Here is a 70573-nt window from a genome sequence, read left to right on the forward strand (position 1 = left end):
TTGCATTAAAACAGCTCCAATCCCTGTCTTGGATGCATCAGTTTCAATGACAAAAGGTTCATTGAAATTTGGGACAGCTAAAACTGGTGCAGAAGTCAAAGCTATCTTGAGACTGTCAAATGCTTTTTGAGCTTGAGGGGACCATTCAAACCCACCCTTTTTAAGTAAGTCTGTCAAAGGCTTACTAATAACAGCAAAGCCTCTCACAAATTTTCTGTAATATCCAGCTAATCCAAGAAACCCCCTTAATTCCTTAACATTGCTAGGGACCTGCCAGCTGGTGACTGCAGTCAGCTTCTGAGGGTCTGTTTCTATTCCTTTAGCAGAAATGAAGTGCCCCAAGTACTCAATTTTTTGAACAGCAAAAGAAAACTTGCTAGCTTTGGCATACATTTGGTTAGATTGCATCAACTTGAAGACTTCTCTCAAATGGTTCCAATGATCAGAAAGGTTTTTACTGTAAACCAAGACATCATCAAAGAAGACCGAGACACACTTCCTTAAAAGTGGTTTAAAAACTGAATTCATCCAACTCTGAAAAGAAGCAGGAGCATTAGTAAGCCCAAAAGGCATTACTAAAAATTCATAATGGCCTGTGTGTGTCTTAAAAGCAGTCTTGAAGACATCATCAGAATGTAATCTTAACTGATGATAACCAGCTCTTAAGTCTAGTTTACTGAAAATATGTGCTCCAGCCAGTTCATCAATCAATTCATCAATAACAGGGATAGGAAACTTGTCCTTAATAGTCTTCCTATTTAATTCCCTGTAATCAATACACAATCTCCATGTACCATTCTTCTTACCCACCAACACCACTGGAGAAGCAAAAGGAGAACAACTATCTTAAATAATCCCTCTATCCAACATCTCCTAGACTAGTTGTTCAATAACATCCCTTTGTTTTAAAGGATACCTATAAGGTCTGATGTTAACAGGACCTTCTCCTGGTGCCAAGGGTATTCTGTGATCAAATGTAGGTCTATTAGGGGGTAATCCTACAGGCTCTTCAAAGACAGAAGCAAACTCTTGTTTTAAGAGTTGCAATTCCTGAAAATCTGACTGGTCAACCTGTTTTTCCAGTAAAGAAGTAGAAGGGGCTTGTTTCAGCTGCAACAAACAACAATGAGCAGCATTTTGATGGAAGGCTGACCCTCAATCACTTTCAACTTCTTTTGTGGAATCCCTTTCAATGAAATTGGCTTATTATGCAGAATGAAATCCATCTGTAGGTTCTTAAAATCCCACTGCACTGAGCCTAAAGTAGACAACCATTGAATACCTAGAACCATATCACAGCTGCCCAATGGAATTAATAAAACTTCAGTGATAAACTCTGTACCATTCATGACCCATTTGAAGTGTGAGCACTTATGTTTACAAACAATATGATTCCCATCAGCTACAGTGACTGCCTGAGCTGTAACTTCTTCTATGTGATACCCCAATTTTTTAGCATAAGCCAAATCCACAAAATTATGAGTACTTCCTGAATCCACCAATATATGGACAGGCAACCCCTTAGTAATGCCCTTGAGCCTCATTGTTTGAAAGGTCTGGCTGCCAGACAGAGCATTTACTGAGATACAGGGTTCAATTAACTCATCTGTTATCACTAGATCAGGCTCACTGTCTGTGTCCAACAATTCAATTTCTCCACCTGGCACCTCTACTGTGAATAACTGAGGTTCTTTGAACTTACACTTATGACCTCTTTCATAAGCTTGATCACAATAGTAACAAAGGCCCTTAGCTATTTTCTCAGCCCTTACATCAGCTAGAATGTACTTAGCAGGTCTAGTGTTAGCAGATTTATGAGGAACAATCTGAGTGCTCTTGGCAGTAGGTGTGGGCAAGACTGGTGGTTGAGTGTTGGCTAATAAAGGCACAGATTGCAAAGGTGGAGCAGAATGAACAGGTGAAAACTTGGCAGACTTAAAACCTGTACCACTAGATTCCTCTTTCAACCTAGCATATTCAACAGCCTGTGCTATAGTTGTAGGCTTAAAAGCTCGAACAAAAGGCTTAATACTAGCTTTTAATCCCCCAATAAAACTGTCTAACAGATTTGATTCAGGCAATATATGATTATTCTGCATCATTAGTGACCTAGCATTCTCAAATTCATCAACATAATCCTCCAACTGACCTTGTTGTTGCAGCTTATTAAATTGCTCAACAATTTTACCTGGTCCATCATCTCGAAATCTTGCAATTAGGTCAATGATAAAGTCATCCCAATCTACAGATCTCCTATTTGATAAGTAGCTAGACGCCCATGTTTCTGCCTTATTAAGCATGTGTAGATATGCTAACTCTACTTTTTGATCATTCGGTATTTTACACAGCTCAAAATATCGAACACACTTCTTGATCCACATTCTTGGATTAGATCCATCGAATTTAGGAAAATCAAGTTTAGGAGTATACTTGAGAGATCAGATACCTGAATCACCAGGATTCTCTGGAGTCCCAGTCTGACCTGATATGATCCGCACATTAGGTCTCTGCGAAGAGCTTGGACCTGTCAATTGCGACTTGATTTCATCAATAGAATGCAACAACTTCACCAAAGTATCATCTACTTTACGATTCGTCGCATCTTGTTTCTGGACATAAGAATCCAGTTTCTGCTGAACAAGCTTCGAAGACTCATCCATGGCGGATCCTTTGCGCGTTATAGCCAGTGTAACAAAGGCAAACAACAAGCAAATTCGAAAGGAGAAAACCAGAGGAAAGAAGCGCTCTGATACCAATGATAAAGGTTGAATCAACCTTTATGATATCGAACCCTAATTGTAACTGAATTGTAACAGCAAGGAACAGAGAGAGATGAGAAAACAGAGAAATTTCATTAATATTTCAGATTGTTTTGAATGCTTACAACTCCTGGTATTTATAGCTGAAAATGAAATGTAACTAAATGTAACTAACTTTCTAATTTTCCCGCCAATATTCCACCAATTGTTTTAATCCTATAACATTATATCAATTTATTCATTATTATTGTTGTTGTGGTTAAGATCCGGATTTTAGTGCCCGTGGCAAACCTACGTATAGCATTTTAATATTCAATTTGATGTCTCTAATCAAATTGAACAAGTTTATTTTATATCAAATATGAGATAAATTCATCTTGGGAAAATTTTTAAAAATAAGATCAAGATATTATATCAAATAAGTATATATTATACCATACCATACGAGCTCTGATCCTGCCCCTACTCTTAAAGCAGTGAGATTGTTCCCGTGAAAACTCCCAGCATAGTGCACAATAATTAAAAGGATGTGTGATACAATATTACTACAATATTTTAGTTCATAACCTTCTTCACATCAGACGTACCGAAACATTACCCATTATAGATAGTAAAATCCGATAGAGGAAACAATTGAAGAAATTAGGAACCCTCACTTTCACGAATTGCAAGGATGAAGACGTGGAAGAAGAGAGAATTGTGCAAACCTCTTCCTAAAATATAACACCCTAACACTCAAAACTTTTGTAAATCACGAGACCGAGTCTCAAATAAATATATCACCCCGTGAAAAACCAACATTGGAATTTATCAAAAATAAAGAAGTGCAATGTGTGATGTATTAATTAAAAGAAGCTGTCTTTTTAAGAGAAATGCTATGTCCATAGCTGTTTTCATATCTTTCCGGTCCTGAATATAAAAAATCTGCTATGGAAATAACATTTCTTTTTAAAGTATGGTTTTGTTTTTTTTATAAAAATAAAGATTTATTTATAAAAAATATTAATATTATATATTTCTTTTTAAAGTATGCCTTTGTTTTTTTTAGCAAATAACAGATATAAAATACATACTTAATATTTATATCTAAACTTTTTGTTTTAATATATATATATATATATTTTAAAAATAAATTCTAAAATCATAAAAAAAATGTATGTCCAAAACAACCATTACTAGATGTAATGAAGAGGAAGCAAAGCCGGCTATGTCAGAAAGTCCACTAGCAGTACCACTTACTTATTTTATAATCTATTCTATTTCATGTGATGATAATCTTGTGAATCTTGCAAGTGTCTCCCAATCTCAATCCTCACTTTGCTTCGTCGTTCATGGAATAAACCTTATCTTCTGCATCACCTCTCTCTATTCACAACAAGAAGAAAGAATCCATGGATTCTTCTGATTTTTTTTGCAAGATTATATGACAGAACTGATTGATATATTGATATAGGTTTGTACGAGTGAAATGGGTTGTTTTCCATGTTTTGATTCAAAGGAAGAGGAGTCATTGAATCCTCAAAAACACTCAAATCATCACAAAGAGACTCATACTCATCCTGCACTCTCCAACAACATTTCCAGATTAGCTTCTGGTTAGTTACTTTGTTTCCTTGTCTTTTTGTTGCTTTTCTTGAGCTTGTGTTGTTTGCTTGTGTATGTACATGTATTCCATTCATTCATTCGATCTGGTTTTTTTTTTTGTTTTTTGTTTTTTGTTTTTGCTGAACTTTTCCATTCATTTTAATGGATCAACCTATCAGATTAACTTTTCTCTCACTATGGTGTAAGACCCTGTTCCGTTTTTGACTGATAGTTATATCTGACTAAAGTGGTTTCTGTTTCTTTAGCTGGTAAAGAGTTTTGAGCTATCAAATTTTATTATTTCAGACTTGGGTTGACTGAGTTGGTTCTTGGGATGTGTTAGTTTTGCTAAGCTCGTTATTTGATATTCGGAGATATGTTGCTGTAATTTGGACAGGCCTGACTTTGTCATCCGCGATTATATTGCAATTTTAGAGAAAGATCGTTTTTTTTAAACGTTGAAATGTGGATCTATACTGCTTATGTGTTGAAACTTGCAGGAGCAGATAGGTTTAAGTCTAGAAGCAATGTTGGTGGAAAGAGGGAACAACCAGGTCTCAAGGAACTAGCTGACGCTCAAATTGCAGCACAGACATTTACTTTTCGCGAGCTTGCCGCTGCAACAAATAATTTCAGGCCCGAGTCCTTCATAGGGGAAGGTGGATTCGGCCGTGTTTACAAAGGAAGGCTTCAAACCACCGGTCAGGTAAACTGTCTTTTTACCGTAATAGATAGTTAAGGAAACATTTTACCGTAATAGATAGTTAAGGAAACATGACTGTAATTCTGTGAATGTCTTATACTTATAGTCAGTTTATATGCATCGTCAAACATTTTGTGCCATCAATAGCCCGTCTATTTGAATTACGTTCACATAATTGTTATCGCCCTTGAACTGTATGATCAAACAAAATAGTTTGAGTCCTCTTTCCCCAATTTCATTTCCTTTCTCCTTGATGGCTCTCTTCTTTAAGCAGGTGCACTTACTTTCAGTAATGCCGCTTGTACTGTTTACTTTGTTAGCCATTAAAAAAAATCAGATAATTAGTTGTACGTGCTGTCATAATCTTCTTTTTCTCATTCATGTTTAATAAATTTAGAAGCTTTGCTACAAGAAATATAAATTTCAGAGTATAAAGGCATTTATACATAATGAAATGCTTTAGTCCTAAGTTCAATGTTAAGTCAGTGACTTTAGTAGTTAAGTAATGAACTCGGATGCCCTTTTATTATGTCTGGACTTTTAGAAGATTATATATATTCTTTGTGCACTTTAGACCTATGATCCATAAAACATTTCATCAGCTTTTCTCATATGAGTATCTCAACCAATTTAAAGATCAAGATGGGAATATATATAGCAACATTGGAAGTGCATATAATATGAAGTGCAAACTATTCTGATCATATCTTACAGGGACTTCTTTATGTTAATGTTACTAGTATGTTCTGCTTAGACATTTTAGTAGATAATGTTGCATTTGATGTGGATCTCACTATTCTTCTTTTGGTGCCAACTAGATGTAAGGCTGGAAATATAATCTGAGATATCAGGTTGAAGAGAATCTGACTAATTAGTAAACGAACAGAACACCGTGTCGAATCTCACCACTCTTATATTCGTCCGCGTCAGAAAGTTTGAATAATTGAAGAGTACTCGTGTATAGCATGACAAAACTGACATGAAACCGACTCGAATAAGTACGAATTAGGGTCAAGGTTTTTATATTTCGGGTCGGGTTTGGTAATTTTTTACCCGAAAAACTCGGGTCGGGTTCGGGTTGACCTCGTGTACCTGAACCCAACCTGAAATTTTGTTTCATATAATACAGAGTAAACTGCACTCTATGCACTTACACTTTGTATTTAATTTATATGTGGCTAGTGCTTGAGGATTAACTTAGGGAATTGCTTAAAAATTTATAAAAGTAAAGTAAAATAATAAATGCAATTCGTATTAAAATTAGTTCTCGAAAAATATATGTATTTTCTTGAATTTTTTGAAAAGCCACATTCACATGAATATAAAACCTTGGTGCTTGGTTTACACTAATCAGGGTGGAAATTAGTTGTTTTTTCCTCAAATGTATCTTTTCTGAGAGAATCGTGATTGTGCTAAACAGGTTGTAGCTGTAAAACAATTGGATAGAGATGGACTTCAGGGCAACAGAGAATTTCTTGTTGAAGTTCTGATGCTTAGCCTTCTGCACCACTCCAACCTTGTCAATTTGATTGGATACTGTGCTGATGGGGATCAACGGCTTCTAGTTTACGAGTTTATGCCATTGGGATCACTGGAAGACCACCTTCATGGTAAAACTTTCGAAGTAGATTAATATTTCTTCTTTCCAGGTTTTTTCAAAATTATGTTGGAGGGAATATGTAATGTAAGACGCTGTTTGTTTGATATAAGAATGATATATTTTAAATAAATTGTGCTCGGAATTGGTGTTTTGCACTTTTAAGTGCTATTATGGACTATGATACATGTGATCAATATAAAATATCACCCCGGTAGAAGCATAAATTTTAAGTTTAACTTCATTATGCAGCTTTTTCATAGTTGTTTCGTGTTCTACAGTAAATTTCGAGGAACAAGATAAGGAAAAACCACACTTTCTAAATCTTAGTACACTCACTGATTCACTGCTCAGTACTTCTATAAGTCGGTTGATACTTGATAGTAGTGCCCTCCCCTTTTTACAGCCCAAGGATAGATTAAAAGGGGGGGGTAGGAATATATACAGGTTTGAAACTCTGCATATACTTGTTATGAGAAATCACCTCGTTCTGCTATCTATTGTGTGCGAAGAGATTATTCCCTTCCATATTATGAGTAATTCAGGTCACCTGCCATGCTAAACCTTATTTACATATCCTAATTTTTTGTGGCAGATCTTCCGCCAGATAAAGAACCTCTAGACTGGAACACGCGAATGAAGATTGCGGCAGGTGCAGCCAAAGGTTTAGAGTTTCTCCATGACAAGGCCAGTCCTCCAGTTATCTACAGGGACTTCAAATCATCCAATATTTTATTAGAGGAAGAATTTCACCCAAAGCTTTCTGACTTTGGACTTGCAAAGCTTGGACCTACCGGAGATAAGTCTCATGTTTCTACTAGGGTGATGGGAACCTACGGTTACTGTGCTCCTGAGTATGCCATGACTGGACAATTGACAGTGAAATCTGATGTCTACAGTTTCGGTGTAGTATTCTTGGAGCTTATAACTGGACGTAAAGCAATTGACAGTACTCAACCACAAGGACAACAGAACCTTGTCACATGGGTAATCCATGTAGCCTAGTCTTTTTAGTTACCTAGTCGAGCTCTCGGTACTGGAGGATGTTAACTTGTTGTCGATGTTATGTATCTGCAGGCAAGACCTTTGTTCAATGACCGCAGAAGGTTTGCAAAATTGGCTGACCCAAGGCTTCAAGGTCAGTATCCAATGCGAGGGCTATACCAGGCTCTAGCTGTAGCATCCATGTGCATCCAAGAACAGGCTGCTGCTCGGCCTCTAATTGGGGATGTTGTAACTGCCTTATCTTATCTTGCGAACCAGGCCTATGACTCTAGCTCAGTGCCTGGACATGGCTACAGATTAAATGGAGATAGAGATGAAAAAAATAACAGAGGTAGTGGAAGATTCTTAAGGAATGATATGGGGGGAGGATCGGGCCTTAAATGGGACTTGGAAGGTTCTGAGAAAGATGACTCTCCAAAAGAAACTGCCAGGACCCTAAACCGGGACTTGGAAAGAGAACGAGCTGTTGCAGAGGCTAAGCTATGGGGAGAGAATTTAAGAGAAAAAAGAAGACAAGAAGATAATTTTGATACTAATAATGAGTAGCTGCTGTTTGCACAGTGAGAGGTGATTTTGCTAACTTTGGCTTAAACCTTTTTAATTAGATAAATCAGGGTAGAGAGAATACCCAGAAGCAAAGGTTCCGTCTTCACTCAGTAGTTATGTAAACAGAAGCAGCTTACAAGTTATATCAGCTGAAGAGGAGAAATTTTATACAGTCAAGAAACATATACGCAGCAGAAGCTGCTGATGACAAAAATCTTTTTTCTTGAGAGATACCAAATGTTACCATTTGGATTCGACTCAAGAAACAACTTGTTTAGCTCAAATTCAGCTTTAACTCGTTTATAATTTATAAATATTATGAAGATCTCACAGATGTTAAAATAAAGTTCCAAAGTGATCCAAAGCCCAGCAGGACATGAAAACTAATGAACAGGATGAGTATGCACTCCGCAGTGTATAAGATTTTAGTATGTATACAATTACACAGAGAAGTGTAGGAACTGAGTCAGTGGGTGAGATTTTGGGATTTCTATAAAATTCTGACGAAGTTAGATTAAAGGAATCAGACATTCCAGAAGGCGACATTAGATGGAGCAGTTAACCGAGAGGAATAAAGCTCGATTAATAATTCCAATCGACTAAATTTCTAATCCATACACTAAAAATACGAGATAAGAGTGTAAAAATCTAAAATTAGGTGAGCGTGAAAGAATGCACCATGCACATGAAGTCTTTTCTTCCTTTACATATGTATTTAAATTTTAAAAAATTGTTTGTCAGCTACTAATCCGTTCATTACTATATATAGTCTGCCTGCCGGCGGAGGTTTTTCCTTTTGTTAATTCTAGAGAAAGACCTGTCTGATTATTAATTCATCATCATTATTATTACAGAAATTTGAAGGAAATAAATAAGAGGCATGGCAGAGCCAAGAAACGTAAACATTGCAGATATCGATCCCTATAATCTGGATGAAGATGTTGTAGATAAATTTGCTGCTGCTGCTGCTGCGTGTTATTCAATCTCCAGTGGTCTTTGGCATTCAATCTCCTCCATCTTATTAATTTAATCGTAACTCCATTGTTCTTGAGTATGTGTTTACGTTTACATGTATAGGTTCTGAAACTGACAAGGAACAAGAGGGGGGAAACAAAAAGGGGAGAATTAAAGCTGCATCAAAAATGATGGTGATTGGACACAGAGGAAGCGGCATGAATTTGTTGCAGTCGTCTAACAAGCGTATGAAATTCATCAAGGAAAATTCCCTTGTTGCTTTAAATGCTGCTGGAAATTTCAATCTCCATTTTATTGAATTCGACGTCCAGGTCATTGAATTCTTCTTCTGCTAGATTCTAGAATAAATTTATCTGCCAACTTTGTATGTTATTCATGATAAATTGTTGGGTCTACAAGATCGCTGGTTTGATCATTGAATATATATATGTTTGTTGCTTATGCAAACATATTTCCTCCATTTTATGCCTCTTGCATTTTCCAGTTTCGATGTTTTTCTTCTTCATTTTCTTGCTGCTGAAGATTAATCACATAAAGAAGAGCACCCATTTCATTTACAGGTCACCATAGACGACTGTCCAGTCATTTTCCACGACGACTTCATCTTTACCAAAAATATGCAGGTTATTCACCAGATCATGATCTTCCATTTCTTATTAAACTTCACGCCTGTTGTCTTCTATTCATATTGTTTCCGCCATTTCAGGGTGAAATAACAGAGAAGAGAGCGACCGATCTCACTTTAGCAGAGTTTCTTTCCTATGGACCCCAAAGGGAGCCAGCAAATGTAACAAGATTTTTTTCAGGGGTGACTTGACAATCAGTTTTATACATTTCTTAGTTTGTCCTTGTGTTCTGAAAACAGGTTGGTAAGCCTCTGTTGAGAAAGATAAAAGATGGCAGAATCTTTGAGTGGAAGGTCGAAACGGATGATCATCTTTGTACATTGCAACAAGTGTTTCAGGATGTTACTCATTCTTTAGGGTTCAATATTGAACTCAAGTTTGACAACAAGATAGTCTACAAGGAACACGAACTCGTTCGTGTTATACAACTAGTTCTTGAGGTTCACCAGCTGCTTCCTGTTTCTAGCCTAATGTTGATCGCGGAACTTAAGTTTGAGTTTATTGTCAGTAATGTCAATTGTACTCTGTTATGAATGGACCAGGTGGTATTCAGGTCTGCCGAAGAAAGGCCCATAATATTCTCGAGTTTTCAACCCGATGCTGCCCTGTTGTTGAGGAAACTCCAAACTTCCTACCCCGTAAGTACATATATCAGATGATCAATGAGTAGCAGCTACAGTTTCTAAATACAAGTTACAAGCGCCCCGTAATTACGTTCAATTATTGGTAACAAATATTCTTGTTGCTTTATGTAATTAAAATCCTAGGTTTTGTTTATCACTAATGGAGGATCTGAAATATATGCTGATACAAGGAGAAACTCTCTGGATGAGGCCATAAAGTTATGCCGGGAACACAACTTAGATGGTATTGTTTCAGAAGTCAGAGCCGTCTTAAGAAATCCAGGAGTAGTCACTGAAATCAAGGACAATTCCAAGCTCTCTCTCATAACCTATGGTCAACTAAAGTAAAATATCCTTTAGCTATTCATACTTAGAAAAAGTGTTGTAAAAATCAGTTAACTGAGTCTGCGTCTGAGTTCTACTGACTACTTGGACGTTAAAAACGACTAGTCGAACAGATTTCTGATTTTTATAAACTTGGTTACAAACTTAGTAACATCTATGATGCATTTATAATCTAAAACCTTGACTACATTGCTGCAGTAACGTGTCAAAGGTGGTTTACGTGCAACATTTGATGGGCGTGGATGGCGTGATTGTGGACCTAATTGAGGACATCACGACGGCAGTTGCAGAATTCAGTAACTCAGTTGAGGAGAGTCGAGGAAACTTGAAGGAGGATAATGTACAGAACAAAATGACACGATATTGAAATAAAATTTGAGCAACTCCAACCGGAAAAAAATCTTCTTCTTCTTTTTTTTTTTGACAAAGGAAAAAAATCTTTAATTAAAAAGTGAATTGGCACACCGAAAATAACAAATATAGGCAATCTGCTAAAAATACCGCACTTCAATCATACTATCCCGGATTCCCTTGTCTATAATTATAGTCAACTTTGATGAATGATTTATATTTGTCGAACCTCTATATACATGTAAGAAATGTGTTGAAAAATTACACATTATTTATTACTCCCTCCGTCCCACCGGGTTGTTAACGTTCACTGTTTGCACGCATTTTGAGACTCTTATAAAGTATAGTTCTATAATGTTTTTTTAATTTATTTTTTTTCTGAATAAAAGTTTAAACATCAAACTTTTATTCAGAATTTTTTTTTATAAAAAAAAACCTCATGCAACTATATTTTATAGAGGTCTTAAAAAGCGTGCCAAAAAGTGATGTTAACAATCCAACGGGACGGAGGGAGTATCATGTTGAAGTGAGAATTTTATTTATAATAATCTAAAATATTAATGATAGGGTATATATTTACAAATATTCTAGATGATTTTATTCTCATATTTATTATATTTTGTATCGAATTGGATATTTATTTAATAGATTTTTATGTTTTATTGTAGGAAGCATGGAGTTCCTAAATTTCGAAGGAATTGGAATAAAGAGCTTAATTTGGAGATTAAATTGAAGGAAATTCAGATTTATTGGATTGCTTGCACTTGAATCACTGTTTGAGCCATATCTTGGGTTCTAGAAGTCAGAATTGGGTGATCTTACAGCCCACGCGAAGCTTAGATAATTTTCTTTTATTCAAAGGTGGTCCAATATCCAAAATCCAACTGGAAAAGCCCAGAAACAGGGCAGAAAACAGAGCTGCGAATTTTCCTTAGAGAAACCAATTCTGTTTGGTAAACTGATTTGTATTTCCTCATAAGCATTAAAATCATATATATTTATACAGACATACATTAGATAGAGAGAATGGTATTGTATAATTAGGTTAGGTTAAAACACTTTGTCTTTTCTTCAAGACTTCGGGATTGAAGAATTCATTGTAATATCCATCTTTATTTTCTTTTATATTTATTATGCTAGAGTAGATTTTATTCTAGAATTGAGTTTAACCCTAGTTGTGGTTGATGCATGATTTTCGATGATCTCTAGTTGATGAGGTTATTTGCTCTTGCTTATTGAGTTGTGCTGATTAACAATAACATGTCAGACGTTACGTGATTATGTTTATTGTTTGAACCGATATCTATCTAACATCGGAAGTTGGATTTAGATGGTTGTGATTTATCCAACAAGGACATGAACTTCTCCATGGAAATAGGTAGAAGGAATTGTTTGGAAGTTAGAATGCTGTGTTTAATGTCTCTAAACTGCATGATACCATGGAAATAAGTTTGATTGTATTTTAGAGAAGCCATTAATACTCGGAAGAGGTTATTGGTATTTTATAGGACGCATCTTTCCTCTTGGGTAATATATCTGATTGATTGGGGGAGAAAATCATAATTGCATTAATTCATGCTAGTGGGGACACTTGATTCTAGATATTTTTAGTTAACTATTTTTTAGATTTTATTTGTATTAGTTTAATAATCTCAATATTTTATTGTGTTACTTGGTTAGTTGGATTGAATCAGTAATAACTAGTGATTGATACGTTTGTCTCTGTGGGAACGACTCTGACTTACCCTACTACATAGTTAGGAGGTTTGTTAGATATCTATACTATACTATAATAAGCCAACATGGGTATAATTTGTAGTCCTAGGTTTTAGTTATATTTTTTGGTTTGGTACTCTCCTTTTGGTACTACAACTCTACAAATGTGAAGTATATTAGTCTTACATTGTTAAACAGTTTCAAATACTAAAAACACTCCTAACAATCCATTATCATATAATATTTCATTAAAAAATTTATAATGATGTTATATAAAAATTATAAATATATAATTTTGAATATTTTCTTTTAACAAGAACCTTCATATAACTCTTTTTAACTTTAATGTCTTCTAAACATCACATAACCCTTTCTAACTCTAATCTTAAAAGTTTCCGTTGTCAAAAAATCAAGATTACAGAATTATGTTGAAATTCAATTGATTAGATTACTGAATCTTTCAAATGTATGACAAGATCGTCAATGTTCGGAAAAGATTTGAATTTTCTGATTTTTTTTAATTATTAAATCTACATGTACTAAATTCAGATTAAATGTACTATATGCAGTGTTCTAAAAATCCCCGATTTAACCGATTAATCCCCTGCAAGGTCGGCCACCGATTCGATTTTTGAAATCCGATTAATCCTTATATATATTTTTTAATCGAAGCATGTATGATAAATTATTAAAATTAAAATACTATATTACTTTAAAAATGAATAATTATAGAGTTTATGAATATAATAAATATATTAGTTACTAAATAGCTAATATAATAATAACTAAATATTAAATAATATATTAATAATAAAATAAATCCGATTTTCAGTCCGATTAATCCCCGATTTTCGATTAATCCCTGAATCGGTAGTTCAACCGATTAGGTCCGATTCCTGATTTCTGTAATACTGATTATGTGTGTGTGTGTGTGTCAGGGTTTGTCCATTTTCAAGTAATCGGGAGAAAATACAGTCAGTCGAATAATATAATTTAATTAAATTCAATCTATTAATATTAAAATACTAATAAAATGATGTTAAAATTTAAATAATAAATAATAAATTACGAACTATATACCCGCCCGTGCTTCGCACGGGTTAAAGGCTAGTATTTATTATTTGATAGGCACGCGACAGCCTTGTCAATTAAAAACATATTATTTTAACTCAATACCGCAAAAATTATTCGTCTTCGGAAAGAATTTTATTCGGATGCATATAATAAGGTTATTAAGTCGGGTGCTCTTGAGGCCTGTTACCGAGATAAGACAGAGATAAGGTGTGGCCAAATTTTACCCCGAGTTACGGGAGGCAATACTAGTCTCTTTAGTACTAATCTGCAGCTTCTCACTTTCTTCTATCCGTTGTTCCATCAGACTAATTTCAGTGGGCGATAATTTACTGCCCTCATCTGTAATTGCTGGCCGCTGTTTACCTCCAGAGCTCCCTAAATTATCCAAACTGCTATTACCTTGCTTCTCTTTTATAATCACATATCTTAACAGAATGAAACTGAAACTTTGCGGCTTTACTTTTTTTTTTTTTTTCCCTGTCTGCTGATCAGTTCCTCTGGACTCCACCGTTTTCTCTTACCCTTCCTTTGCACTACAGTAAAACTATCCTGCTGATCCTTATTATCATTGACCCCCTCCGCTATTCTCCTTAAGCATGTTTCTTTCTTGATATCTCAGACCTGGCAGAATAGGACAAACATGAATCGACTGTCAGAATTTCGAACATATAGTGCATTAGTGCACCAGGTTGGACGTCACGGGTATTCCACCTTCAAACACACGTCAACAGGAATGAATACAAATAAATCATCCAATAACTCACACTTTGCATCAACCTCAACAAGTAATCTAGTGAAGCTCAGCCTTCCATTTGCATCTCTATACATTTTCTCAGCCGTTCACCGAGTTGGGAAGCTTTTGATGTGTGCAATCTTCTGAATAAATAATTATATGTGCTTGTACCGTAGTTCACCAACTTCCTGTAAGGTTGTAACTCGGTTTAAAGTTTGGGCACAACTGTAGAATTAATGACACAATCATAGAATTAACGGCACAATTTAACGGGGCTTAAAGGGAGCCACACTTTTAAATAGCGGAGACAAGAGCACATTTATTATAAGGACTAATGCTGACACTGATGTCTGGTGGTTATCTGGGGTTACTATCTAGTATGACCACATGTTTTATTCATCGCATATATATATATATCAAGTAAACCAGTTTTATCAACATCGAAAAGGTCATTCCACCAAAAAATATCTTCAAATTATTAGGCAATACCCCTACCATCATATAATTTTATACTACACAGATTACGATCTTCATAATGTCAACAATAATATTACAAATATCAACAGGTAGCACAAATCTGCCAAACAAATAAAACACACTCGTACAAACCCAAAATGACATATTAGTACACAAATTTTAGTAACACAACTACACAAGAACACATATGAACAAAGAAAGACTCAAACAAAAACCTATTTACAGTAACAGAGCTATCATAAACAAAACCCTAATATTCATGTTAAACAGAATCTGTTTTACTTTGCATGAAATATAAAAAGCAGATTTTACCATATAGACAATGTCTCTTATTTGTATACTTCAGCATCTCCTATAGACCTCACAAATTAGGTCATATTCTTCTCCTTCCATACAAATTAGAGGTTAATTTAAGGGTTGAAGGTGGGAGGCAGAGTAAAAATAAGAGAAGTGGAGGGAAACTGGAATTGTATGTTATGTAATGGAAAGTGATTAAAAGACCATTTTGACCTCCATTTTTAAAATATAAAAATGTTGTCAGTCCTGTTAAACATGGAATTCCCTAAACTGCTTAGTTTGGCTGTTTTATTGTGGAACCGGATACTACAGCCACCAGCCTGAAAAAAAAAAAGAAGCTCAAGTCATCAAACTGCATTTACTCTTAACATGCGAAGAACACAGAGAAATAAGATCCAGAAGGATAAAGCTATAGCAGTTTTGACATTGCAGCATGTGAGGGATAGCATTTGCTACCCAAGGGCCTCCTCTTCCTTTCTTCTTCTAACCGTCTTCAATTCTTTATCATCTCATGGTCTTACTGGTCCACTATGGTCGGACCACTGATGTCAAAATGTCAGTATGATCTTCCACTATGTGATCTGAATCTTGAAAGTACCATTATAATATTGCGTTGCATAATAGGCTTGTGAACCAAGGCATCTGTATCAGATGCACAATCATCACAAAGCACTTTCTCTAAGCTGTCCAAAATTTTTGTAGCCTGCAACAAATTCCAGAGTTGTATACTTATCAGCGATCACACCACTAGATGCACAATACTATTAACGTTTAACAAACATTTTACCAGTACAATTTTAAAGAAACCAGTTGTACAGAATTTATGCAAACTTGGAGCCATAATTGTTCGTCACTTCTTACAAAAGCCGACATGTTTTACCTGACTATAATTCAATATCCACTGATGAAACTGATACCAGTAATGGCACTTAAATTCACCATAAACTTAAACTTGAAAGCTAGCAATAGACAACAGTTGAACATAATTTGAAATGAGATTCCACAGTACATAGGTCACCATGCAAATAGAAATATCAACATAAAACTTAAAAGTACGAGATCATATATATGACAATAGAATTTGATGATTTACCCTACTCTTCAAAGTTTAAATATGATTCTTCTGTATGTAGTGTACCCGGCAAAATTGGGAGTGTACTGGCTGTAAATGATCGTTGACAGATGGATCAAATAGCCAGTCTAAAATATCTCTCTACTTTACTACCTCCTCTGTATTATCAGTAGATTCTAGCAAAGTGTAAAGTGGTAACCGTATCTTACTTAAAGTTTGAAACTCAATACATCCGAATCGAGAGAAGAATGAACGAATTCTTGAAAGGAAGGAACAGAAAAATAGCAAGTATATTCTTGATTAAAGCCAACACAATCCCAATACATATTTCATAAATAACAAATTGATGAAAATAATGACATTGGCTAGTAGCTTTATCACAGGTCTGTCCACAGTTACGCTGTATACCTTCTCGTGCCAATGTAGAGAAATGAAACTGCAGTAAATTTGTTCTTTTATTTACAAGTATCATTCTGCGGGCTTGGCTAGCACAGAAGCTAATTTGCCAATCTAATATGATCACCAGTAGTCACCACACGAACATTCCCCTGATTTGAAGTGATGAAATCTATTGGAGTCTCTAACAACAATTTCACGTCCTGTAATGCCTGATACATGCTTTGCGAAGTCATGGCAATCTTTACAAGCGCGTAGATTCTTATAAATCATAATAGCTGTGTCAATTGGAGTTGAGATAAGGCCATAAGCTATTGCAAGTCTCTCACTGTGGTCAAGAAGTTGCTCATTTCGCTCAGGCAATTTGTCACCTACATCGTCCTCATTCAGTATTACATGTTCATTCTTTGTTCTTGGGACCTTCAGTTCATTCAATTTCGAGTATATAGCTTCTGTTTGAGGATGGTATTTATCACCCACGATGAAGCGGTGTACTTGTCCTTTGATGGTAATCCAACTACAACCAACCTCCTTCTGTAAGTCCCTCTCAGCCATCCTCCTCCTAACATCTGCTGCTTCCTTCAATTTACCAGATGATACATACAAGTTGAACATAAGAATATAAGCAGCAATGTCTTCCGGGTCCAGTTGAAGAAGCTCCTCTGCTGCAATTTTCCCAAGCTCAAAATTGCAGTGAACAGAACACCCACCCAGTAAACATTTCCAACTCATTGAATCAGGCTGAAACGGCATTGTTTTTATCAGTTGATATGCTTTGTCTAGTAGGCCGGCACGAGCATATATGTCAATCATACAATCATAGTGATCAACAGTCGGCTCTACACCATATGTGCTACTCATGGCTTTTAGATACTGCTCAGCTTCTCTGACTAGACCAGAATGACTACAAGCAGTCAAAAGTGCTATAAATGTAACAGCATTTGGCCCAACACCGCAAGCTTGCATTCTTCTGAAAAACCTAAGAGCTTCAGAAGCATGACCATGGCATGCACAACCTGCAATTATAGCAGTCCAAGCCACAACATCTGGTTGAACTATTGATTCAAAGACCTGATAAGCATAATCTAACCTACCGCACTTTGCATACATAGTTACCATGGCACTTTCTCCATGTAGATATGAAACTAAGCCCCTTTTTATTGCATCTCCATGCGCTTGGGTGCCTAAACTGAAATCCGCAACAGCAGAGCAACATTGCAGTATGGTGGTATACATGAAGGAATTTAAAAGAACCACATTACTCCTCCTAAGAGATGTAAAAGTTCTAATACATTCGCCGAACTCACCAATTTGGCAATAGCCTGAAATCAAAGCATGCCAGGAAACATCATTTGGCTCAATTATCCTTAAAAATGCTTTACGGCAAGATTCCATACTTGCACATTTAGCATAGAAGTCCACAAGAGGAGTTCCCACTGATACTTCTTGTTCTAACCCAGTTTTCATGATATAAGCATGAATCTGTTGTCCCATTTCCATGTCCTCCAACTGTGCGCACGCCTTAAGAGTAATTGAGAACACAAATTCATCCAACTGAGCACCAGACTCCACCATTGTAGCAAACAACCTAAAAGCATCATAATTGTTGCCACCTTGAACATAAGCTACCATCAAGCCAGTCATAGCCACAACATTCTTTTGACACATTCGATCGATGAGCAATTTGGCACCCTTAAGAAACCCACACTTTGCATACATGTTGGCAATTGCTGTTTTCATAGAATCATTGTCAGCATATCCAGCTCTAAGTACATGAGAATGTAACTGTCTGCCTACCTCCAAACAAGACGTGTTCGACAGAGACTTAAAGAGAGAAAAATATATCTGCGGGTGTAGACCGGAAAATTGCATATTCGAAAACAACAGCAGTGCATTCCTCAAATCTCCTCGTTGCGCGTACGCAGATATAATAATATCCCAGGAACTGAAAGTCTTGTCCGACATTTGATCAAACAGGTTGTGTGCATGAAAAACCCTTCCGCATTCACAATACATTCTTAAAATGCAATTGAAAACGAAGGCCGGAACATTATTATTTTCATCAGTCTTAGCCGAGAGATGAGCATGAAACAAGTTGGCATAGAATAACGATCTAGAAACGGCACAAGACTCGAAAAGGGACAAATAGGAACGATACGAAACGGCAATACCAGCTTGGTCCATTTCATGAACAAAAAGATTAGCTTCACTGAGCTTCCCTTGTTTCGCCAGCGAAACTAAATGCATGTTTTCGAGATCGCCGCCCCCATTGTTGTGTAATTTGGTTGAAGCAGTCGAAGAAGAAGGGGTGGTCTTGGTTTTGAGAGAGACCCAGGAAGGGATCATCATGCCACTGCTGTTATTATAGCTACCAGTTTTCAACTTGTTTAGAGATGCTGATACCATCACTACTTGTGAGGAATTCAATGAAATTGATAAACTTCCCGTCATCATCATCTTTTTACACAACCAGAACAAGTATCGGCACAGCTTATAGATTATTATGACAGTGTTTATAATTTGGTTCCCGGTTCCTCAGCATTGATGCCTGGGAGCCGAGCTTTTTGCGTACTTTCCAAATTTTGTGGCTGTCCGGGGAACTTCGCCCGGGAGAATCATCCGTGAGAATGTTAGTTTTCAGAGTAAATGGCAAAGTGGTGATTATAGTTTTCTGAATTTTATAATATGGTGGTTGGAATTCAAAAATTATATAATGGTGGCCGGAGTTTTTTTTAATAAAAATAAAAGAATAAATGACAAAATGGTGGAAATCCAGCCAACATTTCGTAGAATTTGAAAAATTACAGCCACTATTTTGTCGTTTACTTTTTTATTTCTTGGAGTTAACGGAGTAAAATTAGCGGAGGTTCACGGCGGCGGTTCACGGCGACCACCTTTTTAAAGGCGGAAGTAAACTCCGGCCGCAGTTTTTAGAGCAAGTCCAAGAGAAGCCTTATATCATGTCATAAATTAACATTTAGGGCATTTGATATAAAATATTGCTCCAACAATGTCCTAGTGATACTTTATATCACTAGGACAACCCTTTCAAACCCTATTTTTGAGGTACTCTCTCTCCTTGCCCTATCTTATATTTTATAATAAATTCTTACCAACACTCTCTTTCTTTTTCTTTTTTTTTCTTTTTTTGTCATAAAATGGTTGTATTATACCAAGAATGAAAGTTACAAATCCGGATGGACAGAGTTTCCTTCGTTCAAGAAGGTATATCATCTAACCGAAAGTATGTAAATGCTCCGGATGTTTAGATAACATAGCCTTTCAAGTTAGAAGAGATAACCCACAAAAAAAAGGGCCTCGTTAAAATCCCTCAAGAGTAAAACTTAGCTTAAAAGAAGTGACTTCTTACTTATAGTAAAGAAGTGAAGCAGAAGTGAGAAATAAATAAGTTGATAAAGTGTTTGGAAAAGAAGCAGAAGCTGTGAGAGAGAAGCTAGCATTCTCAGCTTCTTAAAAGTGCTTCCGCTTTTTTACACAAACGGGTCAAGAAAAGCAGAAGTCAGAAGCAGCTTCTGATTCCATAAAACAAACAGGCCCAAAAACTCAAGGGGAAAAAAAGTGCACTACAAAAATTACATCGATTAGAAAACAGACTAAAATTGATGTCTTCTTTATTCCTTTCTATCTCTGTTTGTAGCTCAACTGTCTTGTACACCAAGGTTCGCGTCTTCTCGGAAGCAGCCTTAATAAATAAATTCTTAAAATCTTTTTCAAACATCCTGAAAATAAGACAAAACAGAATGAAACGAATACGAGCAAATTTGAAAAAAATTAAAATAAAAACATAAACGAGCCAACATTATGGCACTTAAATGCCTCAATGGGTCAATGATGCTCCAATCATGGTCGCCATAAATGGTACTAAAAACCTTAATTAAGAATAATTAATATTTTTTAATTAAGGCACAATTATCACCAAATTTGGTCCCTTCTTCTCCACCCCTTCTGGATCTATCCATCACCACCATGGATGTGAAGAAGCTCCTACATCCATAACAATTAGCAATACCAGAACAACACAAAAATATATAAATATGGATGAATATCAATATATAAAAAATAACGACGACAAATAAAGATTAAATCAATCAAAAGAAATAATTCAATAAGCAGATCGTCGATTGGCTTCGTCGACATCGATAGGCTCGACGATAAGAAAGGACCTAGAATATCCAACAAAACTCACTTCCTGAGGATAGATAAACAGCGCCATTTTCAAATTGTTCGAGAGAGAGAGAGAGAAAGAGCGCGAAAAGAGACGAGGGCCGATCCACGAAACAAAATCAAACTATGCAGGAACGATTAACCAGCCATCAAGTAATCAAACGGCAACCCGAGTCTTACCAATCCACAACAAACACTCGCCCATAATATACACACACAGTACACAGCCGAACAGGGGAGCCAGGGGGAGAGAAAAGAAGGCGGCGATGGGGTTTACCGAAAACCGGAGGCGGCGGCAACGGCCGGCGTACAGCGGTGGAAGGAATAGAAACGGGGAGAGAGATGAGCGAGAGAGGGATTGAAATTATAAGGCGTTTTAAACAAAGAAACTGTTTCAATTTTTTCAAATGAACGATTTAAAGATCTGAAGAAGAAACAGATGTAAAAATAGAAACAGCCGAGACATTGATTTTGTTAATTCGAATTGAAGGGGAAAATCATGGGGTTGAGTTTCGAGAGAAAAGTAGTTGTTTTAATGAAGGGGAAAACTAACACTCTCTTTCTTTCTCTACTTTATATTATGTTTTAATGATAAAAGTGAACCTTTAATAATAAAATATTAAACATATAGTGAAAATAAGGCACATTGTTGGAGTTGAAGTTAGTAAAATATGTCCTAAACTACTAGGACATAATTTTTTTATATTATATTTAGGCCTTTACCTAGGACACTGTTGGACTTGCTCTTAAAGTCCAACCACCATCTTGTAAAATTTGGAAAACTACGGCCATCACTTTGTCATTTACTCTAGTTTTTATTTCGGTGCTTCTTCTTTCTCAAACACTTTAATCACTAATGACTTTTAATACCTTTCACTTGTAATCTATTTTTTTACTATCTATTTTTTTACTTAGATCAAGAAGCATGGTTTATATTTTTTGAAAATGAGAATAAGAGGGGTGTATTGGATTGGGATTTTGAAACATTTTTTTTTCATTCATGAAATTCGAGAGTATTCGATTGGGATTGTTTGAAATCTATTTAAATCTTGAGGTATTCAATTGAGATTTTAAATTATGCTACAAAATCTAGTGGTATTCAATTGAGATTTTAAATTATGCTTTAAAATCCGATGGTATTCAATTGGCATTGTTTAAAATCCATTAAAATCTATGGTATTCAAATGCTGATGGATTTTTTTGGATTTCATAAAATGATGGATTTTGTGGCATTCTTCGGTGTATTTTAAGTTTTTTGAAATCCCACCAAAATCAATGGGATTTTGAAGCATTGTGCTTAAATCCTATCAACTCTGCGGCATTTTATCAAGAATCCGCACAAAATCAAAATCACATACAATCCATTAAAATCCATGGACTAAAAACAATCAATTAAAATCCCAATTAAATACACACCCCTAAATCTCACAAGTTTGAACCGGTAATTCACCGTTGTGACAGCCCTCAAATCCGGGGGTCTGGATTTGGTGCCACGTGTAAATAAAAATAATTTAAAACCTGTATTTTTGAGCCACTAAAAGAAAAATAATTTAAAACTTGTATCTTTGAGAGAAAGTAAAAACAAGTATTTCAAAACCTGGAAATGAAAAAAAATGATTTAAATTAGAACTCAATTTCACCCCCTTTAAAACAGGATCGCAAACAGGCTATAGTATTGAAATCAGAATCACAACTAATAAATCTTATTACAATACAATCTAAATTATCAGAGTAGCTGATAATATTTAATAAATTTATTTTACATTTGAAGCGAAATTAAGCCAACTCTAATTACCACTAATCTCGCAGACATCTTCCTGAATACTTTACCTGATCATTCAGTTACAACTAATCACTTGAAATCCTTGCCTAGCATTACTCTTACGCGCAGCCTAGACAGATGAATCATCTTTAACACTATCTGAAAGAGTTAGAGAAGAAATAGCAAGAATGAGCAAAAGAATGCTCAGCAAGTATAATAGTTAAAAAGAAACAGGAGTTAATGCAGAGAAAGTAATTGAACTGGAAGTATACAAAACAACATGCTTTTAACTTGAAACCAAAACAATTCAAAAGTATATATGAATTTCTAAAGCATTCAGATATATTGGACGTTTTTAAAAGTTATCATAGATGATCAGTCCATTGATAACCCGGACATTGTTTACACAAATGTCCTATATTAAAATTTGTTCCGGAACTAAAGACTAGCTAGGTCTTTATACATTGCTGGGCCATCTAAAATGGACCTCTTACGCACCCTTCAAGCTGGGCCGTTACAGGGTAACGGACCTCTTACGCAATCAACTAAGCTGGGCCGTTATGGGATAACGGACCTCTTACGCAACTCCAATATCTGTTATTTTTGCTTCCCAGTTCTAAATAATTGCATTTTTAAGAAAAGGTTTATTCCATAGGAAGTATACTTACAACGGATAAGCCTTACAACCGAGGAACTAAACCGAGTGATGAAAAACATTTATAGAGATTTGAAACCATGTGTATCAATTTGGTAAGTCACTCTTTCCAACTCAAAATCGTACTTAAGTCATGCATTTGCAACAAGTAAAAGTTTTAAGGAAAGAGCACTCAGCTTTTAAATATAGCATTTGAACAGGAATACTTGCAGTAAATACAAGTTGAGAATAGAATTACTTGCATAAGGGTTTAAAGAAAATATCACTTGAACAATAAGTGAAGATAGGGATACTTGCCTCAGTTCTGCTGATTTTCATACCGATTTAATTCTACCAAACTATCTCACAGCACAGCTTCGTTTTAAGGAACTATTCCTCATTCAATTCGCAAAGCTATTTAAAAACTTCTGAATGTCCTTGATATGTCCTTGATAGACAAGTCTCGGTTGATTCTCCAAGAGTGACACGGTACTTCAGTTGTCGATGCCGACGGAGTTAACTAATATCGAATAACGTATCAAATCCGTAATTAGCTACCCTTCGTAAATCCATATACATAGTACAATTAGATAAACACATAGCACATAGTTGAACAATTAACTTTTATAGCTATTAAAAGTCAATATTGATAAATTAACAAATAACATGTTTCAATCAACCATGTTACCTTATTCTTAACTATTTAATATCCTTCAACAAGTAAAACATATATATATCCTATCGAAAATTCGGCAGCATCTCCTCTATTTACCGGACTATCCACCTGTTTTAATTTAATACCAACAACCAATTAAACAAGTTCCTAACCCAATAACTCAACATCTGCTAACTAATAATAAACTGAACTCAATTACAACTTAATAATTCGTATATCACTTTATACTATAAGGAATGAAGTTTCCAATCATATATACAGATATACTTCAAGATACTCAAAGTATATTTATATATATAACTAGGAACTTAAATTCCTTAATCCTCGTATAATCAATACTCAAAGTAACTTTCCAGAAAACTTATCCATAAAATATTCGGGATTCTTAATTTACTATATTTCAAGCATTACATTAAGACACCAAATAATTTATTAAAACAATCAGAATACTAAATCTTTTGAATTTATACACATATAAATCAAGTAATTTAACAACTGTTGACCAACAACCACTCGTATACATTTATACTATAATTAATCACAACTCAACTCATAGATTTGAACTTGTGAAAGTAATTCTCTTTGTGACCTCAAAACAGAATTTTCACAAATCTGTGCTACTGATAATCAAACATTTTTAATAAATCGGAAATACATGATTTTTACTTGAAATTTTTATGAGACCTCCCTAAACATTAATCCAATCTACTATAAAAATTTCAGAACCAAATTCCATGTTTAAGGGACTAAAACAGAGCCTGCAAGTTAAGAACCTGAATCTGTCCTGCAGAACCAGCCCCACGCTAAGAATTTTAATAAATAGAAAAATTGGTCTGTTTGTATAAAATTTTAATAACATATTCCAGATACTAACATCCAACTCCAATAAAAATTTCAGAGGCAAAGCTCGATTCTAAGGTAGCAAAACAGGGCGTGGAATAGGACACACCTGCCCAGAATTTTCTGCTCAATTCACACTAAAACATACATATCTTTTAGCTCATTTATTAAATTAATCTAATTCTTTCGCGAGTAGAAAATAGACTTCAAGGAGCACATAACCATACAAAGATTAAGCATATAACTCGACCCTATGAGCCCAGAATTTGTATCGCAATAACAGACCTGCAGTAGTCTAGAAATTCAACTTTGATCACATATAGTTTTAAAACTTTAATCCACTATTTAAACTCTTAAATTATCCTTCCAAAAACATGTAAACAATCATCATACTTGTACATATGTTCTTACATCAACAAGTTTGATACCCGGTCATATACTCTTGTTAATTCAAGTACCCCACAATGTCCAAAGTTAAGACTCCAATTAAAGCATATATACACAAACATATAAACAATTATGCACTCCGAGTCAAGCCAACACTACCCAATTTACATAACCCAGCACAACATATGGGAGTTATGCTTATATACATACACATACATACGTAATTGAAAGAGGTAGTGGTCTGATTTGTACCTAAATTCGAACGAATATGGAACACGATGAACTTCTAATTAGGAAGTGAAATCAATTAAGAGAGAGCCCCAGGGGAAGGAGCACGGCTTCGAGTAGAAGGAGAAACGGAGGAGAGCGGCGCTGCTGCTGAGAGAAGAGAGACGTAGGATAAGTGATTATGTGGATGAAGAGATTGAGAGGGCGTGTAAGGATGTAGCGGCGGAGAGGGAAGAAGTGAGGGGGGAAGAGGCGGTGAGGTCGAGAGATTAACAGAGGGAAGGTTTTGAAATTGGGGAAAAGGAGGTGACTGCAGGAGGTGTATTACGTGGCTGAAGAAAAACAAAAGAGTATTGATCGGTGGCAATAACCGAAGCTGCCACCTAATATAAGCTAACTAATGTTTTTACCCTCTATCCGTATTTAACTGATTTACGGAGATAACTTATTAGTAAAACTTCTCCCAAAAATTACCGAAATATTTTTATAAATCCCAAAATATTATAAAACTAATAAAATAAAATACTCATAATTTACAGAGCATTTTCAAAATTTTTACAAAATTTAGAAGTTAGCTGCGTTCAGAAACTAATTAAAAATCATGTCCTTATAGAAATAAGATTTTTAAAATTTTACAAACTCCTAAAAATATTTGTGATCACTATCGAGCAATTAAAATAATTTTTGAAATTATCTTTGTATTTTTACAAAAATAAATATCCATTTAAGAGGATAATATATTTTAATAAACTGTATCATAATATCAAAAGCAGGAATAAATGCACGCACAAACATAATCGTATACAAATAGATCAATTAAATCTCGTAACAGATAATTGCACGATCAACAGATATTTTCCCATAACCCCGATGACCAGGAAAATATTTAAACAAATATATTTAAATATTTTTTTTTTAATTTACCAAACTGGAATAAAATATTAAATTTTATTCCTCCTTTTTATAAAAACCATTAATAAAATATTTTGAAAAATCCGGGTTGTCACAACCGTGATAATTCTTTCAGCTAAGAAAGCTTATTATCTAACCGTCGGACATGCAAGATGATCGGGGAAATTTAGACAATAAAACTTTAATGTCCGAAAAGAAAAATTCGTCTTCTTCCAAAAATCCGGAAAATAAAACAAAAGAAATAAGAAGAATATAAGTTGATATATATAAAAGAGGGTCACGCTCAAGAGAGAATCGGTCATTAAAATAGAACCATAAAAATCTTAGTGGTTCCATGGTTCTATTTTAGCACTCGTTTAAATATATATTATATTTGAACTTGGTATTATTTTGTTAATAACTTGATGAAAGTAAAATTTAAAAAGAAAAACAAAGAAGAAAAGATAATAAATACAAATTAGTTTGGAGAAAGGGCGTAGACCAAAGGTGAGGCCGTTATCGTCCCGCGATGTATATACAGTAGAAGAGAACACAGAGAGAAGCAGTTAATTACTTAGAAATGGCGCTGCTGCTCTCCTCCTCCTCCTCCTCCTCTTCAGTTGTTGGGTTTCATCCTGCATCTGCAGAAACTCCTTCAACATCATTGCCTGCGGTATGCCCAATTTAGATATCCAACTCTCCTCCACCTCCTCCTCCTCCTACTTATTATCTGCTATCTTAATCGTCGCTTTACATTTTCAGCTTAGCCACCAACTACCAAGACCTCCGTCTTCCCACGTAACACATAGGCTTTCCAGAATGCCCGTTTCACAGGGTTAGCTATTCTCACCGATTAAGCTCTGAGTAATGTTTTTATTTATCCATTTCTGTGTGGTTCCATTTTAGAGTTGAAGATAATATAAAATGTGTGTTACATTACCATCTGTGAAGACATAATACGATCTTTATTTCTTTTAAAACCCTCCACATGTCAGGAAAAGGTCTTCATTTTGATCCTGTTATTTCTTCACTCTATTATTTTTCAAATTAATATATTTTCCCATATATACTTATCCGGTCCTCCATTTATCAGGTTTATGCTGTGGTGAACTAGTAATTGGCCAGGGAGAAAGTGCCCCTCTAGATTATAAATCACTTCCAGTAGTTCACCGAAGGACAGCTGTGATGTCCTCTATCGGGTTGTTAGTGTCGGTGCTGATGAATAATTCAGATGATCATGGTGCTGCTGACGCATCTGAATTTGCTGACAGTAAGTTCAACTGCTCGTTTCTTTTACTAATTTTACAGTGTTTAACCTTGTCTTAGAGGGCACGCGGTTTCATTTTGTTGTTTTCTCACTCGAGGGTTTTATTTTAATTAGAAAGAATATGGCGATTCTAGGGTCGTATAAGTGTAGATAAACATGTGGATTCTCAAGCATTGTGTAATGAATTTATTTCAACAGTTTTGTACTTGATTCTGATGATTGCTGTCTTACTTTTAATTAACAGTGCCAGCGCTTAAGGGGAAGGACTATGGCAAGACCAAGATGCGATATCCTGACTATATTGAAACCAATTCAGGGCTCCAGTACAAGGTCACTTGCTAAATTTAATGTATAATAAGTATCTACTTGCACACTACATGATTTGTAATTTGGTTTTAGTTTCAATCTGTATGAAGAATGCAGGATTTGCGAGTAGGAAATGGACCTATGCCAAAAAAAGGGGATATGGTAGTGGTAAGCCATGTTTCAGCAGTTTTTTGTATTTTCTTAAGTTTCATAGTCAAAGTAGGAGGATTTCACCAGAAGATAATTTTTATGATATTTCTGCATGTGCGTCGTTAACTTCCACCTGTATTGTGAGTTTTAATCTTCAACCACCATATATGTGAGTGTATGTCTCAAATTACATATGCTACCTTAAGAACTGAACAGTTCAATATGCACCTTCTTGTGGATTTCAGATATCGTTCTCTTAGATACACTTTTTAGGGTAATGACTAAAGAAGAAGAGTTTAGGCTGGGGTAGAGCCATACACAAACAAGGGTATGCCGCCATCCTGTGGGCTGCGGTAATGAATCATATATGTTCTAAATTAAATATCAATCTGTACTAATTACTAGTAATTCATATTTCATTATTTGGTATAATGGAGATGGTCTGTTGTCCAAGTAAGATTCCTCTTAAAATACTTGAGTTTAATTCACGTAATACTTTTTTGTGGGAGAAAGGTAGCAAATCATGCTACTAGATTCTAAAACCAAGTAAATGAAATGCAAGAGTGGGCTCACGGAACTGTTGATGCCAATCTAAGGCACAGAACCCTTAAAGTCAATCTCTTCAAGTCGCTTTATACTTCATTTGTTCTTTATAAAATCTCGTCTATATCAGTCTTTTCTGTGAAAGAAATGAATTTGATACATGGTCATGATATTATAAATGTCTTTAGGTTAGGTATCAAAATTTTAAGTGTATTTTATTTATTTGTATATGAACAAGAGCAATTTAGGTATATTTACCTATTTTAAAAGAGTTGGTCTTGTATTATTACTTCTAAATCACTTATAACAATTTATAGGAATCGGTATGAATGAAGAACCGTGTGTTGTTCTATAAAAATAGCTATAACCTTCTTAATGACAAATACAATAATAGATGGAAGCTATGTATTATAATCTGCTCTGAACTTAATTGTTGGTGCCGCCAGTGAGTTCAGATAATTATGAGGAGCAGCATAGGAAAAGAGAGAAATAAATGCAAGTATTCCCTAAGTGTTGATACTTTTCAGGTTGACTGGGATGGTTATACCATAGGGTATTATGGCCGTATATTTGAAGCGCGTAACAAGACTAAGGGTGGTTCCTTCGAGGTATCGCAAGCTTCGTACGAAAAAAAAAAAGAAAGAACTTGCCTGTTCACATGTGACAAGTAATGTTTATCTTTCTGCAGGGAGATGACAAAGCCTTTTACAGGTTCAAATTAGGTTCACGTGAGGTGAGTATTTTGTTCACCAATTTAAAGATGTTTGCTGTGTCATTAAGCTTCAAGCAGGCAAATAGGAATAAGTAATTATAGACAAAGTATCTCTATTTCGGAAAGCAGTAGATAGTGTATTGGGTTGTCTGCAATGCTTTATGCTGGAGTTTCTATATTCACTGCTACAAGTCTATAACCTGAGTCTGTTGACATGCACCACTTGTTTATCACCTAGATACAATTGCAGATTATTCTAAATTCATTACTTAATCCAGGTGATTCCAGCTTTTGAGGAAGCTGTTTCGGGCATGTCTTTGGGTGGCATAAGAAGGTATTGAACTTTCTGTAGCACGTGTGCACATACCCAAGAGAATATGCTAGTTGATTATGAGTTTAATGCATCTTGGTTAGTTGATTATGAGTTTAATGCATCTTGGTAACACACGCACACCGATATATAGTATGTATATGTATAATGTCCATGTTCTGATGAACTCAGACATATACTGTACTTCTTAAGAGCTAGTAAATCTTTAAATTTGGTAGTAAAGATAATGCATATGTTGAAACTTGCCTATGGATGTCATGCCATTCTTTACTTTGAATTGTGCAGGATCATAGTGCCTCCAGAACTGGGATATCCTGAGAATGACTATAACAAGAGTGGTCCAAGACCAACAACATTTTCGGTACTCAGTCTTTCATTATTTGATTTTTGTAAAATTTCCTTTGAAGTTCCTAACTTGTTGTGTTTAACAGGGCCAACGAGCTTTGGATTTTGTGCTGAGGAACCAAGGATTGATTGACAAAACTCTCCTGTTTGATATTGAGCTTATAAAAGTTGGGACTAGCTGAATTATCCCTCCATTTTAGTGCTGACAGCTGATGCTGTAGCCTGCAGTGGAGTCATCACTTGTACCCTGCACCCTGTAATGTATTTTATCCATATATTGTCTCAGTATGCTAATGTTAATTCAGTTTGGCAATAAAATCTCATTTGAAACAATCTTTCCACTATTGATGACAAAATTTCACCTTGAGTTTGAGAATTGGGCAACTCTTGAGGCTCATTTCTTCTTTATCTCCCTGTAAATATTTTTGTTAGACATTTTTTAAGTAAAATACAGACCTGGGTCCCAGTTGCGAGCACAGATATATCTATAATCTGGCTGAGAACTGAGAAGTGCGTTACTTGTAGTTCAGCGGACAGATACAGTTAGACTTGCAAGTCTAGAAATTGGACTTTTTTTTTTCTTTTTTGACAATACAAGCTTTTATACTTTACAAATTAGTATCTATTTTAATAATTATCGGGATCCCTGACAATAATAATAACAATCGGAATGAGCCAGAGTCGAACCCGGATGTTCGGAGACAACAAAGGATAAACCCACCACAGGGCTATCCAATAGTGCGACAAATAAATCGATCAATCATTAGATCAAATTAAAAGTTGCCTATCAAAAAAAATAAATGTTATATATTAGGTGGATGACTCCTAACTTTTTAGTTTCCCTCATTATTGCACACATAGCTTTTGAGTTGTCTCCATTATTGTATACACCTCTTGGCCTTTCACTTATTTGTAACCTACAAGTTATGGCACTATATAAACCTTGTAATATGTGTTTGGATGAATAAGATAAAGTGTGATGATCTCTCTCTATATAGCTCTTCTCTTCTTAAGTTTTATCTCTATAGTTATATATTATTTTTAACACGTTATCAGCACGACGTTCTTACATATATAATTTATTTTTATGTTCCGGTGATTGAAAGGAGCCAGACATGATTTTTCAAGGTAATTTGTGTTACTATACTTCTGATCGCATGAACGGCTCAATAAGACTAATTCTCTGAATGCACATGCATAGTTTTGACATGTCATTTCTTGTACTTTTTACTTGTTTTTGCTCTATGATTGTTATTTTTGTAGAAGCTCCACACCTATTTATGTAGGGACAACTGTGATCTGTGCATGTATAATTATTTTTTCTTGGTATTTAAAATACATAGCCGTATGTCACCTCTTACAATCTTTCATGATGATCACAATGTCTATTAGTTACTTGTATTGGTAGTCTCACCCATAATCATATTTAATAAAACATGGTCATTTGGATGAGAGTCTCTTGGCCCAAGATCTTAAGTTTCCATTCTGATCATATATAAGCCTTGTAATTCACATAATGAATAATGTTTTTTCATTTTATTTCTGTACCATGCATGAGGACCTTATACATGTTTTATCTTTGACCTTTTTATATTTTCTTTTATTAGTATGCGCCTTTGTTGGTTGTGTCTCACTGTACTTTCTTTTAAAGGCAAGAATTGGAGAATGCATAAAAGATTTTTAAATAGCCTGCAGTCTGATTACTAGACTAAAATGTTATGAGTTGTAGCTCCTGGTATTCAAACTCCCATCACATGTGTCAGTTTCTTATGTGAGCGTCCACTTATCTTTTCGGTATATAATAGTATATTGTTTACTTAAGAAGACTTCACTTGATATTTTTCATGTACTTTAATGAAGACATATTAGAACTAAGCAGGTCGGCAACGATAATAGTTTCTTATTAATGCTACTGCATGCCTCTTATATATCGACTGCTTATTGTTTAATTTATGTAATGAGTTCCTTACAGGATAAGATTTATGTTTTATTGATAACTCTTGATTTTATATATTTTTCTTCTAGATATAATTGTTTAATATATTTGTGATTTGTGTTATATCTGCAATATCAAATCTTACAAAGCTTGAATTTAATGCTCTTGGTGTCACCGAAAAAAATTACTTACATGGATTTTGGATGTGGAAATCCATCTAAGTGCTATGAGCCTTGGTGACACAATAAAAGAGGGAAATAAGACCTCCGAGCAAGATAAGGCAAAAGCCGCCAATAATATGCTCTTGTAACAACGATATCGTGAACGTGGATTCACAAAATATTCTGAGCTTATTTTAGCATTGTTCCTTGCTAAACAAAACAATGAACCCGACTGGTTCTACACCATTCCCTGAAGTGAATGTTGTGTCTATTCATGACTATGAAAAAAAAAATTATATATAAAAAATAAGACTTTTTGACGTGGTCGAGGACATGCCAGTGGTCTTGGTTTTGGGCATGGTCGAGGTCATGATTATCATAATTTCTCCAATTTTAAAAGAAATGATCACCACCAAAAGTGGAGGAGAAACCAAAAGAAAATGTGATGCCTCAAAGGGTTGAATGTACTTGTAACTCATGTTGAGCCACATCTTGATGGTGGGGATCCAGTCGATCCTTTTGACCTCATTCACATGAAAATCAGTAATTACTTTAAAGATGGGAATGTGGAAATGATCAAATTTGGTGGTGGCGATAATTAAGTCATATATTTAAGCCCTTGCTTTGCTTATAGAAATATTTATGTTCGAACTCTGAAATGATTGCTTGAGTATATATTATGAAATCTCCTTTTGTTTAAATTATTTTAAAATATTATATTTTTTAAAATATTTCTATATTTTCTTTTGAAGAAATATGGCTAGTAGCCTCTTATTATGGGACATGAAATATGAAGAATCATTTTGTTTGGCAGATAGTGCAACAACACGCAGTGGCGGACCCAGAAATTTATTATAGTGGGTTCCTAATATAAATGGTAAAATAAAACGATGTAATAATGATTATAAATAGTACAAAATACATTAACATGAGAAATATTTTTTAAATTAATCTAGCTACGGAATAAATTGATTCATCAATGACCAAGAAGTAAGGTAGTTGGGCAGAGCCGCAGAGGAGATCGAGAAGGTAGAGACTGAGTCGGTGAGTTGAGAATTTGAGATAGATTGAATTATGTTGGAATGTGTTCTTTACTTTTTTACTCATATCGAATTGGGTAAGGACTAAATGGGTTCCTTGCTAAAATTTCTGTGAGTTCAAAAACAACATTTATTACAAGTTATTCTTTAAGCCCAGGCCCAAGTGGGTTCCTGGGCACCCTCTTAACTCTACGTGCGTCCGCCCGTGACAACACGCACAATTTTGAAAAATAAAGCATATTCTTCGCATCTAACATTAGCAAAAGCTAATGTCAATACAATATCGAATGCATCAGATATAATTGAAGGCTCTGGAAGAGCAAGTATAATGCTACCTAATGGTACATGTTTATGGATTGAAAATGCAATGTTTACCACCCGATCAAAAAGAAATCTTTTGAGCTTTAAAGAAATACGCCATAATGGCTATCATATTGAGACGACAAATGAACGTGATAACGGATTTGTTTACAAAAGCACTTCCAACATCTTTTTTCGAGAAGTTAGTGCACAAGATTGGGATGCGCAGATTCCGGGATATATGTTGAAATGAGGGGGAGTCGTGATATTTTATTCTTGCAACACACATATACTCTTTTTCCTTCACTAGGGTTTTTCCTACTGGGTTTTTCCTAGTAAGGTTTTAACGAGGCATGTTGTTGATGCGAGTCATCCAAGGGGGAGTGTTATATATTAGGTGGATGACTCCTAACTTTTTAGTTTCCCTCATTATTGCACACATAGCTTTTGAGTTGTCTCCATTATTGTATACACCTCTTGGCCTTTCACTTATTTGTAACCTCCAAATTATGGCACTATATAAACCTTGTAATACTTATTTGTAACCTACAAGTTTTGGCACTATATAAACCTTGTAATATGTGGTTGGACGAATAAGATAAAGTGTGATGATCTCTCTCTATATAGCTCTTATCTTCTTAAGTTTTATCTCTATAGTTATATATTATTTATAACAAAAAAAAGTTATTTTAAAAGTATTTACTGATAACCCAAATTATTACAAGCCATTATCGTTAAAACAATTATAATAAGTATACATTTATCAATGATCAAATATAGAGGACTTGAAGAATAATATTATTTTTCTAAGAAGTTATATACATGTATTTTATATAATAAAATTGTATAAATGATGCCTAAAGGCTGAAAGATATATACTTGAAATTATATAATAATTTATATTTAAAATTATATATATTGGTAAAATTATAATATAAAAAAACGCTCGCAGCACGGGTAAAGGTCAGTTCTACTTGTGCAGTACCATAAATATAAATTCATGCATTCACATGAGACCCAGGAGATATTGACCAAAGACACCAGTTCACTTGAGCTTGAAATCGTAAAACACATCTATCAAGTAATTGATTCAACAAGTTTGTACACTTCACATTCCCCTAATCCCCTGTATCAAGGGGGGTTTGTATCTACCAAGAGCCACCAAGTCAAGGAAAACCTGAACTTTCATATCTCACTTAAAGATTGTCAAAACACAAGACATAATTTACAGAATGTCTGCTTAACTAAATATACTTCAACCCTGAAATGTATTGCTGTCTGGAAATCATATACTGCACCAGGGCATATATAATTCCAAGAAGGCCCAAAATCTTTATCTTTAGTACATCTGTCATTATCACAGATGGCAGGTTAAGGGGTATTGTTAACAGCGGAGTAGGGTCAGTATGCTTTGTGTAGCTCCATACAAACCGATTAAAGAGGATATGGCTAGGAAATGTGAGAATGAGAAGGGCCACATTCTTCACTGCAAAAAACCAATCTGGTCCTCCAATTTCAAGTCCCCACCCGGCATTTCCATGCCATATATCTTCATATATGCTATATAAGGCAGTCAGCGCCAAATAAGCAGATATAACAACTGTAACTGGGAAATATCGCTGTTTATCCCCAAAACCTGCAACAAAATCTGAATCCTGGTTTAACAGAAGCAGAATTGGTGCCAAGAAGAATATAGCACGATTTGAGCCATCCGTAAGATTGACATTTAAGATCAGGCATATAGCGAAGCACATCACAGTGGCAACATTGCCAACTGCTGGCATCCATGATCCCTCAGCAGATATCCTTTTAATTGTGAATGTAGGCACAGTAGAAGCCCTGCGTTGTTGCATGAACCGCAGTTTAGGGGGGAATGTAGCAGAGCTATTTGGACCAGATTGGCCATGTCTAAGACCACTCCTTTCTATTACCTTTTCTCGCATCAGTGATGCCAACTCAAACTTTATTTCCAGTGCAATAAGCATAAAAATTGCTGCATACAAACCAAGGAGAGATGTCCTTGCCCCCTCAACCGCTAGTAATGTTGTGAGCTTGCTGTCATCCTCTCCCACATCCCCAACCCCACTCTCCGCAAGAATACTCTTGATTCTGACCTGGCCTTCCAAAAGATACGTAACAGGGAAAAGTGCCACAAGTAATGCGAAAACCCAGGGCAATACCTTCGTGCTCGAGGCAGATGGAAAATGGGTGAAGACCACAAAAACTGAGGCACATACCATGGTGACAACAATAAGTGCATGCAGGATAGCTGCTTGCAGAAAATATTCTGCAGATATATAAATGCCAAGGGCAATACCCATAGAAATCGAGTAGAAACTCCTCAACTCGACAATGTACTTTATAGGAATGATCGAGGTAACTGCTGCTATAGTTAGAAGGATTGCAGCAATAAGCAGCCATGATGGCCAAGTGGGTTTTGATGCCATGAAACCGTAGATAGAGATGTCATCAGTAGAAACACGAGCAGCTTTGATTACTTCAGAATGGTATGTCCATGAAAATGCGATTGGCGGCTGAACCAATATAAACAGAACACCTGTTGCTACTACCAGCACGAGACATCTTTTAGCCAGCTGCATAGGGTATTAAGGCACAATTTAGTTACACAGTGAACATCTATTGTAAACGATGGCCAAGAGTCAAGTACAAGAGAATTTTGTTTACCATGGCATGAGAGAAGTGGAGTGCTACTATGGGTACACATGCTAATCCCGAGAGAAGTATGCAGAAGCCCAAAAGCAAACCATCAGATGGAGGTCTACCATACCACCACTGAAGAGCTTCGAAAATTGTCTCACGACAAAACCAGACTGCTAAAGCAACAACACAGGCATGCATATAACCTTGAAAAGGTTTCATTTTAGAAGATGATCTCGATTTTTCCCTGAAAATTTAGTGAGAGTAATATTACATATATAGAATGCTTAAAAGTTGAAACTTATAGGATACTGACATATAAGGAATACGGACTTGCCAATGTCCAGTACATACTTATATAGAAGCAACGGCGGAGAAACCGCCAACAAAAGAACAGCCGACACCCATAAGACAGATTTGGATGTCATGAAGAGCACGGACAACTTTGAAGAATACAGGCAGGTTAAAATCCAAACAGCTTTTGCACCAATCCGTTGATCCAGTAAAAGCCTCCTCACCAGAGCCAAACCCACAAACGTTGTCATTACAATCATGTAGCTCGGATACATCACATCATCCTCCAAACCATAATAGTATATGCTAGAGTAATTGAAAAGGCGATTCTCGATGTAGCAAAGAAGTATAGCATGGCTCATCAACCCAGCCTCAGTCAAGAAGTGAACTTTAGTAGGGAGAAGAGCTATACCAGGGATAATCAATGCCAGAATAACACTGGCTATTATGAGCTTACAAAAGAATCTCAAGGACATGCCTGCCAACCATATATTGAGACCCCAGAAATTATGCAACACAAACCATGTGATTACCAGACTCCCGAGTGCAACAAAGACAAAATATGATGTCAGACTCTTTTTCGTTAAAAAACGAGCCAAATAAAAGCCAGCAACTGTAGGAACCGGAAGGAACTGCAAAAAGAGAGACAAATAATCAACAGAGCCTACAGAAAAATATAGTATTGCCTACAATATATAGTCGGATATAACTGTTAAAGGCTACATATTTAGCACTAGCTTTGCAAGAAACTTTGGTTGTTTTTCAGCTGTTACCCGCTGCTTAATGCTAAAAGCCAAATCTGTGACACAAGAAGATACCACTAAAAATTCAAAGAGCTGTGTACTTGACTAACAGCCAAAGTTATGCTGCATTGCAGGTTATTATTTTGTTCAGCCTACAAACCGAATCAGTTAATTGAGTGATCATTGTACATACACTAACTTGCATTATGATAGGGTTCTTAATTACAATCACATTTGCATTGAAAGAGTAAAAAAATAATTCAAGCTATCAATCATGTCAAGAATCCTTGTTTTTAGGATTGGACTGTAGAAAGCTTTGCACTATTAATTAAAGTGGTCATTGACCGTAAAAGACATAATAAAATAATACCAATGGACTTTAACAGATTTATTGAGCTAAGGGTACACATTTCTCATGGAGATGGCCATGTGGATACGGTATTGACCATGGAAATAGCCTTTTAGTTTTACGGGAACTAGTTCAGGGATTTAAAAAGTTTCCAACATTCTGTTCAAAAAGACTCATTTCCTACAGATAAAGATCATATAGTTCCTACACAAAAGGAGATACAGTGTCATTGGAGTTTGAAACATTGAAACTAGATACTGCAAATGATGTTAAGACTGTCCATAGAACAGAACTGCTTTGTTTCGGCACCATCTCTAACACAGAAAATTTATTAATACTGGCGACAGCTAACAGGCAGTATTCCAAAAACACAATACAAAGTAACAATCATTAGCCATTAAGTATGATGGAGAACGGAAACAAATAATTACTCTATATGTTTTTTGTTTTTTTTTTTGAACTAGAATTACTCTATATGTTATTTATTAGTTTATACTGTATTTGTTTAGTGTCTAGATAAATAGTAAATATATGTAGTCATTTGTTTACATGCCTTGGTCCATTAGGTTATGTTTTAGGGCTTTTAGCCCCTATATAAAAAATTTATCCCCACATATTATATTAGACTTGATTATTCAGACATTTTATTAGGTCTCATTCATGGGTTGCGATCCATAGTCATAATTATCCCTTCTACGGTTCAGAAACCCTTCGGTAGTGATTCTTCCGTGGTTTAAACACCCAAGTTTATTGTTTTTAGTTCATAATCATTCTTTTACACTCTTGTCCTCCATCAAAGTATCTCATTCACTGACCAGGCAAGTTTCATAATGTATATAAATTAATAAAAACCCAACAAGCTGGCCTCACTTGGATTAACATGACATGTCAAAGAAGCCCGTGTGAGCAGCCTACTTTAACAGCTATTCTATTAAATTTGGTGTATTAGTCCTTAATATTACGAAATTAAGATATGACTAATGATCTAATTTAGAAGAACAGTGGAATAAATATTATAATATTTAACTTAACACTCAAGTGAAAACCTAGAAACTCCTCATATTTTTTTAAGAATAAAAATAAATAAGTATTTCAATTTTTTAAAACATACATTTTAACTAATTTGCAGAACCAATACTGTTATATATATATATAATTGCAAAATCAATTTATTCACAATTTTTATTTTTGCAGTACCAAGGTTCTTTTCTTAGAAAAAATAAAGTTATGCAAAACCAAGTGAAGAACAAAAATGACACTATGAAACAAAGTCAAGAATGAAATTTATATCTTTGCTATTATTATAAATTAAAAAATATAACTTTCATATCTGATTTGATATTTATTTTAGTTCAACATATAAATTATATTTGATTTCTGCAAATAGATTATATAGTTATCATATTCGGGTTCTATAGATAAATAAAATTGCTGTTACTACTTGAAAAAAATTTTATAAATTATTTGGGTTCTACAACATGATATTATTTTATACTTGTGCAATATTCTACTATGTATTTTAATTATGGTCTCGTAGAACAGTATTATAAAACTATGATTCTTTGAATTAAATGCTAAAGTTTGATGACAACTTAAAAATATTTATTAAAACATAAATTATAAATTATAAAGGAAATGAACTGTAAAAAACAAATTGATATTAATACTCGCGTTAATGTAATGGTTGTGAATAATGGTCTCACCTCTCAAGTTTACACGATTAATATTGCTAAGAATGGTTTTCACGTAAAATGCTAACCTAAAACTTAAATGAAATTTCTAGAATAACTTTCCCATAGTACCTATGTATATGCGTAAGAACGGGTATTATTGGTGTATATATTAAGTCGCGCTCAAGTTTTTTATTTTCAGTCTCCTAGAACTTTCCTTTAGCATCCCAGGTTAACAGGTATTGTTTAGATAAACAAAGATGTGGCAATTGCGTTAAAATCTATAGGTCCCAAGGTTTATCTTACTCTTGGCATCGCTATCTAGATTCTAAAAAAAATCCACCTCCCTTCACCACTATTATGAGCATGGTTATTGAATAGACGACTAGTCAAAAAGTCAGGAAAAAATTGAGACGAGGAGCAACTGGATATAAAAAGTCATCCACGGGTTCCAGTCATCTATTATGTTTTTATTTGCTTAGGGATGCTTGACTTTTGGTATTTGAACTTATTGTCTATTACTTTTTATTCGAAATATGAAATTGATGTGTTTTTATCTATATTGTATTATCTTTACCAAATATATATGTATATCACGACTTGTTTACTTTTTCGACTAGTCGGGCGACTTGTCGACTAGTCGATTCCAAGGTATCCGGGAGCCGAGGCTTGACTTGCAAACTAAGAAAGCTTGCGAAAAGTTCCATGTCATATTCTAATTATTCTCTAGTGAAAATTACTAGGAAATTGCTTGCATGTATATTACGATACACACACACACAATCCCTTCCCCATCTACCACTTTTTTATTTTTACCTAATGAGTAATAATCAATTTCAATTTTATCACTAAGTCTACTTCAACTAATTTACCTAATTAATACCAGATACCATGTCTACTCTATCATTTATTCCTTATTTTGTTCATTGCATCTCTTCACTTTGCAGATCTACCCTCTAAATATTGGTGCATCCCTTCTGTAGTCCTCTTTTGAAGCGATCCAACTGGTCCTACAATCGTCACACAGGCTTTAATCCTCAAGCTTTAAGTTTCAAACCCTTTTTGTTCATGATCCAGATAATAATATGTCAGTAACATGTTTAGCATAATTTCCATAACAAGTCTCTGTACATTTCATATTAAGCTCTTTAATGGTCTCCTTGCTAGCATTTGTGTTTAGCTTGATTGATATATCTGGAACTTGTATAGATGGGCCTAAGTAGACTATCCAAGACACAAGAGATCAAGGGGACTGAACAGCAGAACAAGGAAATTAACAATCATATGGCCAGATGACCTGGGAATCCCATCATAGCTTCAGAAGGCAATGACGGTGGCGTTCAGGGTGAGTGATTGCTAACTTTGTTGACTGGCATTTCAAATTTAAGAGGCCAGATGAGTATTCAATTCATCGCCACTTTTAATAAAAATTGATAAACCATTATACAAATGTTATAAGCAACACAAAGCGCAATTGTTCACAAGTCTTGACACAGAGCAAGTAATAGAGTATCACAAAAATAGAATAAACATTAGGCAAGTCAGTAAGTAACACATTTATATATAATTACCATGTTAAACTAACCAACCTAACATGAGTGATAACCATGTAAAGATCAGTTGGCCCAAAATGTTCAGAAAAAGACACAAAATTGATATATTATTACACAATCTAGGTACAAAGTATAAAGTATGAGTAAACTATATCGATAATTACAACTAAATTGCTTTTTCTCCCCCGTTTAATGTTTTGGTTCCTCCATTATGTAAAGAGGTACAAGTTAAAAAGGTGGAGATCATAGAAGAAAATGACTATGATTCTTAGCCTCAGTTTGATTTTGTTTGTCCTAAATGCCTCAATGAAGTCAAAAATGTTCCATGGAATCATCTCGCATTATAGAGCATGTACTTGCATATGGAGCCTTGTTTGGGCCTTCTAGATTATTCTTCGATTCATGATTTACTCATGAGTTCTTAAATATTACTCCCTCTGTCCCCTCCAATTCTTATCATTTAGAATGGGGTGTCCACCACGTATTTTAAGGCTCATATAAAATTTAGTTCCATAACTTATTTTTAAATTTTTTTTTCTGAATAAAAATCTAATGTTTATATTTTTATTCAGAAAAAGAAAATTATAAAAATAAGTGATAGAACTATATTTTATATGAGCCTTAAAATGCGTGCCGAGCACTCCATTGCAAACGATAAGAATTGGAGGGGACGGAGGGAGTAAGAAACAAGAAATCATTAATTTAGTTATTTATTTTTGTATCTTACCATTGAGATGCAATTGTATTTGTAATTAGCATTTTGTATTATGTAGGCTTTATCTTGTTCTCAGCCATTTTATTAAACTTGTCCTAGAAAAGATGAATTTTAATTTCCACAATCTGTTTTACCAGCACAAAAAAATAATTCCCCTCTTGAAAATCATATTTCTGTACCTATTTTCTCTCTCTTTAATATCTATCCTACCTCTGCTTTATACCAGGTCTTCATTTATGAGTAATATCACCAGATCATGATATAAGTACAAATTCCTCGAACATACTTTTCAACTATAGCTTAGTCAGTTCAGCATGCAGATAAGATAGTGGATGGACCTATTCAGTCTTAGGTACATACTGTGTAATACTTTATCTAAAATGTCATGTAAATTAATATGCAACTGCAACCCAGTACAGGGTAAATTAAAATAAACAATAGGAGCAAGCATCAAGGGTAACAGAGAGATTTAATATCAGCAAAGGGAAGAACGAGACATATAACCAGGGTAACATATATGAGAGATTAAGGAAAGAAAAGTTTGAATACTAGTATTATATGACTGCTAAAGCTGCCTTAAAAATAAAATTACCAGTATGGGGAAGCCAACAACAATTGCTCCAGAACCACTGACCAAGACAGCCAAACCAGAGAAGACGAGCGAACTAAAAGCATCACCAATAATACCAAGGGCACAAGCAGCTGCACCAGCAGCCCCACCTAACATAGTGACTGTGACTAGAAAGTAGCTGACTGGTGGGGGAACATGGAGGTAGTGGGCAAAAGAATGAAAAACAACTCTAATCTCCAAGCATATGACAACAACAACTAAAGCTACAGCCCCATTGACCAACCTTATGTTATGAATCTGATGCTCGTTTTTCGTTAGCCACCAGAGAGCACCCCTTGTCGAGGCATACAGTTGAAACAGAAAAGGAATGAAGAAAAGAAGGCACAAATCAGAAATCGAAGAGGAAGAAGAAAATATAACAGAGTGATGAGAGGCAACATGAAAGAGGAGGGGGGAAAAGAGGAGATGCAATGTGTGGACACAGCTTTCGAGCTCACTGAGAATTAAGTTATCAGTGGGAACTTGACCGCCGTGGTATAGAATCTCCTGCTTGAGCTTAAAAGACGAAATACGAGGAATGGAAAACAGCCAATAAAAAAGACAAGAGAAAGACATGAGATAGTAAGAGGAAGCAGCATTTGGAGACATACCAACAGCAGAAACGATCGCCCAAGTAAACAGAGACGAAGCTACGAAAGGAATGCAGGCAAACAGAAGGCGCTCAAGAGCAAGAACAACGGTAGGGTACTCAATCTGAATCCACTTGAACTGAATCGAAGCCCAAACTCCAATTAAGAAATTTGAAAACGCACATAGAAACAGCGCAATGACAGTTAGCGGCACCGACTGGTTAAATGTGAGGTATAAGGAGGAAGTAGAGAAGACAAAGAAGGCGATCTGAGCGGAGACGAGACTGAACCAGACGGCAAAGAAGGCACCGGACTTAAGATTAAGCGAATCAAGAATGTAAACCAGCATCAAACCGAGAATCAGCGCAGCGACGACAGGAGTGCCGCCAAGGTCTAACAGGAAAGCGGCGCAGGGGACGAGAGCCACGGCGATCCTGGCGTTGTGCACGAAGGAAGACGGAGAATATCGAGAGGAAGACGACGTCGTTTTGGAGGAGGCTTGGAGAAGAGATCGGCGACTGCCGCTGCCGCTACGGCTAATTGTGTTGGTGGTGGTGACATGGCCGTTGGAGTAGTTAGGGTTAATGTCGGGGGAATTGAAGGTGGGGAAAGAGGGGGCGCTGATGGAGGTGGAGATGTAGGGTGGGCGATGAGAACGAGCTTGGAGCTCTGGAGGTAACATTTTTTATTCTAATTTCACCTCAGTAGCTAGTTCAAGCAGCACAGCTCTGTCTCTCTCCCCTCAACTTAATCAAATCTCTCGATGCAATGTTGTTTTGACCTTCGGACCTCCTTCCTCTCATCCTCTTCCTCTTCGGTGTCGGCCTGCCTCGCTTTCTTTTGGGCCTTTCGCAAACTGGACCAAGCTGAAACAACCGAAAACAGTCGTCCAGCAGCTCACGGGAATATGAATTAAAATATCTATTTCTTTAATACTATTTTAAGCCTCAATATTTGCACCACATGATCTCAATATCTTAAATCGGTTAATTCTAACTTTTTAAATATCCGATATATTCTGAATAAATTTTAATAATTTTAATTCAATATTTGCACCGACATGATCTCAATATCTTAAATCGGTTAGTTCTAACTTTTCAAATATCCGATATATTCTAAATAGGTTTCAATAATTTTGATGTCATATATTTTTTAGTAATATTAGTTTTTAACCCGTGCGAAGCACATGCGAGTATATAATTCGTAATTTATTATTTATAATTTAAATTGTAACATCATTTTATTAGTATTCTAGTATTGATGAATTGGGTTTTAATTAAATTATGTTAACCAACTAATTATATTTTCCTATGGAAATTTATAATATTTTTAAAAGGGTAACAATAAAATTTTGTCTTGTAGTACATCATAAGTGTTTTTAGTATTTGAAATTGCTTAATAATGCAAGATAAGATTAATAGACCTTCACGTATTGTAGACTTGTAGTTGTACAGGGTGTGTCAGACCAAAAACATAACCAAAATTTTATACTACAAATTATGCCAATTTTGACTTATTATAGTATAGTACTAGCCTTTAACCTGTACGGAGCACGAACGGGTATATAATTCGTAATTTATTATTTATATTTTAACATCATTTTATTAATATTTTAGTATTAATGAGTTGAATTTTAATTAAATTATACGAACCAACTGATTATACATTCTCACAAAAATTTAGCTTTTACAATTTATTATCTATTTATAAATTTGTTTTTGTTATTAATATGTGATGATTATTATTCAATTAATTTTAAATTAGATTTTTTATATTTCATATATATTCATATGTATGAAAAAAGATATTTATCGTTAAGTAGATTTTCTCTATTATGAATAATAGAAGTTGCAGATTTTACTACATAAAACAGTGATTAATGCAGTGTAAATTCGTGATTCATGTAGTTGTAAATAGTGATTTTGAAACAGGTTTTTAGTTTATATTTAAGATTTGATTTGTATTTGATCACTGGCCTATATTAGCACGGGGTATGATTTTTAATTATATTTGTAAAACTAATTTTTTCAATTGTAATCTTTTTCGTATTTCTTATGTATAATATTTAATTGAAAGTATAAATGATTAAAAATCAGACAATAATATATTTTTGATGTTTTAATACGCATGCATGAATTTTAGAGTTATATATGAACAGTCTAGTCCCCTTTCAAAAATTAGTGTTTGAGGAGCCGCCTCTCATCTTTCGTCTTTGCCCATTTTCAAGGTAGCCCGAAGGGCTTCCACCGGTTTTTTCCGATGGAAAACCCCAACCCCTTTGTTTTCTTTCATCCTCGTTGATTTTCATTCAATAAAACCTAATTTTTTTTGGTATTTGTGTGTCTCTCCTTTTGGAGTGTGTGTTTGTCTCTCCTCCGGGAGTGTTTGGTTATGTTTTTGTTTGGTTATGTATGGATTTATTCCATGCGGGTTCTGTTGAGAATGATTCCATTCATGTTGTTGGAGATCTGTAAAGCCCGCGTCAAATATCAGTCGGTAGTTATTACAACAAGAGCTCACCTTTCATAATCAAAAATTGTTCATCTGCTAGGGGTTTACACTTTCAGCATGTCTATAGCTGGTATCCGGCATATAGATAGCTGGGATGCCGCTCCTCCAATCTCGGTTTTTGAACACCGGTCTAACAATGGCTTTTATGTGATAAGGTCAATTGTGATGTTGCTGCTTTCGGCGATGTTACTACAATTTGGATCGCTTGAAATATCTTTGATTTCATTTTTAGCTTTAAAATTTTTTAAATTCTATGTGTTAAACAATCAGGAAACAAATCAGCTAATTGTTGTTAGTATGTTATTTGTTTTCCAACCTGGTTGTATCTGCAGTTGGGAGTTTGTCTCGACTGTATTGTTCTCATTCTGATTAATGAAAGTGCTTTTATTTTGTGGCAAAAAAAAAAAACAATTATGAATACACTAAGTTTTAACTAAGAAAGAAAATGAATATTTCTACAAAAAAAACTGTGATTTCAGTTATAGATTAACTTTGATAATGTTACTTCAGTATATGCAGGGGAAAAAAGAGTATAATAAGAAAAGAATGTGATATCAATACTGAGCGTTCCTGACGCTCAGTATTGATATCACAAGGGATACACTTCAAAATCATAAGGGATACACTTTTTGCATTGAAAACTAACTTGATCGTTGAAAAACACTCCATGCAGTCAACTACCGTCTACCGATCAACTGACAACTACTTGCATTCTGAATCCAGACACATACAACATGCTACCAAATGACTGTGCCAAAAGAAAACCACACGTGGGCAGATAGGCCACAGCTTACGCTCTGACCCGAGTAGCATGGGGTACGTGGAATTCCGTGTGAATTAGCGAGGACCACCTTGCACGTAACTTTCCGGCTGAATCCAATTTTCAGCAACCTCGACGGATTTGGTAGGGCTGAGTGAGAGAGATTGATCGCTTATCGGCCAGTTGGAAATCGAGAAACAAAAGAAAATTAATTTGAAGAAAAGGGAGTTTTCATTTTCATTACTTGAATTTTCAATTTTCTTAGTCGGGGAGTGCTATCCCCGCCCCCGAACCCCGCACGGGGATTCTTTTCTTCTCCGATCCCCGCCCCGAACGGGGATCCTCGCGGGGATTTGGGGAATTCATTTTTTAATCAAAAAATAATGATTTCATAATACACTTTTAATTAAAAAAACAAAATACTAACTCCTAATATACTAATAAAATGACATTATCTCATATTTTCAACATCAAATCATATTAAAATTGATTTATAATATAAATAAAGATAATTTTAAAATTATAAAATATGTTATATTATAATATAATTATAATCGACCAATAATAAAGATTAATTTTTAATTTTAAAAATATTCTAAAAAGTATCTATTTGTAATTATTTATTACTACCTCCATCCCAAATTAGATGAACTAGTTGACTTTGGGCACACAACTTTAGGTACATTGACCGTCTACTTTCGAAATTTATTTTTTTATTTTTTCTTTTGTAAATGAAAATTTCATATTTTAATTTTTATTTGCAAAAATAAAATTTTAAAAATAAGTCATGTAGCTATGCGATCAATGAACTTTAAATTGCGTGCTCAAAGTCAACAGGATCATCTAATTTGAGATGGAGGGAGTAGTATAATAAATATAAACATATTATTATTTTCCCGAATCCTCAATCCGAACGGAGCGGGGATCGGATCGGGGTCGAGCGGGGCGGGGTGAATGCCCATCCCTAATAGGAGAGCAACTTCGGCCATTAAAAACCCTTGGTTAAGAAATGAGTTGTCATATAAAAAATAAATATATAGATAATCTCGTAAAAATATCACACTCCAACCATAATCTTCCTTGTCTTACTCTCTCCGTCTCTTTTTACATGTCCATTTTAGTTTTCAAATAGTCAAATTGACCAATTTTTGACTAAACATTACAAATTATTTATTCATTATTTTTAAAATCTGAAAATTGAATATTAAAATAAATTAAATATACTTTCTAATGATATAATTTTTATTTTTTTTTCCAATTATACAATACATGTAAATTTCAAACAAAATATAATCAATTTGACTGATCAAAAATTAAAATGAACATGTAAAAGGAGACTGGGGGAGTATAATATTAGTCAATCAATTACCATACTAAAACAATACATTCTATTAATAACAACTTAAAATAATAATAACATGTTATATTTAAAATATATTCAGACAATATAATCATTATCATCGAAACAAAACGTGTTGCAGGTTTAGCATATTTTACATAATATCTTACATGTCCAATTTAGCAACAAAGTTTATATAATGTCTTATAAGTCCAGTGTAGCTAACCATCATAGACAACCCAATTGAAGATGCTCTGTCCCTGCCATATCTTCTTAAAGTATTTTGGTGTACACTTTTCACTCCATAGGTATTCTCAACAAAAGTGGTTTAAAACCAAATTGGAAGATCCCCACAAATATTAAATTATTATAAAATTAAGATGCAAGGATAACATTTGGGTTAAACTTGCATGATTATTGCAATTTTGAAACAAAGGCATCATGAGATGAGGATTCAGCCTCTACAGTGATGTTGGTGCTGTACCTTTTAATTCTCAAGGAGATAAGGATACTTGAGGATATTCCGAGAAGAGGAAATAAGTATGACCAAACTTTTGGTTTCTGAGTTCCGGAAGCTGAAGCTACAGCAGCACTAGCTAGACTGCCTATGGATGTGTTCTGCAATATCATAGGCAAGCAGCCAACTACTGTGGGAAGCAGAAAATCCACAAAAAATCCAATTTCAGTAGCAGACAAGGCATAATTAATAATATAGGACGGTATGGGTGAGAAACGAGCAAGAAGAACAAATTTCCAGCCATCTCTTTCAACTCCTTTAGAAAGCATGTGAAAGTACTGATTACTTTGGACCCATTTTATAGCTGAGCTAGAACTCCTGAAAACCAGCCTGTAATGGAAAAGGATAGAAAGTGTCAAAGGACACAACTGGAGGTAAAAGAACCCAATCGTTTGTTAAATTCTTTAAACATTAATGTTGTGTTTGGTTGGAGAGAATGGAATGGAACGGAATGAAATGAGTAAAAATACTTGAAACTAATAGAAATATGAAGAAAGTTTGAAATTTTTTTGAGGAAGTGCAAAATTGCTATGATGAGATTTGAGAAAAATTGAGAATAGGAGAGAATGGAGCATTCCATCTGAAATTGAAGGTGTGATATTTAGCCTATGATGTAAGGAATGGAATGGAGGAAAGAATGAAATTTCTTAAAAATTGTCCATAAGATAGTTCATTTTTCATTCCATTCCTTCCAGAATCATTCACCCCAACCAAACACAACATAAGACTGTATACGGACAAGGCATTATACATCTCAAATCCATACAGATCCCACAACATATTTTTAAATCAAATTACTTTTAAAACTATAGAAGCCATTGCTAAAGCACAACAAAGTTGCTGCAAGTTGTTTACTTTTGCACCCTTTAGCAGTTCATTACTTCATTGTTTCAGTCTAATTTGCACAAAAATCAAGCCAGGCCGCATGCCCGCCCATAATCAATGAACCTTTCACCTGCACCTTGCGACTATGCCAGAAACTGATGCCTAAATCACCAGTGTAATTACTTACCCAGGAACATTTATATAACAAGGACCAAAAACTCAGAACAATACCTTAATGTCTTCCATCTAAAGTGATCCTTTATTTAACCAAAAAAAAAAATAAAAAATCATATGGTTGCATAATTGTTTTTTCAAATTATATATTTGCTACCAATAGATATTTACAAAGAGAACTAGGTCCAGCCAGATCAAACGTTTTATCACATATCCCCCATTTCATATAGAACTTCAATTAGATATCAGAAATAATATCTAGAGAGAGCTGTAATTTTGGTGATCCATTTGCCATTTGGGCAAATGCAAATACAGATAATGTGCACACACAAAAAACAACTGTCTGGAGACAGGATTATAGTTGAGAATACGCCAAAGGTTTCAGGGTCAAAATCCATGCTCAACTTAAATACTATATCTTTATTTATTTAGAAAATGAAATTTATCAATAAAGAGAAACATAATTAAAAACCTAAATATATACTTATTGTACGATGAAAACAAAACCATAATACTTGAAATCAACAAAAGGGAATAAAATAAACTGATATAAAGATCAATGGAACTATAAAAATAAACAAGAGGGAGAGAAAATATCCTTTTATTATTAGTTTTTGGAATGATCTACAAGTTATCTCTATTACATATAGATAACAAGAATCCTAATCCTTGGTGCACATGTTCTCATATTAAAATTTCCGATCTGAATTAGGTAACAAGAACCCTGATCTAAAAGTACACGTTCTCAAATCACAATGTCTGATCTGATTTAAGTAACAAGAACCCTGATCTAATGGACATGATAAATAAAGGAAACTTGGTACCTAATTGTGATTTGTAGGCAAAAAGAAGGTAAGAGGCTATGTATAATGACTAATGAGGTGAAATAATAGTCACCAGGTGTGGTCACTAACATTACATAATAAAGTTCAAGGCAGATTGATAAATACTAGGGACTCCTGAAAGCAAATTGATTGGATCGGAAGTGTATGGTAAAGTTAAAAGATTATTATTATATCAGAATGATGGAGTAAAGTGAATCGATTACCTGCCAAGAAAGAATGAGAAGGAAGCAGCGAGAATCTTGGCGGAAAAGACGCAGATGAGAGCAGGAAAGAAACCGAAGAGAATAGACGCACCGGCCTCGAAGAATACAGCATAGGGAAGACAGAGCGCGAGTGTGAGAGTATGGAGAGCTACATAAGCAGGGATGGCCCAAAAGCCCAACCAATCTCGCATTTCACTCATCAACTTCATCATGTAGTCAGTACTAGTAGTATCGCTATTTCTTAAGCTCCTCATCGCCCAGACACTTCCTGCCGCTACTATTATTGCCCCCGCCGCCACCATCATTTTCCTTTGATTTTCCCCCATCGTCTCTCAACTCTCAATCACCTCTCTTGCGCTTGCCTGTCTTTCTTTCCCTTGTTCAACCTTTTTTCAGCCCGACCCACCCCTGCCCCTTTCTCTTTCTGTCAATATCAAACACAAAATTTTCTTGTATCCATCCTAAATCCAATCCCCAATTTCAAATGTATAATATTAGTTCAATGTTAAATATACTAATATATTTGTAATTGTAAGTTTTAGTTTATCTGTATTATAGATTCCTTCCTTGCAAAAAAAAATAGAGATTTTTTAAAAAGCCTACAAAAGGATATCAAAATTTGTGATGAGTCCAATTTTATTTTGTTTATATGATATATTTATGAGAAAAATAAAATTATACAAGCATTATCTCATTTTTCACCGCATCAAGTATCATCAAAATTAAAATAATTTTTAATTTACGTCATAACCAAATATAATTAAAATATAGATAAATAATTTTTTATGTGTTATTGAAAATTTAATGCAATTTTTTATTGTCCGCCAAAATTTACGACAAACTTTTTTCTTTGAAGCGGAAAATTTACGTCAAAACTTGTTCACTACATTTAGACGACAAAAAGCCATCCCCTGCCAAAGAAATCTAACCAACCTTCTTTGAAAACGTATCCCAGTCACAAGAGCCGGCCCTTGAACACAACTCTTCACTATTTAGTCATAGAATGTAATGACAAGAGAAACACATCAGGGAATGGTGATACTTACAAGTTTCGAACTGATAGTTCATTCAATGTTAATAATCATTATATAATTAGTATTTTTCCCCTAAACCTTCAACTCAGATTTTGACATCTGAAATAACTTGTCGAACGATAAATATTCAGCTCCCTGAGGACCGGCCAGTTTGCTGAAACAAAACAGAATATTTGCTCTTTGTAGAGTTGTAGCCTATTATTATCTTGCAAGGCGGTGGCGAATCAGTCTCCTTTCTTCATCCAACTCAAAGTTGGCTCTAGTAAACTCGCTAGAGCTGAAAAATGCTTTTAGATCCGTAATTCCATAATCTTGTACCTGCACCACAACATTATGTCAACTCCCTGCATTACCTGCTGACTGCAAATATAACGGAAATGAAACAGATTTTATGGTTTACCTTGCTTTGTAATTCCTCCATCTTCACATCAACATGGGTAAGATCTGCTGCAGAGCCAGACACAATTTCTTCAAAATGTAGTGCATCCTTCACTAGCTGTCGGAGAAGATGCAATATAATGCCATTGAAATCCTTCTTGAATGTCATATACTTTTTGAAACTCTGCACAAATATTTAATTCTTTTATATCTGTTATCTACAAGTAGATACTGCGATTAAGAAAAAAAATTGGTAACTAAAAATTTTAAAAGCACACAAGAATTAAAGAGAATTTATCTGATACAGTTAGTATCTTTGGTGGAAGATTGTAGGATTAACACAAAACATGTGACCCCACAGGGAGAACTTTCAATTAGAGAATCACAGTGATGACCTTTATGTATAGAAAAAGACCAATTTTTGCTTCCAAGTTACAACTAAAGCTGAAAAAAATATATTAATGCTGTTTTTGGTTGGAGAGAATGGAATGGAATGAGCAAATATAATAGAAAATATAACAGGTAGGAGGGAGTTTTTATAAAAAGAATGATTAAGTGCAAAATTATTATGATGAGAATTGAGAACAAATTGGGTATAGGATGAAATGGGGCATTCCTCAAAATGGGGGCGTGAACTCTAATATAGGATGTAAGGAATGGAATGGGTGGAGGAACAAAATCTTGAACAATTGTTCATAATACAGTTCATGTTTCATCCTATTCCTTCCAAATTCATTCACCCCAACCAAACACAACATTAGTTTTTATATTTAGAAGAAGATGAGGTAATACTGACACCACTTCCACAGTATATATAATGAAACTTTATATCTTGCATGGAACTTGAGAATATAATGATTTGGGGCAATTGTTATTACCTTCTCCAGCGCTTTCTGCACCCCAAATTTTTGGGTCGAGATAAAGGAGTCAAGCAGGACACGAATTGCCATGTCAACATCCTCTTGAGTTACATGTTGTCTAAGGTGCATCCTAGCATGTGCTTCAGACATCCGGATCATCGATTCTATGTGCCTCACTGCTATTGGAACTCCTTGTCCATGCTATATAGTCATATAGAAATTTGAAACATCATATACAAGCATTCCCAAAAGCTAAATTACAAAACTAAATTTCAAATTTGTTAAGGGGGCACTCACAGACGATTCTCTTCGCAATTCTGCATAAACTTGAGTAAGCTTGTCTAGATCAGCATCATGCAGCCTCGGGAAGACATTTAACTTGGCATAGGTTATGTATTTTTTTAGCATGTCTTGAGGGATTATCTGGCATTACAAAGGGGTGAATCAAGTTACATGTTCTCCAAGTATTGTCAAGAAAGTACTACAGTCAAGTATATGTGTGTGGGTGTGTATTCGAACACATTTCTAAACCTCGGGATCATCTGTCAGGGCAAAGGCTTCAGCATCTTCCTGGGAATGACCAAGGGACTTGTCACCTAAATGAGCACCTTTGGGTTGCGACTTGAAGTGACTATCAACCACAAACTTCGCAAGCATCTCATCTATGACTGGGTCAACAACATCCTGCATAAAACCATTTATTTCAGTCAACGATATATTCGATGACGGAATCTAAAATTAAATATCTCATTGGTGCAGATAACCTTGACAACACATAAGATATCAAAACGAGAAACAATTGGGTCAGTCAATTCCACATTTTGCGAGAAATTCTTGGAAGAATCATATCTGCAAGAAAGTTTTGGTATCTGGTTAGAAGAAACAAGTTAAAAGAAAAGTAACAATGTGGTTTAAAGCTGGAAACAAATTGTTATTCCTTCAAATTTAAACAATACAATGTGGAACTATTGTAAGAACACGGTTAGCAGTTGACAGTTTCATATGAAAAAATAATTATTCCATATTATGTTGACTTTCATATAGACAACCCAAAAAGATCAAAAGCATATTTTTAATGTTTCCATGTAAACAACACAACAAAAAGGTTTACAGAATGCCCGCACTATTCAGAAGGACAACAAAAACCAAAAATATAGTTTCAAATTCGTTTTCTGTATACATACATACCTACACACACACACAAACACACACACACGCATTATTGTTAATTAAATCTGGAAATACAAAACTTGATACACAGCAGCCCTAATTTTCATAGGCAGCAGGTACTAGAGAAACTCTTAATCTAGTCCATATAGTAATCTACATTAGGCAGAGAACTCTGTTTCATGATTAAGCTTTAATGTTTTATTGTATTATATAACATCTCCTCACCTTCCCCCAATAGGGTTTGCAGCAGCAATCACTGAACAGCGGGCTTGGAGGGAAGTGACAATCCCAGCCTTTGATATGCTAATACTTTGCTGTTCCATTGCTTCATGGATACTCACCCTGACCAAAATTACAATTACATATATGTGAAAATGCAAAAGGCTAGATGACTCGACGGACAAATGTATATGTATATGCGAACTTGCCTGTCCTGATCATTCATTTTGTCAAACTCATCAATAAGACAGATCCCTTTATCTGCCAAAACAAGTGCCCCTCCTTCAAGTGTCCACTCCCTTGTGACCGGATCCTTGTGAACTGCTGCGGTGAGCCCTACAGCAGAGGCTCCTTTCCCTGTTGTGTAAACAGCCCTCTGTCCGGTCTTTTCGACATACCTTGTAAAAAAATTAAAAAAGAGGTTAATCCAAATTTTATTGTTATAAGTCAATTTTCCACAAGTGTGAAGCTCTTACTTAAGGAACTGTGATTTTGCCGTGCCTGGATCACCTAGCAGGAGTACATTTATATCTCCTCTGAGACGATGTTTCCCTTCGACATTTTTTTCCTGACCTCCAAACATTGCAAGAGCTATTGCAGTTTTTATATCCTCGTGACCATATATAGATGGGGCCACAGATTTGATTATCTGTAAAGGCAAAATAAAAATTATCTTCATAGTTGTAGTGTTGTACTCTAAAGAGCAGTTTCTAATATGATTCTAGTCCAGAAATGTTCCTTGTTGTAAGGTCATTAAAAGGAAGCAGGTAATAGAACAGAAGAAAGAAATATCAAAAGCAACATATATTACCCTTTCTCCTATTCTGGGGTCTTTAGACAAATTTTCAATTTCCTCTTTGTCCTCCTGGGTAAGTTTATAGGCAGAGAACAGGTCTTGTTTCTTAGTAACATAGTTGGCTTCAATCACTGTGGCAAAGACAGGAAATCCATTCTTTGTATTTAAAGACAAGTCAAAATTGTTTGTATAAATGCCTGTGACCTCCTGGAAGAAAAGAAAAAGAGATGTTATACTCAGTAATTACTTGTTCAAATTTGTTTTTGTATATGAAGAAAAGGTAAGAACTCTACGATCTCTTCCCCAGGCCGGGCACAATCTATCAGATCATTCAGCAATATCACTTCCTTGTATCTAGGAAGCCGGCCAGCTGGCACAATCCCCGGACTCTCTTGCAGAGTAAGCTTCTGATAATTCCTGTACAATGTCTGCAGTAAACCACCAAATCTCAAGACAAATCAGTATTTCATTGTTGGTTTGTCTTGACTACAATTGGAGTATAGTATCAAGTGGTACCTGCTCGATGTTGATGGTGAATGGTCCTTTTGATTGGCACTCAGGGCAAGAACCAACCTTCACTTCTGAATATGAATTTTGGAAAAAAGGGCCCAAAACCATTCCACACTTATTGCAATCATACTTCACTTGCTGCAGTTGGGGAAACACTCCAGACCGCCTGGTCACAACTCCGCCTATACGGATCATGGTGTTCAAATGTATCTGTCTGAGAAATTTAAGACAAGATTCAGTACTTTAATTCAAGACTTTTTTTACACCAAGTCAACTGTAAGTTTACTATATGACTACCTTATGTTGCGTATCTGATCATACACAGGTAAATTGGTGATGCGGACATAAATTTTCTGGTGAATTTGCTTGTAGTTAGGATGCAACTCAAAAACAACTTTATTAGCAACTTCTTCCATAACCTCAAGGACAGATTGAGGTGCGTCTGCAAGCCATATGGCTATATTGGGATGTATATAGATGAACTGCTTATAGTCAATCTCAAGGCTACACTTGTTAACTGCATTTACAGTTGAATGGGTCAAATTCAAAAAAAAAGAAACTAGAATATCAATGGTTCGTGCTTTAGATAAAATAGGGACGATTCTACTGCAAGATGGGACTTCATAGTAAGTTTGCTAGCATAATAAAAGGAAAACAATACCTGATACCATTTCATTAATTTGCTGAAGATATTCTAACTCAGTATTTTCATTTTTGGGGTTTGCGTATGTCAGTATAAATTCCTTGAATTTTTTTGCTATGAAGCGGCGCACTTCATCCCTTGTAACCCACTCCCTCAGTGTACCCTGAACACGGTACATTTCAAACTCACCTTCATCATTGTCTTCATCCTGCAGGAAAACCAACATATATGATATATATATATATATATATAAGTGACCTGTGACATGACTTTACAAACTGTTCTTACAATTTTTATATTTCATTCCCAGCAAATTTTATAAAGAGATGAAGAAAAAATTGGCACCTCATATGGATCATCATCAGTCTGATCAGTCATGGGCACATCCTCTCTCGAGTTACCCCATTGTGGTCTACCTGGTGAACTTTGCATTCCATCAGTGTCATCAAAGCTTCTAGGATTAGCAGGCGGGGGTTTGAAATCAGCTCTAGTTCTTTTCAACGGTCTAAAGTTATCCTCATCAGTATCTACAACCAACAGTAAGAACATTAATCTTATCTAAGAAGTCAGAATTTCTCTACTCAATTATTATATGAAAGCAAGTTAGCCAGTATAAGCACATCATCATCATAGGATTGAAGACATCACCTTCAGTTTTAGAAGTTTCTTTTTCAAAATTACACACATATTGGTGACATTCAACCATCAACTATGACTTCAGTATATAAAGAACAAATGCTACCAATGATACATGTTATGTCGATATGCAAAATAGAAATGTAACTGACATCGATTGACAGGATTTTATGAAATTTTAATTCCAGAGTAGAGTTAATTTAACACAACATACTATCATACAACTAGAGCAGATCAGATCAGATCGATGTCGCAATTTACTTAATAGTCCCTGATTAAAATTACAACTAAATGCTCATACATATAATTCATGTTAAATAGGAAAGGGGAGTAAGCGACCTTGGTCATGGAGAAGATGGGGAAGCTTGCGCTGAGAAAGAATGGGTGGGGCAGTGGTAGCAGCATCTCTAGCCTCAAGCTCAACCTCAGCAGCCCTACGATCAGCCATAATCTGATCCAGATCTCTCTCGTCTTCAAGAGATTCATCCAGCCCTTGTGATTCATACTGATCATGCTCCTCCATCCTCCGATAATCGCTGCACACAATTGAAGAAGAATAACAATTATTACATTTAAAATTAAGTGAGGGGGTGGAGGGGGACAGAGAGAGGGGGGGTGGGGGGAGAGAGAGAGACTGACTCCATGTAATTGTCATTGAATAGATCCTCGCCTTCTTCCTCTTCTTCGTCTTCGAGTTCTTCATCCCTGATAATTTGAGGATCGACGGCGGCTTCCTCTTCTTCCTCGGAGTAAACATCGGAGGTGCTATTGAACGGAAGCTGATCGGTGTTAAACCCTGCCGATGTTGGTGAATTGGGCGTCGACGGCTGATTCCCTACGCTATTACCATTTACATTTCCTTCTTCATCTGAAGATGATGATTGACTTGACCTAGCCATCTCTCTCCTCTATCTCTATCTCTCTCTCGATCTCCCAATATAGCTAATCTTGTTAGCTGGTGTTTGGATTGAGATGCTAGGTCAAAACACTCTTTCTTTCCACTCCTTTTGTGGTTTTGGCGGGAATATTTGGCGCCACTTCCTGCTGTCCTTGGGTTGACATGGATGTGGACAGAGAGTCCAAGAGTTTAAGTCGACCAATTGGGCCTGACCCAGCATGCTTTCAACAGCCCATGTCTTATTTTTTTTCTACGAATAAAAATATATTTTACTTAAATAATTATTGTCTCCCCTACGTTTTCTTTACCAATTATATCTAAATCTATCCATATATTTTATTAACAACTAATTATATATTCATAAATTATTATCAAAGACAATAATAATCAGGGTAATCATATATTGTTTACATGATGGATTAATATCAATAAACAAATTATTAACGTAAATAAATTTTGAAATTGAGTGGGTGTTTGGGAATGAAGCTTCTGGGCTTAAAAGCCTAGAAACCCACTTCCCTTTTTTTTGTTGGCCATTTGGCAAAAGAAATGAAGCACTTAATAAAAACAAAACAAAAAGTCCCGAAAAGAAGCTACAAAACCTGTCTTTTTTTAAGACTCGACCTCTGCTTCTTTTAGTTCGCGTTTCTTCCTCTTGGCTTGCTTTGTTTAATTTTTTATTTATGCTGATTGATGCCTACTTCATGATATCTTCGATCCAAATATTAGGTGATTAAACGTAAGAATTTTTTTTTAACTTTTGTCTTCAATTAAATGAGAATATATTAATATTATATAATATAAATATTAATATTATATAATATAAATTTTTTGAGACACAAAGCAAACCAAAAACATATTTTTTATATAATATAAATATTAATCTAATATAATATTTTCATCAACTTTTCTCAAATTTTATCGTAAATGTCAAATAATTACATTACAAAACTACGAAACTATACCAACTTATAAGTTAAGTTATCCAAACACTTAAAAACTTATAAGTCCCGGTATTCAAACACTTATAACAACTTATAAGTCCAAACCAACTTCTCACTTCTAATCCACTTCTTCAATTTAAGCATTAAGTCACTTTTTTTAAGCTCAGCCAAACGGCCTCTGAAAAAGAATCTGAATAATAGGGCTCGAATCATGATTCCATTTTCTAAAAATAGATATAATTCATGTCCGAATAAAAATGAACAAATTCAAATCTAACTTAATAGTTTAAACGAGTACTAATACAATTTTATAAAAAATTTACGTAATGAAGGTGAGAAATAAGCTCAAGAACTAAGATTTGAGTGAGCATCTATGAAACAAAAAGTTAATGGACTTTCAACATGGACTATGTCATATTAAAAATTTTTATTATAAAAGGTGATTTATAAAGAGATTACAATATTTTGGAAAACACTAAATAAGGTAACTAAAAGAATATTCTTATTTAGAATATTTTTTATTTTAAACTTATGAATTCAGAATTAGACGTGTAACTAAATCTTTTTTTAAAAAATATAGATATAAGAATAATGTCAAAGACATCAAATTTGGTGTCAGAATATATATCTAAATGATGTAATTTTAATGATATATGAATTTGAAATATTATAACTTGTGATATAAAGTTGATTTTAAGAAAATTCTATATTGTTAATCAAAAGTCAATCAAATAATAATAAAAAGCATTTACGAGACCTACTAAAAATATTTAAAAATTTAAGTTTGCACAAAGCTAAAAAAAATACACAACTAATTGAGCTAAATATTTCATGTCTTTGTAAACTTCATGGGGTGTGACTTATATCTACTCTGTTTTTGCTATTTCATATTCAAGGAAATCATTGTCTGAGATCCGGTTTATAACAATTACGTGAAAAATCATTAAAAGTCTTAATCATCAAGCTTAAAAAAATAATTATAAAAATTAAAATTAAACAACAAGCCGATATTATAACAGATTGTATCAAAGTAATAATCTTCTAATATTTTAAATTAACAATAAAAATCCAAGACATTAAAGTACTTTACCGTTGATATAAAAATTAAAAGGTTAAACCACATTAAAAGTGTCTGAATTTGTTTGGGCACAGTTATAAGGTTATTAGTTGAAATTATACTTTTATAATAAAATAAGGTATTGGTCTTTTTAGTTGTTACAATTTCTATTTGTGCAAAATGTGTGCAACATATGCTAAAAAAGACTGTGTTGATGATCTGCCCCATCATGTGTCACTTAACTATGACGCCAAATCTACACTCAAAATAGAAGAAATAAAAATAAAACAATGCACGCCACACATCTTCTTCTAATGACGATTTAGGATATCGTAATTCAACATATCAAGAATAAGTTTTTATCAAAATCATGTTATGTTAGGTGTAATAATTTAATAATTCTCAACAATAAATTACAGATACTTTTAATGAGAAATAATATATTTAAAATCTAAAAATTTCAGTATTCATGTCGAATGTAATTTTGAACATGTAGATAATATGATGATGACCTCTATATCCTCACGAATTTGAATATAGAAAAATCAATTCACCTGTAGTTTTTGATGCATAAATTCTTAAAAAATACATTACTTATTATTATTATTATTATTATTATTATTATTATTATTATTATTATTATTATTATTATTATTATTATTATTATTATTATTATTATTATTATTATTATTATTATTATTATTATTATTATTAATGTTATTAGATTGCAAATATAACATTTTCATATCTACTTATTTTGTCAAAAAATAAAAATTCGTCAATATTATTTGATTTTCATATAATCATATTTGTTATTAGGTTGCTCGAAACAATACGATGACATATCAATATTATTTAAAACACGACACAAACAAATGAAAATACTCAAAGAAAGGTTTCTCTGAGAGGTCAGGCACTTCATCCTTTCCTAGCGTAAGTGCTTATTAGTACCACTCTGTGATGTAGTAAAATTTGCAATATCATCTTATTTCTTACGTGATATATATAAATCCTCACTTTAAAATATGTGTCAAATAATGGGAAAAAGTCATAAAAAAATGGGAGGGACGTAATAAATATATATACATACTAAATTATACCTTATATATCCTAATTTTAAATACCTTAAAAGGACAAGAAAATGATATGAGAAAAAGAAAACGAAAATGCGAGGGAAACTATTTGAATATGATCTATAATACTGCTTAAGGTCTCGTCACCAGTAAACTAAATAAATATCATAAAGAAATCATAGTAGTAGGTTGAATTGTAACTATACATCCACACACCAACTATGTGTCACACTTATTCAGAAGAAATTGATTTTAATTTATTTACATATTTCATTTGATTCTGAAGAAAAGGAAGGTACGGAATTCTCAATATCTTCAACACACTGGAAGGAACTTCTGTTACTGTTGTATTCCAAGGGGCACAAATAAGTGTCAAGTTCAATTTCAAAGATTTGAAAACAACACATAACTGGTTGTTGTTTTGCCTTTTCCTGGGCACCACAAATCAGTTCCACTGAAGGAGCGTGCTCACACTTCATCTTAAGGAGAGCACTCCTCACAGCCTCAGTTTGAAAATTATTCAAATCAAGACGCTTGGAACATAGGTATCAGTCAACTTGCTGTTATTAGGTCGACACTCTAAAAGGAATAAATGAAAACCAGGGTAATAGCTGGTTGATCCATAAATAGTTTAGATATCTGTTTCTCAGATTAGAAGGTCACATAATGTTGCTACAACATAACAATTTTTACAGAGGAGCTACTTTCACCTGAGCATATTTTGTATGTCTTTTTTCGTTTACATAACATTTAGACAATCACAACAATGATTCACCTATACTGCTGTAAAAAATAATTTGGATACAGGGAAGTTTCACAAATCAACTGCATAATTAAAAAAAAAGAAATAAACAACATTTCGTCGACGGTAACACATAAACATTTCAGACTAGCATCCCGTGCCTTGCACGGGCTATTATGCTAGTTTAATGTAGAGTATATAAGAACAATGTTTTAAAATCTTATGAATCTATCATAAATAAAAAAAGTCATTTAAAATCTTAATTGAGTACACCTCTTTGGGTAGATGTATGGGCCATTTGGGCAAGTTTAAAAAAATAATTTCTTGCTTAAAGTGAAGAAATGGATTAGAAGTGAGAAGTAAATAAATTAATAGAGTATTTGGAAAAAAAGAAGCTCTGAAAGAGAAGTTAGCATTATCAGCTTTGTTAAAAGTGCTTCCACTTATTTACACAAACGGGTCAAGAAAAGCAGAAGATGGAAGCAGATCATGCTCCTTGGAAACGAACAGCCCCGTAATATGCATTTGCGATAATGACTAATACAATAATTTTTATTATATATACTAGTATTTCTATTCGAGATGCAAAATTCATATGCAGTTTTTGTATGCTCATGTCGAGACATTTTGTAGCGCAAGGAGGACTACAATCTAAGCATTTCACCATGTATCGAAAATATCACCGGGCAGATATTTTTGATATTTTCACATAAATGAGTTCCTATGGATATATGAATTTAGTCCGACCATATTTGGGGCAGTCGGGAGTGAATCGTAGCTGATATAATGAAGTTCGAGTTTTTAACGAATTCTCAAAGGGGTTAGTACATGGGAATTTCTTGTAAATATCCCTGGGCAGTTTCTTTTGATATTTCCACATAAATAGGTCCCTATGGATATATGAATTTGGTCACGACCATATTTGGGGCAGTCGGGACTGAATCGCAGCAGATATAATGAAGTTCGAGTTTTTGACGAATTCTCAAAGGGTAGTACACGGGAATTTCATGAAAATTTCACCAGGAAGTTTCTTTTGATATTTTCACATAAATGGGTCCCTATGGATATATGAATTTGGTCACGGCCATATTTGGGGCAGTCGGGACTAAATCGGAGCAGATATAACGAAGTTCGAGTTTTTGACGAATTCCTAATGGGGTTAGTTACGGGAATTTCATGAAAATTTCACCGGAAAGTTTCTTTTGATATTTTCACATAAATGGGTCCCTATGGATATATTAATTTGGTCACGGCCATATTTGGGGCAGTCGGGACTGAATCGGAGCAGATATAATGAAGTTCAAGTTTTTGACGAATTCTCAAAGGGTGTACACGGGAATTTCATGAAAATTTTACCGGAAAGTTTCTTTTGATATTTTCACATAAATGGGTCCCTATGGATATATGAATTTGGTCACGACCATATTTGGGTGAATCGGGACTGAATCGGAGCAGATATAATGAAGTTCGAGTTTTTGACGAATTCTCAAAGGGGTTAGTACACGGGAATTTCATGAAAATTTCACCGGGAAGTTTCTTTTGATATTTTCACATAAATGGGTCCCTCTGGATATATGAATTTGGTCACGACCATATTTGGGTGAATCGGGACTGAATCCGAGTAGATATAACGAAGTTCGAGTTTTTGACGAATTCTCAAAGGGGTTAGTACACGGGAATTTCATGAAAATTTCACCGGGAAGTTTCTTTTGATATTTTCACATAAATGGGTCCCTATGGATATATGAATTTGGTTCGACCATATTTGGGGCAGTCGGGACTGAATCGTAGCTGATATAATAAAGTTCGAGTTTTTAACGAATTCCCAAAGGGGTTAGTACATAGGAATTTCTTGAAAATATCACTGGGCAGTTTCTTTTGATATTTCCACATAAATAGGTCCCTTTGGATATATGAATTTGGTCACGACCATATTTGGGGCAGTCCGGACTGAATCGAAGCAGATATAATGAAGTTCGAGTTTTTGATGAATTCTCGAAGGGGTTAGTACACGGGAATTTCATGAAAATTTCACTGGGAAGTTTCTTTTGATATTTTCACATAAATGTAACCCCTTTGAGAATTCGTCAAAAACTCAACCTTCATTATATAAGCTACGATTCGGTCCCGACTGTCCCAAATATGATCGTGACAAAATTCATATATCCATAGGGACCCATTTATATGGAAATATCAAAAGAAACTGCTCGGGGATATTTCCAAGAAATTTTAATTTATAAATAATAAATTAAAATTTTCAATTGAATTAAATTTGAAATTAAGATTTATTTGTAAGTCAGAACTATTGTAAAAATATATAAGTTCTACTTTTCCGACTTGTTTCTATAAAAAAAATTGGTTGCACATGTTGGATCATCCGAAAGTGGCGATGCAGTATAAAATACAAATTATTTCAAAAAATAAATTCAAAATTTTAAATTTAGCTTTTTTGCCCAACAACGACATCAATGTTTTACTTTTGATCTTCAACTAAAAAGCGACTACATACTTCAAAAGACTTAAAAGAGTGAACGAAACTCGCTGAGGTTGATGTTAGAGAGCTGAAGAAGAAGATTTCAAATTGATTGAATATACTTGCATCTCTCTCTTATCCAACCAACATGCCTGTAAAATGGTAAATTATACACACCCACCCCATTACATATATCATTCACTCAATTGTGTTACTGAAACAATTCTTGTTTTTATGTTTTGTATTTCTAGGGTTTTACATTGGCAACAGAATGCAGGGACAACAGTGAACAGTCAAATCTTGACTGAAGTATCCCAATGTGCTGAGAGTATCAATAGCATTAAAGGTGGAAGATGGAAAGCTACTCTTAATGTTTACAGACCTATGCTTAAAGGTCTAAACTTTACTTACATACACATCTTTATATCTATATTGCCTTGCTTTTTAACTTGTTTTTTTTGGTCAATTATGGGAATTGACTGTTTCTAGTAATTTTTATGTAATTGACTGAGATTCAAGTTAAGATGGCTAATTTTGGTTGTGTCAATGGTTTAAATTATTAGAGCAAGTTAATCTGGTGGAATTTCTGCGTGATTTTTTGGGGATTTCACTCCAAGAGCAACCTAGTAAATACTATTTTGTGATTCGAGGACAACGGATAGTTCTTGAGGCAGATTCAAATATTCGGGGTATAATGGAGAAATTGCAGTCGTATAAGTCCAGGGTGGCTCTTAATTTCGAGGTGTGTTTCTTTGTGATAGTAGTATCTTTTAAAAAGTATTAATATTGTTTGTTTTGGTAACTGGGAAGTCATAACGCATCAATGAAATGTAATTAGATTCACTTGCTACTTCTGTTTAATGTAATAGTCTCGATGTTGCTATAGCTTTTTTGAACTCACAATATATACAATATTAATTAATTAAATGTGGTTAATGGTATACATATGAAGTTTAAGTCGCCTTTGTTGGCCTGGAAAAAAATGACTGGATAGATTTGTGGAACTGAAGGAGACAAACTCGAGGTGTTTGATAATTTTTGGATGACAAAAGTGCAGTGTTTGTGAAGGATGTATGAAGGATTTTGGAACCTTATATTGCTTTAATAAAGTGATAATTTTGTTAAAAATCGATATAGTACTTGGATGAATAGTAATTTTCATTCTGTAATTCCATCTTTTACTTCCAAATCATGCTTAAACTGTGACACACACTATAACCTGCAGGGCTTCCAATATCAAATTGGAGACTTCCAGCTGAGAGTCGGCAAAGTTGTTCCAGTTCACTCGGAAAGTTTGAGGGGAATAGTGATTGAGGTATATAATTTTTCTCCACAATTGAATTTTTAGTTGGCTGCCTCAGCTTATAATACTGATCATTGATATTATCTATCTATTGTAGTATACTCTCTCTGTTCCCTTCAACTTGTTCCTTGCAATTTTCTTTATTGGCATATTGGAGTAGTTAGTTAACTACTCTGATAGACGACTATTTTGATAATCTTGGCTAGGAGATCTTCTGATGGTGAGGAGGTTTTGGTATCAGTGATATTGGGAAGATTTTGGTTCCAGTAGTAGCAATATTGTGATGAATTAGTGATATTGGTGTTCGCACAAAATCACGCAAGCGTACGTGGTCACAAGTAGTATAGAATCAAATTCAGTTCGTTCCCACAGAGACTGGTGTATTCAGAATTATGCACTTGTGCACCAATGTATGATTATTATTCAATGCTTGGACAAGTATCAAATTGGGGTTTGGTTTTCTACTTAACTAATCCTATTTGAATTATGAAACTAAGAATTATAAACTAAGAGAATAACGATTTACTAATGAGAATAAAACATGGGATTCTAGCTTCATTAACAACTTCATTCAGAGCTCTACCTTTATTCGATTGTAATGGTTGATAGCTAATCAGATAACACGAGACTGATACACGCTAACTGTCGTTATACGTGCACCATACTGCTACACATCCACAATTAAGATAGAAGGTAAACAGACACCAATTATGCTTAGACCCTATATGTCTATAAGATTTGAAAACATAACGGTTGAAAAGCAAGTTATCTATCAAGATTACATAGGGCGATGCAAGATGGGTAAAATCACATCACAAGTCATGTTATCGAACACGAAACCTATGCTCGCATGGCAAGTTCTAAATCAATATATCCACTGTCGCTTCAATAAAGATTAACAAGCAATCTTAGATGTTAGCTACGCATCCAAGACGAATAAGCACAACCAATACGAGGAAATCAAACCATCACATATGAACAAGACAAATTAACTACTGAAATTCATCGATAAATCCGCTAAAATCCCATGACAATGATTAGTTCATAATTGAACTCCTCATCATCATGGGTTCGAATGTAAACATGGTACTGAATAGGAAAAACAAAATCAAAGTACTAGAACAAGAGTTAAGAAACAAATCCGAAACGAGCATCCAAAGTTACGCCTACTTCGAAGAATTACGAAAGTAAAAGCTATGAAATTCGATCTTGATCTTCTCCGTAGCCGTCACGTGCTCCTTGGAATGATTCTAGGTTATGTTTTTAATCCCCCAAAGCCTTTCTTAAACTTCCCCAGCGATCGGGCCTTGAAACGGATCAGAAACGGTCCAATGGGCTTAAATTCGCTGCCAGTTTGGGGCGGGTGCCCCAGATTTGGGGCGGGTGCCCCAATTCAGCAGCCCACTTCTTTGTCCATAACTTTTGACTCGCGCATCCGATTGCTTCGCCGTTTTTTTTCACTAAAAGCTATGACTCTCCTCTTCGTTCTCCTCCAAAGAAACCTGCACAACATCACACTAAAACATATCAAAAATATCAAAAGCTTGAGGCCAGTTCATCCATTTAAGTCAAAACGAAGGCTCCCAAGTGGATATAAAATCCACTTATCACACCCCCAAACTTAAACCGATGCTTGTCCTCAAGCATAGACACACACACAATTACTAATAATGCAATGCATGAATGCAACTAAATGCCTACATCTAAACGAATCATGAAGTATAATCCTTGTTAACATAGCATCCTCAAAATATGCAACATTCTCGGCATTCATCTCGTTCACATATTAGCCATGTTCTCTTCCACTACAAGTGTGAAGTGCATCGTGTGTGCTAGCATGCTCTCTAGTGAAACAAAACAAAGACTATCAAACTTCAACAGAGTCCTCACCATGAGCCGTTAATCAAAATCAGGCTTAAACACTTCTTTACTAAAGAGTCAACTACCACTTAGGGTCATTAAAGAATTCCTATGCCTCTCCTATTTTTTCTATTTTTTTTTTCTTTTTCTTGCTAAGTCTAAGGTTGGGACGCTTCTCAGTGTAAGTGAGGCACGACCGCCATTCGACTTCGCTTTTCTATTCTTTTTTTTTTCTAATCAAGTAATTCTCCAGTAATCAAAGGTTGTGAAAGGTCACCAAGAATTTGCTTATTCTAATACATTTGCACTTAATACCAGCACAAGTACATGGATCGTCCCTTTCACATGGCATTGCATTTTACACATTGATCTCAAAGGAGTACTTGATAATTTTTATTCTCTTTTTTTTTTTAGAAAGGCATATTCATCCCTTAACTCCCCCAAACTTAAGATTTACAAACTCTAAGTTCAAAAAAAGGAATAATCCTAACTCTACGCCCGACTCAACGCGAGGACTCAAGAAATAAGTTAGTCTAAGTCTTATCTCTAGAGCATAAGTGTAATTACAATTTCCACACAAGTAGTCTCCAAGAAACAAGGCATCACATATGATCGAAACTACTAGCCAAAAAATTATGCACATAAACTCATCATAGGAAATTAACTTGGAAAACAACTTTCATGATTCATGCAACGCAACTATATGAAACTACTAACACATACTAAACACAAGCATATATATAAAAACGAAAAACGCCAATGAACTAATATGCAACTATACGAGACAATATTCTAAACTATATGCAATATGCAACCTATATGCACACACTATATACTATATACTAGTCCCTAGATTACCACCCCCAACTTAAAATCTTCAATGTCCTCATTGAAGGTGATAAAAAGGATCGAATGTACCTACAAGGAGTCAGAACGATCACTCTCCTCACCCTCCTCGGGTGAAGAGTCAGCTGGAGGATACATCATATCTGCACCGAACACAGGCCACTCAACGTCTACGCCCGTAGCACGAAAAGCAGTCCCCAACGCCTGTGTCAAATCTCTCGCAAAACGGCTATGCATATCATGCATAGTATCCATACGCCTCGCGAGCCGCCTAAACTGTGAATCACTGAAACCACGGCGCCCCGTACCAGAGCTCTCCACGGGCTCAGAAGGCCCCGCGATCTCTCGAGCTGGTGAAACTGGAGGTGGTGCTCTCATCCGTCTACCATCGGCATCTCTATAACCTAATCCTCGAAGGCTGGCGTGACCACCCGGCCACTCAGGTAGCCGCTCTATAAGAGCATGATCAATAGCGGCACCCGGCATCTGCAACTGCTCATCTGCTGACCAACGAACACCCACTGCAGTACATAACTTGGTCACTATCGTCGCGTGAGGTATAGCCACTCCAGTGCGACTCCTCAAAAATCTCATAATGTTCTGGTGGATGATGTATGCAATATCGACATACTTCCCACTCAGAATCCCAAACAACAATATAGCCCGATCGACAGTGACATCGTGGTGGTGTCCCGATGGCATAATACTATGACAAATAAACAGGTTCCAAGCTCGAGCAAACCTGTTCATAGTAGAGGCAGGGAAAGTGGCTCTCACATTAGTAGACGGATTACGCTTCCACGTAGTACCCGGAATGCATAGCTCATAGACAATTTGATCTAAATCAATGTTCCGTTTGTCCTTTCTCACCCAATCATCCTGCGTGGACTCCATCTCAGTACCCCCAATAAGCCCTTGGATTGTCTCCAAGGTATAATCCACAGTCAACCCCCTAACAACCGAATACCCGTTTTGATCCGCTCGGGCATTAGCATAAAACTCCCGCACAATACTCATCGGCACCGGTGCCGGTGCCTCACAAAAAGACTCCCACCCCCTATTCCGAATCATCTGCACCAACTCACCATCCGCCGGTGACGGTAAGAACCCCCTCTCCTTAGCAATAGGCTTACCCAAAAGCCGAGTAAACTCATCTCTAGCCTCCGGAGTTGTAAACTTAGGACCCTCAACCCCCAAACTCGATGAATCCGTAGATGTAGTCCGAACACTACTACTTTCGGTTCTCCTCGCTCTTTTAGGTGCCATGGGGTTGAATGGGTGTAGTGGGTGTAGAGATTTTTGGATGAATTAGTGAAAAGAGAGGAATTGGTGTAGGCTTGTGTATGAAGGTGGATGTATATGGATGTAGTAATTGAATATGATTAGGAAGATAAGTGTTTGAATAAGAGGAGAAATTGGGTTTGTAGGAATGTATGGGGTTGTATGTATATGTATGTAATATTTGTAATTGGAAGAAGATGAGATGGTTGTGTTGTTTGTTGATGTGGTAGTTTAATCTAGGGTTAGAGCAAGATAATGAGGCTGGGAAGGGTTCAAAAAACGGCTGGGAGATCAAAAAAAAAAACGAGCAGCAGAAAAATTTTTTTTTTTTTTTTTATAATTGCCCAGGCTGCCCACTGCCATTTCGGCGCAGGCGCCCCGGCCACGGCGCAGGCGCGCCGCTCGCGCGGGTGCGCTGCGCGTGGCGCGGGTGCGCGGAAGTGACAGCGTGCCCCGATGCTCCACTGGTCGTTTGGCGCGGGTGCCCCGCGTTTGGCGCACCTGCCCCATTCGGCCAGTAGGATTAAACCCAAAAAATTTTTTCTAACTCCAAAAAATATTTTTTTTTTTTTTTTTTTTTTTTTTTAAAAAAAATAAAACATTAAAACGCGTGGGTTGCCTCCCACGAAGCGCTTTTTTAACGTCTTTAGCTCGACGTGAAGCCCCAAGAATTAAATAATAGTGAGGATGGTGCTTACCGACTCGCGATTCACCGGTCCTCCGAAATATGGCTTCAATCTTTGTCCATTCACTTTAAATGATTCCTCCGGTGTTGTTTCATATATTTCAATTGCTCCATGTGGAAACACCGTCTTTATTGTGAAAGGACCCGACCATCTAGACTTCAACTTTCCCGGAAATAGCCTTAAGCGAGAATTGAAAAGTAACACTTGTTGGCCAATGAAGAAATCCTTTTGCACCAACTTCCTATCATGCCATCTCTTCACTTTTTCCTTGTAGAGTTTATTGTTTTCGTACGCCTGAAGCCTAAACTCGTCGAGTTCATTAATTTGAAGCATTCTTTTCTCACCAGCGGCTGTCATATCCAAGTTCAATTTCTTCAAGGCCCAATATGCTTTGTGCTCTAACTCCGCGGGCAAATGACATGCTTTTCCATAGACCAACTGAAAAGGTGACATCCCCAATGGAGTCTTAAAAGCCGTTCTATAGGCCCAAACGGCCTCATCAAGCTTCAACGCCCAATCTTTCCTCGAAGGACTCACAACTTTCTCTAAGATTCGCTTGATTTCCCGATTAGATACCTCGGCTTGGCCATTCGTTTGAGGATGATAAGCAGTGGCAACTCTATGATTAATACCAAACCGTTCCATCAGTGTTGTGAACTTTCGATTGCAAAAGTGTGAGCCTTCATCACTGATTATAACTCGAGGAGTGCCAAAGCGAGTGAATATGTTCTTTTGAAGAAAACTGATGACTACCGCAGCTGTGTTGGTTGGTAAAGCCTTGACTTCAACCCATTTAGACACATAATCCACAGCAAGAAGAATGTAGAGATTATTGCAAGATGAGATAAAGGGTCCCATGAAGTCAATACCCCACACATCAAAGATTTCCACCTCAAGGAGTACATTGAGAGGCATTTCGTCCCTTCTAGAGATATTACCAACTCTTTGGCAACGATCACACTTCAACACAAACTGATGAGCGTCCTTAAAGAGAGTAGGCCAAAAGAAACCCGCCTGCAGAATACGAGCAGCTGTCTTCTGTCCTCCATAGTGTCCTCCATAAGTAGAGTCGTGGTAAGCTTGCAATATTCCTTCAATCTCACTGTATGGAATACACCTTCTGATAATTTGATCTGAACCTTGACGAAACAAGAATGGCTCATCCCAACGATACCACTTCGCCTCATGAAGGAACTTTTTCTTTTGAGCATAAGACAAATCAGGGGGAATGACAT

At 35.3% G+C, this 70573-nt stretch overlaps 8 protein-coding genes and 1 long non-coding RNA gene across 13 annotated transcripts; 4 read left to right on the plus strand and 5 right to left on the minus strand.

The window, feature by feature from the left end:
• Window positions 1-3953: 3953 nt before the first annotated feature.
• LOC108199807 (serine/threonine-protein kinase PBS1) lies at window positions 3954-8478 on the plus strand. 2 transcript variants are annotated; one of them, XM_017367787.2, is made up of 5 exons: window positions 3954-4354; window positions 4850-5049; window positions 6467-6656; window positions 7239-7630; window positions 7721-8478. In XM_017367787.2, the coding sequence occupies exons 1-5, from the start codon at window positions 4228-4230 to the stop codon at window positions 8192-8194; spliced, it is 1383 nt and encodes a 460-aa protein (XP_017223276.1). In that variant the 5' UTR covers window positions 3954-4227; the 3' UTR covers window positions 8195-8478. The 2 variants fall into 2 exon arrangements, with proteins under 2 accessions (XP_017223276.1, XP_017223275.1); XM_017367786.2 differs by having other exon boundaries at window positions 3955-4354; window positions 4844-5049.
• Window positions 8479-9048: 570 nt separating this feature from the next.
• LOC108199808 (glycerophosphodiester phosphodiesterase GDPD3) lies at window positions 9049-12239 on the plus strand. Of its 2 annotated transcripts, XM_017367790.2 has the most exons (9): window positions 9049-9186; window positions 9272-9480; window positions 9730-9792; window positions 9876-9956; window positions 10035-10235; window positions 10338-10433; window positions 10563-10762; window positions 10962-11103; window positions 11783-12239. In XM_017367790.2, the coding sequence occupies exons 1-9, from the start codon at window positions 9075-9077 to the stop codon at window positions 11798-11800; spliced, it is 1122 nt and encodes a 373-aa protein (XP_017223279.1). In that variant the 5' UTR covers window positions 9049-9074; the 3' UTR covers window positions 11801-12239. The 2 variants fall into 2 exon arrangements, with proteins under 2 accessions (XP_017223279.1, XP_017223278.1); XM_017367789.2 differs by lacking the exon at window positions 11783-12239 and having other exon boundaries at window positions 10962-11695.
• A 4524-nt stretch (window positions 12240-16763) lies between these two features.
• LOC108197207 (pentatricopeptide repeat-containing protein At5g13270, chloroplastic) lies at window positions 16764-19545 on the minus strand. Its single transcript, XM_017364757.2, has one exon. It carries the CDS (start codon window positions 19334-19336, stop codon window positions 17003-17005), a length of 2334 nt encoding a protein of 777 aa, XP_017220246.1. The 5' UTR covers window positions 19337-19545; the 3' UTR covers window positions 16764-17002.
• A 3194-nt stretch (window positions 19546-22739) lies between these two features.
• On the minus strand, window positions 22740-25962 carry LOC135148402 (uncharacterized). Its single transcript, XR_010286572.1, has 3 exons — window positions 25616-25962; window positions 23779-23980; window positions 22740-22985 (listed from the first exon to the last, which is right to left on the minus strand). It is a non-coding gene; the product is annotated as an uncharacterized LOC135148402 (long non-coding RNA).
• Window positions 25963-26961: 999 nt separating this feature from the next.
• Window positions 26962-30469, plus strand: LOC108197386 (peptidyl-prolyl cis-trans isomerase FKBP19, chloroplastic). Of its 3 annotated transcripts, XM_017364992.2 has the most exons (10): window positions 26963-27155; window positions 27245-27317; window positions 27576-27752; window positions 27994-28079; window positions 28173-28223; window positions 29276-29356; window positions 29437-29481; window positions 29739-29794; window positions 30077-30152; window positions 30223-30469. In XM_017364992.2, the coding sequence occupies exons 1-10, from the start codon at window positions 27063-27065 to the stop codon at window positions 30316-30318; spliced, it is 834 nt and encodes a 277-aa protein (XP_017220481.1). In that variant the 5' UTR covers window positions 26963-27062; the 3' UTR covers window positions 30319-30469. The 3 variants fall into 3 exon arrangements, with proteins under 3 accessions (XP_063939524.1, XP_017220482.1, XP_017220481.1); XM_064083454.1 differs by lacking the exon at window positions 29276-29356 and having other exon boundaries at window positions 26962-27155; XM_017364993.2 differs by lacking the exons at window positions 29276-29356; window positions 29437-29481 and having other exon boundaries at window positions 26962-27155.
• A 4153-nt stretch (window positions 30470-34622) lies between these two features.
• On the minus strand, window positions 34623-43652 carry LOC108199411 (uncharacterized). Its single transcript, XM_017367214.2, has 4 exons — window positions 42148-43652; window positions 36586-37157; window positions 36259-36478; window positions 34623-36167 (listed from the first exon to the last, which is right to left on the minus strand). Exons 1-4 carry the CDS (start codon window positions 43435-43437, stop codon window positions 34818-34820), a joined length of 3432 nt encoding a protein of 1143 aa, XP_017222703.1. The 5' UTR covers window positions 43438-43652; the 3' UTR covers window positions 34623-34817.
• Window positions 43653-47434: 3782 nt separating this feature from the next.
• LOC108197318 (uncharacterized) lies at window positions 47435-50419 on the minus strand. The gene is made up of 2 exons (XM_017364902.2): window positions 49930-50419; window positions 47435-48212 (listed from the first exon to the last, which is right to left on the minus strand). Exons 1-2 carry the CDS (start codon window positions 50253-50255, stop codon window positions 47780-47782), a joined length of 759 nt encoding a protein of 252 aa, XP_017220391.1. The 5' UTR covers window positions 50256-50419; the 3' UTR covers window positions 47435-47779.
• A 481-nt stretch (window positions 50420-50900) lies between these two features.
• LOC108200094 (DNA replication licensing factor MCM2) lies at window positions 50901-57182 on the minus strand. Its single transcript, XM_017368158.2, has 17 exons — window positions 56815-57182; window positions 56515-56711; window positions 55885-56066; window positions 55558-55747; window positions 55194-55413; window positions 54903-55110; window positions 54680-54814; window positions 54402-54593; window positions 54067-54239; window positions 53800-53988; window positions 53597-53713; window positions 52966-53050; window positions 52733-52885; window positions 52499-52624; window positions 52220-52402; window positions 51364-51525; window positions 50901-51281 (listed from the first exon to the last, which is right to left on the minus strand). Exons 1-17 carry the CDS (start codon window positions 57072-57074, stop codon window positions 51165-51167), a joined length of 2889 nt encoding a protein of 962 aa, XP_017223647.1. The 5' UTR covers window positions 57075-57182; the 3' UTR covers window positions 50901-51164.
• A 6328-nt stretch (window positions 57183-63510) lies between these two features.
• Window positions 63511-64825, plus strand: LOC108198602 (mediator of RNA polymerase II transcription subunit 20a). The gene is made up of 5 exons (XM_017366351.1): window positions 63511-63524; window positions 63614-63756; window positions 63926-64104; window positions 64588-64677; window positions 64763-64825. The coding sequence occupies exons 1-5, from the start codon at window positions 63511-63513 to the stop codon at window positions 64823-64825; spliced, it is 489 nt and encodes a 162-aa protein (XP_017221840.1).
• The last annotated feature ends 5748 nt before the right edge of the window (window positions 64826-70573 follow it).

Source organism: Daucus carota, chromosome 8, assembly GCF_001625215.2.
Source record: "Daucus carota subsp. sativus chromosome 8, DH1 v3.0, whole genome shotgun sequence".
Classification (NCBI taxonomy): Eukaryota; Viridiplantae; Streptophyta; class Magnoliopsida; order Apiales; family Apiaceae; genus Daucus; species Daucus carota.

Excerpts from the sequence above, each read along its gene's own strand:
- LOC108200094 (XM_017368158.2), bottom strand. The coding sequence starts at position 57,074 with ATGGCTAGGTCAAGTCAATCATCATCTTCAGATGAAGAAGGAAATGTA. Across the intron at positions 54,815-54,902 it reads TCACCATCAACATCGAGCAG|ACATTGTACAGGAATTATCA; the intron begins GTACCACTTGAT and ends GGTTTACTGCAG. Across the intron at positions 52,886-52,965 it reads ATATCTTATGTGTTGTCAAG|GATGTTGTTGACCCAGTCAT; the intron begins GTTATCTGCACC and ends GGTTTTATGCAG.
- LOC108198602 (XM_017366351.1), top strand. Across the intron at positions 63,757-63,925 it reads TTACAGACCTATGCTTAAAG|AGCAAGTTAATCTGGTGGAA; the intron begins GTCTAAACTTTA and ends TTAAATTATTAG. Across the intron at positions 64,678-64,762 it reads TGAGGGGAATAGTGATTGAG|TATACTCTCTCTGTTCCCTT; the intron begins GTATATAATTTT and ends TATCTATTGTAG.
- LOC108197207 (XM_017364757.2), bottom strand. The coding sequence starts at position 19,336 with ATGATGATGACGGGAAGTTTATCAATTTCATTGAATTCCTCACAAGTA.
- LOC108197386 (XM_017364992.2), top strand. The coding sequence starts at position 27,063 with ATGGCGCTGCTGCTCTCCTCCTCCTCCTCCTCCTCTTCAGTTGTTGGG. Across the intron at positions 27,156-27,244 it reads CTTCAACATCATTGCCTGCG|CTTAGCCACCAACTACCAAG; the intron begins GTATGCCCAATT and ends TTACATTTTCAG. Across the intron at positions 30,153-30,222 it reads CAAGACCAACAACATTTTCG|GGCCAACGAGCTTTGGATTT; the intron begins GTACTCAGTCTT and ends TGTGTTTAACAG.
- LOC108197318 (XM_017364902.2), bottom strand. The coding sequence starts at position 50,255 with ATGGGGGAAAATCAAAGGAAAATGATGGTGGCGGCGGGGGCAATAATA. Across the intron at positions 48,213-49,929 it reads TTCTCATTCTTTCTTGGCAG|GCTGGTTTTCAGGAGTTCTA; the intron begins GTAATCGATTCA and ends TTTCCATTACAG.
- LOC108199411 (XM_017367214.2), bottom strand. The coding sequence starts at position 43,437 with ATGTTACCTCCAGAGCTCCAAGCTCGTTCTCATCGCCCACCCTACATC. Across the intron at positions 36,479-36,585 it reads CCGCCGTTGCTTCTATATAA|GGAAAAATCGAGATCATCTT; the intron begins GTATGTACTGGA and ends CTAAATTTTCAG. Across the intron at positions 36,168-36,258 it reads TCCACTTCTCTCATGCCATG|CTGGCTAAAAGATGTCTCGT; the intron begins GTAAACAAAATT and ends TACCCTATGCAG.
- LOC108199808 (XM_017367789.2), top strand. The coding sequence starts at position 9,075 with ATGGCAGAGCCAAGAAACGTAAACATTGCAGATATCGATCCCTATAAT. Across the intron at positions 9,187-9,271 it reads GTGTTATTCAATCTCCAGTG|GTTCTGAAACTGACAAGGAA; the intron begins GTCTTTGGCATT and ends TTACATGTATAG. Across the intron at positions 9,793-9,875 it reads TCTTTACCAAAAATATGCAG|GGTGAAATAACAGAGAAGAG; the intron begins GTTATTCACCAG and ends CCGCCATTTCAG.
- LOC108199807 (XM_017367786.2), top strand. The coding sequence starts at position 4,228 with ATGGGTTGTTTTCCATGTTTTGATTCAAAGGAAGAGGAGTCATTGAAT. Across the intron at positions 5,050-6,466 it reads GGCTTCAAACCACCGGTCAG|GTTGTAGCTGTAAAACAATT; the intron begins GTAAACTGTCTT and ends TGTGCTAAACAG. Across the intron at positions 6,657-7,238 it reads ACTGGAAGACCACCTTCATG|ATCTTCCGCCAGATAAAGAA; the intron begins GTAAAACTTTCG and ends TTTTTGTGGCAG.